The sequence below is a fragment of the Aphis gossypii genome, chromosome X, assembly GCF_020184175.1.
Source record: "Aphis gossypii isolate Hap1 chromosome X, ASM2018417v2, whole genome shotgun sequence".
NCBI classification, from domain to species: Eukaryota; Metazoa; Arthropoda; class Insecta; order Hemiptera; family Aphididae; genus Aphis; species Aphis gossypii.
Window position 1 is genome coordinate 7523568 of NC_065533.1, and position 72089 is coordinate 7595656.

General features: G+C 25.5%; 3 protein-coding genes and 2 long non-coding RNA genes across 9 annotated transcripts in view; 4 read left to right on the forward strand and 1 right to left on the reverse strand.

Annotated features, from left to right (window-relative positions):
* LOC126552308 (uncharacterized) overlaps positions 1–35 on the reverse strand; it is a 2827-nt gene extending 2792 nt beyond the window's left edge. The window contains exon 1 of the mRNA XM_050207001.1: positions 1–35. This exon is cut by the window's left edge and continues 180 nt beyond it. The gene's annotated coding sequence lies outside the window, so the exon portion shown is untranslated.
* Positions 36–10179: 10144 nt separating this feature from the next.
* On the forward strand, positions 10180–17097 carry LOC126551982 (uncharacterized). Its single transcript, XR_007605847.1, has 4 exons — positions 10180–10306; positions 10400–10499; positions 15278–16117; positions 16484–17097. It is a non-coding gene; the product is annotated as an uncharacterized LOC126551982 (long non-coding RNA).
* A 9079-nt stretch (positions 17098–26176) lies between these two features.
* On the forward strand, positions 26177–33031 carry LOC126552309 (uncharacterized). The gene is made up of 8 exons (XM_050207002.1): positions 26177–26926; positions 30866–31121; positions 31213–31410; positions 31482–31610; positions 31793–31969; positions 32119–32184; positions 32669–32913; positions 33011–33031. Exons 2-8 carry the CDS (start codon positions 30878–30880, stop codon positions 33029–33031), a joined length of 1080 nt encoding a protein of 359 aa, XP_050062959.1. The 5' UTR covers positions 26177–26926; positions 30866–30877.
* A 3716-nt stretch (positions 33032–36747) lies between these two features.
* On the forward strand, positions 36748–39610 carry LOC126551978 (uncharacterized). Of its 3 annotated transcripts, none has more exons than XR_007605843.1 (3): positions 36748–36905; positions 37102–37489; positions 39250–39610. It is a non-coding gene; the product is annotated as an uncharacterized LOC126551978 (long non-coding RNA). The 3 variants fall into 3 exon arrangements; XR_007605844.1 differs by lacking the exon at positions 39250–39610 and adding an exon at positions 38012–38869; XR_007605842.1 differs by lacking the exon at positions 39250–39610 and having other exon boundaries at positions 37102–37678.
* Positions 39611–65220: 25610 nt separating this feature from the next.
* The window catches only part of LOC126552191 (uncharacterized), an 11515-nt gene continuing 4646 nt past the window's right edge, over positions 65221–72089 (forward strand). Inside the window, exons 1-4 of one of the 3 annotated variants that reach the window (XM_050206870.1) lie at positions 68547–69006; positions 69691–69784; positions 70689–70788; positions 71425–71507. In XM_050206870.1, coding sequence (XP_050062827.1) covers positions 70771–70788; positions 71425–71507 — 101 coding nt within the window. In that variant the 5' untranslated portion in view covers positions 68547–69006; positions 69691–69784; positions 70689–70770. Of the gene's footprint in view, positions 65526–68546; positions 69007–69690; positions 69785–70688; positions 70789–71424; positions 71508–72089 lie in introns of those variants that run through there. The other 2 variants (XM_050206871.1, XM_050206869.1) reach the window with 2 other exon arrangements.

The following is a 72089-nucleotide window of genomic DNA, read 5'->3' on the forward strand; positions in this document are numbered from 1 at the left end:
TCGCTATCCATATCACATTCGGGTTGTTATCGAACGTCGAGTATAACTGTAAGTCAAATGGAAAGATAAAGAAAATTAATCAGCCGTAACGTATGTATATGTAAATATAAATGCATAAATAAATACAATGAAACACAACACCATTTACATTAATTTCGGTGTCCAGTATAATTCACATTAAAATTAAACTGATTTAAGTTTAACAACGGGTCATATATTGCGAAAAATTCAGCGATAAATATTATTCAGTTATATAGGTAATAATTTAAATGATTTGTTTGTTAAAAGTGTATGTATATTGTATATTATCATGATTAGACGTTATGCCAACAGCGAATTAGTAAAAACGGAAGTATCATAAAAAAAAATCAATAAAATTATTTATAATAAAAATCAAAAATTAAAACATTATAGCCTAAAGGTACATCAAAATAATGTATTTATCTAATAATATTCTAAAATAAGTAAGTGTTAAAATATAAAAATAATAAAAATAAATAAAGTACATAAAAAATATTATAATTAAAATAGTGTTACGTATATAAAAAAAATATATATATAATATTAGGTGAAATATATTTTAGGAGATTTTGCATAAAAATTATGTTTTAATTTTAGTTTATATTATATATAAATTCAGTAAATAATATTTTCATCATAAAATTAAAGAAATTTATTGTGGAATGTAGATAAATTAATTCTAAAAATCATTCAGGTATGAAACCATAGTACTACATTTTTTTTTACCCGGAGTCCCCTAAAAATTAATTTTAATTAATATAATAATAAATATAACATTTTTTTCATCATACTATATTTATAAGTTTTTTTTTTTAAATATAATATTAAGCATGGTATAAATAACCTAACATAGTGTTTTTTTTTTAATTTTTTAATTTTTATTAATACTAAATTAAATAAATTTCGATTTTTTTTTAAGTCGAATGTACATCAGTCTATTAGTGTAGATATTTACACGAAATATATATTGATAATATAATATAATACACTGTGTTATATAAATTATTATATTATTTTTATAATGTGTTTATGTGTATACATATATATAATGGGTATGATCAAACCATCAAATAGCGTATTTAAATTAAATTAAAAATTAAGAAAAAAACGGGAATTTTTATGCAAAAACCAGTATTCACAAAATCAATTTATTTTTAGTATAATTAGAAAACAAATAATTGTAGATAATCGAAAATTTCACAAAATTTTTTCATAAGTAGTTATTATAATTATTAAAATATAATTTAAAAATTATTTTGAGTTTCTTAAAATATTAAAAGAGATTTTAAATTTCTATTGTATTTAGTTTTTTTTTATAAATGTTGATAAAAAATTATTCGCTGGGTAAAAATGCTTGAAAATTTAATACAGCTTCTCAAAAGTTTTTATTTACCAGTTAAAAAATATCGAAAATTAACAGTTAAAATATTTTTATAAGGGTTTAAATTTAAAATTTTGACAAAATTTGTAAAATCCCTAAAAAATTCAAACTGTATAATAGTGTATCACTCACAAAATTTTCTTTACTTAATTAAGATTTAAAAATTGAATATAATACATTATCATTATTATGGTCCTTAATAAGTTTTTCAACTTATATAAAAAAATTCTATCAAAAAGTTAAATTATTTTTTTATAAGTGTTGAAGTTCAAAGTTTAAGACACTGTATAATCACTTATAAATTAACTATTTCTCTTCTAAGGATTTTTGATATTTTGTTGTACCTAATAAAATAAACAAATAACTGTTGATACTTTATATTTTTGCCAAATTTATAAGTTATTATTTTCTATACATGATATAATATTTTCAAAATACGTTTTGAGTTATTTGCATAAACATTTTCAATTTTTCTTTTTTGGTTTATTTTTATGAATGTTGATGACAATATTTTTTATTCGGTCATAAAACTTGATAATTTAATACAATATACTATACATAAGATTATCCTATAAATAAGTACATAATTTATTTTATGGCCATTAGTAGATTGTTTACTTTTTTTTAACCAACTGATATTATAGGATATAGGTTGATAGACTTAATTATTAGATTAGGAAAGAAAAATAACCAGACTTAGTTAAAAATCAGTTACTATTCATACAAAATTATCAGAATTTTTAATTTTAAGTAAATAGAACAGTTTAGGTAATATAATAAGTCTTAAAATTTAAATTTATATGAATTTTAATTAACTACTGTAGACACTTCCATGTTTAAACTAATAATGGAATCCAAAAATATAATTTTAACAAATAGATTTTTTTTAACTTATAGTTTAAAAATTTTTAATTTTTTTTTTAAATTATAATAATAAATAATGTATTCATATTTCATATAATACGATTAATTACACATATAATTTTATATATTGATCAATTAATAGTAAAAATAAAATAATTGAATACCCATTAACTACCGTATGTATAGGTAACTTTTCATATATCACATTATATATCTACATAGTATATTTATTATTTACTAGTTTTGCATATTTTTTTTTTTATTTGATGGTTAAAGCTTCAACAGCAAAAGTTATTAGCCATTAGATATTACATATTATTACAGTAATAAACATAACATATTTAAATATTCTAATATAGATTAAGTTAAATTTAAAATTAAAATTTACTAATAATATATTTTATATTTTTATGATATTTATAAATAAAATCATTTTATGAGTTTGGTTTTCATTAAAAGCTTCTATTATATGCTAAGTATGTTCAGATAAGGCTGAACATATTTTGTATAAATTTGTTTTTATGTATATTATTTTTATCATTCGTCATTTTAGAATTCAGAATAATAGTGCGGAACATTTCGCAGTACAATTTATTAGGTGCTTATTAATTAGAACAGGTGCATATAATATACCTATAACATTATAATTTATAAATGCAATTATTGTTTTTTATATATATGTATAAAAACCACCGATTGATTAATCTTATAATAGAGTAGTATCAAGTACGATAATATTACAAATATGAAATAATAAGTTGTTAACATGATGGTACTCACGGCACATCTGTAGGCTGGTCTATTGGGATTTTGTTCTTGTTTGGATCGTGAATAATATTCGAATAGTGTATGTTCATATAGCGATACATACTGCCAGCCCTTGTTAAGTTCTTCCTCAATAAACGGGGGGTTTTTTGATAAGCACTCAAACTTGAAGTGATCCATATCTATAAGAGGATCACAATAGTGATAGAGTTATGTAGTAATATACACTAACTGGCTAACTGCAGTGTGCAGTAATGTACGATTCTGGACTATCTCATTTGATTATTATTTTAAAGTACAACTTGTGTGTTCAATTATTTAATTATTATAAAATATATATACATCAATTAAAAAAAAAAAAACGATCATATGAAGCAATACCGTAGCTTCGCAAGTATCAAAATACTTTTTAAGTATATAAAAATATGTATATACTATACGCTTTTTTTTCGATTTCATAAAAGCTGAGCATGTGTGTGAAATGTGAATGACGTGTGTTCATCACATCATTATTATATGCCGACGTGATTTATCTCCATCATGTTATATTCATATGGATGGGCAGGAGGGTCATACTATATAGATTTGAGGAAGTTATTTTAACTTACGAGGAAACAACGATGCTATTATAAAATAGCGTTGTTAAAAATTTAACAAGATTATTGTGATGTGATGTAGAAACAATCTGTACTTATATAGACTATATATTATAGTCAAGCGTATTATAATCGTGAAAACATGAAATATACTTTGATATTATACTTAAATTATAATTTTTAATACAAAATACAGAATAAACAATTTAAAAAATATTTAAACTAATTATATACCTACACTATTCGAAAGCATTTGAAACTTTTAAATTGTCGACAAAAACGTTTATAGGCTTCGTTTAAATTTGCATCAGAGTCCAATTGCATCGAATCACTACGGTACTGTAACCTATCTAGTTATACATGACATGTATATATACGTTTTCAGCCGATCAATTTCAATTGGATTCTATAATCTATGCCCCCTAGGGTTGAGTTTGGTTAGGACCGCGATTGCTAAAGTTTATACCCATAACACGATCGGTAAATTCAAGTACACGAAATACACTGCAATACGATTTGTATAAGTGCGAACAGTCGTACACTGCTATTATAGAAGGTATAACTACACAACAAACGCTATAAATTATATTTTACAACTATCAGTAGTATTAAAAGACGATTGTCACGATTGTGCGTGTAATTCAGTGTACACGAGAAATATAACGTAAACCAGCGATATATTTCAAATTCTCGTGATTTGCCCCCCCCCCCCCCAACCCCAAAGTTTTATTGTAGCAATAAAATTATTATCGTTATACGCACTTTGCAGGTCACCGCAATGTCCACCGCCGCCGTCTTGTGGACGGCGCAGCCACAGATGAAACAATTGTGATGGGCTTATGGAAGGTAAACGTTGCATGTAAGCGCATCCGCCTACCCACGTCCACTCGGCACCAACCACCGTAACATTAAATCTATCCGTTAGTCCGAGCGGCGGACAAAATAAGCCATTGATTCTTTTATGCATCACTGTAACATATTTTATTAATCATACATAATATAACAATACAATATGAACATAATATATAAGGTAAGACAAATATCACATTAAATTACTGCAAGCGTCATATATCCTGCTTCCTGCTTATGATAATTGCATAATTTAACACGTGCGTTTTACGCAGCATGTAATAGACCGACGTCATACTCGCGGGCGCCCATATGTGCGTCAAGTCGAAGACGGAAAATCGTACTAATCGATAAACTTTCGAAAGAGGATTGGGTTAATTCGTCAGTTTTTTCGCGAGTAATTCGGATGATCGATCTTGTAGCCGCGGCACCAACATCGCGGATTATTATTATTATACAGTAATTTTAATATAGCATAGTGTTCACGAGCAGGAGTAAAAATTGTACTCTCTATAATATTATTTCTAATATAGTTAGAGTGATATATTTGAATATTTTTATTCGAACTTCGTCACTTAAAAACTTTTATCACCTGTGCATAATATTATAATCAATCAGAAACTTATAGACTTAAATCGATCCGCATGCTCTTATAGCGGTTTCTGGTAAAAACTTTGTTATCATTACCAAGTTTCATACATAATTATATAAGAGTATGCGTTTTTTAGTATCGTCCGCCAACGAGGGTTTCATTTTACTATATGCATATGTGTTAGTAAAGTTACCAACTTTCATATTGAGAAATAAAAGATCGATCGTTGTAGTAACTATATTACATTCGTGCCCATATTAAAAACTTTTTGTTGGTACCAATATTATTGCCTATACACGTTCGCCTTGCAATGCACTTTTTTTCTGAAATTAATAAAAACCTATAATACTCTCTAGAGCCACTGCTTCTTCAGCTAAACCTACAATACAGAATGTTCATCGTACTTTATTAAATGTGAAACAAAATAGGAATAAACTTTGGCTCAGCTCAAATCTGCATTATATATAGCCGAATCTCTAACACTGCAGTTCAGCCCCTTGGAAATATTATCAATAAATATATAGTTATGCTAAGGTACTCACTTTCAACGTATTTAGGTTCTGACATTTCTTTTAGCTGACCTCCGTTCTCTTCCTGGAAGGGCACACATGTGAAAATTATGGTGAGGAGCATTAATACACTCGCCGCGGACATCATGGCGTTATTATAAGCGCGTCGTTCCAATCAGTCTATACGAACCATTTATCGAAAAAACACATTTATATAGACGGACAGAATAAAATCAAAACGATTGCGACGAGCGCCGGGGGGAGTATGTGATGCGCGAAAAAATGTGGATTTTTATGGTTAGGGACCACCGGTAATATAGGTAGGTAGGTACACTGATGGCTAGCCACACTCTTGTGTGCCTTTTATAAACTACGGTGGTGGTAGCAGGTGGTCCCCCACAACCGGATGTGCGTCGAAGGCATTATTGTAAGTGAAAGCAAAATGCTGAGACGTTTCATTTTAATAATATTTTTTTATTATAATATACGTGAACATTTTGTAAGTAATAAGTAATCACTATAATCACCATTAAGTTTAGTATTTGCGCCACTGGAATGCAAGTACAGAGAACATAATAAATGATAATATTATTTGTTTTCTTTTTCTTATTTTTCAATACATCACTATCATTATATCAACAACATATGGTAGGCGTGTAAATTACAAAATATATAATCACAAAATAAATACATTTGAATAGACGTATAACGTATTTTGCAGACCCGAACTAAATACGGATTTCCGTGAACACGTTATTTATAATATCATGGTTTAAGTATATACTTAATAAATTCTAAGCTTCGTTAACCTTTACTGGTCTTTCGGATATTTAGTAAGGTCATATTATATAGTTATGTGAGTCAGCAGGTGAACCCCGTGCTACACTGGAAAATCGAGTTAATATTAGACCACCGAAAAAAAGAAAAATGTTATTATAATTTACTAACGATCATATTTTTACGTGAAAACAGTGCAATTTTTTTTTATATTAATTGAATACTTACAATTACCAATTACATTAAAAAAATAATATTTTATACATTATACATTTTATACTTTTGTGTTAATATTAAAAAATATATTTTATTAGTTATTAATATTATTATAAAAAGATATTTAAATTTAATAAAAAAAACATTAAAAAATTAGAAAAATTAGATAATTCCATAATTTTGATTACCTTTTAAAAAATAAGTTTTTCAAATTCTTCGTCTACTTGACTATCGGGAACGAGTAGGTGCCATTATTAAGCCAGCAAATGAAAATAAAATAATCTCTCTACCGGTGCTGACGAATAAAGATATTATTTCTTCATAATCTGGCATCTTAAATCAACTTATGTTGTTTAAGTTATATATAGTGTACATTGTAGAAAATTCTAAATCTTAAATTTTTCTAACTTTTATTTTTTCGTTGAAGAATTGTAATTCTTTATACCAATTACAAATTACATCGAAATGTTTAAATCAATTACCAATTATAAATTACTGTAATTAAAAAGTGCCTGACCTTGCCTATATATATGTAAAATTGGTTATATTTAATTTACTTTAAATGTTTAGCCATTTAACATAATATTTGATTTTTCACATCGTAAATTAAAAAAAAAATAAAAAAAAAATTGATTTTTTTTATTTAAAATACAATATAATATGTAATTTTTGTATTGTTTCATGTTGTTCAATCGTTTGGAGAGTCTCGTTTTATGTACCTAAGAAAATGTGAAGAATTTGACGACTTATAATTCTAAAATTAAATGTAATGATACCAATCGCATACTATGATTTGTATTAGTCATGACTAAGAACATAGGTATTTAGATGGATTTTTGACAAGGTACATATTTTGTATTTTGTTTTATATATTGTATATATTACAATATATTGGTTTGATTTAAAAAATATATATGTAAATATTTTTGAAATTATAAAAAAGATTATACTCTGTACTGGCTTATTTTCAAATCTTTCAAATTATTCACGTTTGAAACTTAAAATTTTAAAATTTGTAAGTTATTTGTGGTAAATAGGTAAATAATTAAATGATAATATTTCCAACATAAAAAATATACAGATCATGATCAATTAAAAGCAAATATTTTAATGTCGACATTTAAACGAAAAAAAATCAAAGTAATTATTCCATTATCATCTTTGGAATTATGTACTATTTCATAATCCGTTTGCTGTATTGGTTAATAATTATTATTAACGTCACTCACAGTTTGCGATGCTACACAGTTCACGCGTATAATTACAATAATATTAAATACTTACAACACTAGTTTTAGATAAATTTCCTTTTTCGTTATAAAAAGACCAGCTTGTGGTTTAATTATGTTACAACTAAAAATAATAATTACATTACAAACATATAAATATATTAATAATGATTATGACGGACTTTTTATGCAACAATCCAAATTATATCATATTATACCGAATTATTTTTAATTATATTTAAATAACGGACATGACGTATATAATTCATAGATTCAAATTAAATATTATGACATTAAATTATCTTCTATAACGTTTTAATAACGGAATATATAATACAAAGAAACTCATATTTTCTATATATACCATTCAATAAAGAAAGCGGTATTCAGTCGTACTGCAGTGCTCAAGCATTATAGTATACATTATTTTTATTTAAATTTTCGTTATTTAAGTTATTTTATTATATTATTTAAGTTTTCGTCAATAAATTCAATCTTATTATTATATTTTTCTACTTTTCCTTATTTGATAATCACCTGCAATATCTGTAATATTTATTTAGAAATATTGCACGAAGACTATTCATAAAGGGTAAGAAATATTTATTTATAAATCCATTATATAATACACACCCGTCCTTAACTATATTTAATCCTAAAAGACTTCGTAGGTACTGACTCTTCATCAAAATATCATATTATATTATTTAGCGAGGAATTTATTATGTAACGAGTTGAAAATATCAAGTCAACTTTATTAGAGAACTAAGTAATATACATTTCACATAAACATAGAAACTTAAGCATGTACCATCATATCATCTCACATTCACAAAAACATTAACTTAGGTATAAATAATTTATATACCTTTTAAGTCAGTTTTAAACAAAAATCTCTAATTATCTTAATACTTTTTGTATAATGTATATAATATGCATAGTTACATGAAAAAAAAAATTAATAATTAACTATAAAGACACTAAAGCAAATATATACTGTATATTTTATATGGTTTACAATACGATTAAAAAATATTCAATAAAATAATTTACCAAGTAGGATTTGATAATCAACCACTTTTTGTATTATATTTCTTGGTTTTATATACACATCAAACTAAAACTATTGAAAATCACACATTTTATATTTTAACATCTAAACTCAAAGACCTATCAAATACACTCATATTCAGATTATTCAGAAACATTTTTTTAACAAAATATAACCTATATATTGTATATAAACTAAAGAGATAAAAATATAAAATTTCGGTGATGCAATAATTCGCATATAATATACCAGAAAATAGAATAATATTTTAATACTATTGTTTTATTTTTAAAAAACTCCGATATAACAGCAATATCCATAAATTATCTACGATTTTAAACAAATATAATTTGTCTACAATTAATTCCCAAATTTTCAAATATAAATATTGAACTATTTATCTACAATTATAATAATCTTTACTCGTAATTACGAAACATCAAGGCTTGGTATTTGACGAATTAAAAAAAAAAAACTCTCCCAATCTTACGTAACACATTATGTACAAATAGAAATGAAAAAGTTCATCAGACGTTGATAAAAATAATAAAAACGAAACTATAATACATTACCATAATTAATAGCAATTATAGACTAAATTCGATAAATATAAGCCTGGAAAAAATGTTCACTGACAAGTGACGATAATTGAGGGATTATACATGTCATATACATCGCATTAAATGATGACAAATATTAATACGACCATAATTTGGTTTATTAGACACATTAAACTTATCTATGCTTTCAATTTATTGACGGTCTATGATGATGAATTAGCATCAATAGCAATATTATTTTAAGTACGATAATTACGTGCATAATAATACAGATAGAACATGAATATATAAATTAAGAAAAAGATGACCTACAGTACAATTGATTATCTATATAATAATACTAATCATTTTTGTTACGTTTACTAGCAAAATTAATTATACAAGATTACTTTTGTCCATAAAATTCGATTTTTTTTCTTTCATTATTTCTTTTTAGTCAAATGCTTATAATAATGTTGAAGGTTTCGTTTATTATTTTTTTCTTCTGCAACAACCACACATGTTTACATTGTATTCAGTATTGTACGATTCTGCAGCGTGTGGTGGAACGACACAGCCACACATAAATAAACGTTTTGTAAGCATTGACTGGGGTCAGCATCTTATTATCCTCAGAAGGGACAAAATCCCCACAAACACATAACGTTGTGCATACAATAAATTATGTCTCTTAACGGGTAGTCGTTGTCGCAGTCGTCGATATTCTTTCGTGGGAATAATTTTCCTTTTTTTTTTTTTTGTATCATTCTCTTGATACAAAATAGGCAATAAGCGAGTGAATAAGAAACCTGTTGAGCGCTGAACAGTGCAACAAAAGCCCTGGCAGCAGATTGTTAGTGCGCGTGATACGGCCACGCGAATATAATATAATCCATACTATACTGCACGCAGACTAGGTAAACGTTTTGATTAGATAATTTCCATGTCATTTTTATGATAAAAAATAGTAATTTTATTTTCATCTCTTTTTTTATTGGTTCTATCATTAGATCTAAACAGAGATGGAGATCATAGCAGAGAAATGCGGGATCGGCTGATTTTCCTCATTGTCGGGTTGATGTTCATATCGTATCGAACACGACTCACTATGTAAGTATTATATAATATTATTACGTAAATTTAGTATGTAAAAAATATATATAATCTAGTAATTACGAGTATACTAATGTCCGATAAATATATTCATTTATTTATTATCTAAATTATTTTCGTTTACTTATAGTTTACTATTCTTGTTTGGCGTTGGCGCAGTAAAACTTACTTATACCTACTTACTTATACCTTTATTATAGGTACCTAATATATAGTAATATATAAAATATTATAGATACAACAGAATACAATAATATATGTGAACAAAAAATGATCACCGACAATATATTACATAACATATGTACATACATTATACATATACATAAATTAGATATACTAAATACTTATACACTAAAATTAGTTTATACATTTAGCAAAATTAATTCAATTTATTTTTTATAACATAATATCAGAATATATATAATATAATATTAAAGTATTAAAAAAGTTTAAAACATGATTGTGACTTATAAGTTTCTTATTAATAACTCTTTTTCATAAATTTTTGAGATCATCATTTTTTACTTGTTTATTTAAGTTTGTATAAGCCAAAGTTTATAGGTATGTACTTACTTGCTGCAGGTGACTAGCCATAAGTTTTAATTTCGATATTCTTTACGAGATAAGTTTATTTTCTTTAGATTTAATTTTCTTTTTTACTAGAAAATGTTTCGATTATATCTTACTATTTCGCCATCTGATCATTGATAGCATTGATAGCACTGTTAATCACAGATAATGATGGATTAAGTACAGCAGGTACAGCATTTTATTTATTTTTATTACTTGTGGACTTAAAATGTATAATATTGTTTAGCATATTTATCATCTCTCCTCCCTCAGCGATTTCCAATAGTTGTTTTGTATTATGTATTTATGTGTATGTATTTTATCATTGTAATAGTGTCAGCCTATTGCGGCAACCCAAAAAAGTGCAAAGCTCCGAGCGGCGACGACTGTGTGAGATGTCGTTACACTTTTGTAATGAGTTGTGTTTTTATTGTCGTTTCGATTAGACCAACCTTTTTTACTAATTCGTTGATGAACGACCACAAAATATCGTACCGTTATTTTTTCTTTGTTATAATTTTTACCGTTATTTTCAACCTTTTGACACTTTCACTGTCACTGTTCATTAATCCCTTTTTGAGAGCGCCTACAATATGCCCACACCAACACATTATTTAATAAATAATAATAAGTAATTAAATATTATTAATTAATTATTCTTCTAAATTTAAAGATGATTCTAAATAAATAAAATCAGTGGTTATTATCTTGTCTTGTAAGTTAGCATTACTTTCTGATTCAATACATTACATACATATTTTTTAAAAATTACCACATTATTAAGCTGTATAACATTTTGTATAAATTATAAATACCTACTCCTAATATTTATAAATTATAATACTATTGATATTTTTAAAAGTATTTATTTGTAATTTATAATATTATATTTAATTTACCTATATAATACAATTGCACAAAAAAAACAGTAACATACATAACGCATATAGTTTAGTACTTAAGTAGTAATACCGCATAAAACGTTCATTAATAGAATGTGTTCAACAACACGTAGGTATCTATTATACAATTTTATAAAAATGCTATTTTTCAAAAAAAAAAAAAAAAAATATTTTAAGATTTTTAAGTGCTCTTATGATTATTAAAACGATTTGATTGCATGCATTATTTTTTTTTTTATTAGCTTCTAGTAATAATAGCTTAACAATTATACAATAAAAGTATTTATGCATAAAATAACCGTAACAAAACAAAGATAGAGTAATTAAATAGAATTACATACAAAGACAGATAAGGTCCATTTATAAATATGTATAAAGAATTGAAAGTAAAATGTATAAGATAAAATTAATATACAGATAATAAAACGATTATAGTTAACAATGTCATACAGCGTGATTACCATTAGTAAATAGGTATATTAAATTGTTTATAACTGGGACTTGCTTAATAGTGTAGTAAGAAGGGAAAGGAGGGGTTTTATGATGTTCGAGAATTCGGAGATAAATGAGATTAATAAAGTTTCAGTACTTGAAAAAAGATGAGAATGATTTTGATCGAAGGAAATGATTTGAGCATAAGACGGTTGATTAATACCAGATTGAATGCATTCAATCGGCCGTCGTGTCGCACAATAGGTACGTCATATTGGCGGTGAATATTAATTATTATTAATTAATCCACATAAACGCAACATTTTTTAAAATCCTTTCTTATTGCACGGTTGAAGTACATATTAGAGGAACCGCTATTCCAAATTTCAAGTTAATACGTTATGTTGTAGTTTTTAAGATACGTGATTAGTGAATGAGATGGTATATTTTGTATTTATGAATATAGATTACTATTTTTTATTGTAATTATTTGATTTTTGAGTGACAGCTTTAATAGTTTGTCAAGCAAACTACCAAGCTCTTGAACACAAAGTTAAGGGTACCTATATTAATTGTTGTTGATGTTTAATACGAGATATACATGGTAATACATAGGACGTAATACACCCGTAATTTAAACGTAAAATCAGTAATCACAATTCACAATTGTATTTATGATGTGATTTAATAACGAGTTATTATAAATACATCAAATTTATACCAAATATTTAAATTATTTTTATTTTTTGCTAGAACAAATAGATTTTAAAATATAAAATATAATTTTTTTTGTTTAATTAGGTATATAAAATTATTGAGATTAGTAATCCAAAGTCGAAATACGCAACGTCACTAGCAATGTTCTTATTATTAAAATTTAAAAAAAACGACTATTCAATTATAATTATAACAGAATGGTACTGTTTCGTGTAAAACTAATAACCACATTAAAACGCTAACAAATTATTTTAATTTATTTTAAACATGAAAACTCCCACATATTATTTTTAAGTGTTGCACGAGCTATAGTTGAGGAGTAGTTGTGGCGTCCGCGAATCTATAATTGTCGTAGGTACAATAGAAATGATTTTCGATATTAGGTACACTATCTATTGTGACAATAATATAGTATAGAAAATAAAAATAATAATGATTAATATGATGTATTTAAATGATATGATTATGTAATAGCCATTGACTGATGCGCGTCGTATTTTGTACCTATACAATATTGTAGAGTTTAAATTAAAAAAAAAACAAAACAAAACAAAACAAAATATTTAATTTAATATGGCGCCTAAAAAATAATGAGCTAAAAACGAACCAGTCTGCATGCAAATATTCTCATAAACGGAAAATAAAAAAATTAGCACAATAAGTACCACAATAATGTTCACAACCTTTAATATTCTAAACTTCTAAAGCATTATAAATATCTATAAATATACTTGAGAAAAATATTTAACTATAGGTAATTAAAAAATCTTTAAAATTAAACACAAAGTTCATCATAAGTTATAGTTATAATAATTGAATAAAAAAAATCAATATTTTTAGTTCAATATTTTTTATGAAATTCGGCAAAATCGAAAAAATTACATATTATTTTGTAGTTAAAAAATCATAAACATTTTACTATATATATATATATATATATATATATACGAGTATATAATATATATACCAATGATTTGAAAGTTCAATACAAAGTTCTATATATTTTAAATTTTGCTTATGAGAATTGAAAAAATAAATGTACTGGATACAAATAAAAAGTTGTATGAACGTTTGAAGTTAAAAGTTTTACAAAACTGAAAAATAGCACGTAAAATAACGATTTCTTTTCAAACGATTTTAAATTTTTACTTTTATTTTAACTCGTAAAGTATTAACAATAAGAACTTAAAATTCTTACTAGATGTTTATATTGCATTATTCTATAGATAATCAAAATATTTTGCATTATGTTAATCTATTTAATCTATTTTATTTGAAACATTTAATTTTTTTATTAATGTTGATAAAACATTTTCACTCGGTCAAAACACTTGCCAATTTAATATAATTTAAAAATACTTATATTATCTTGTTTTAAAATTTAAATATCTTAAAAAAGCCAGCGGAAAACACAAATAAATTTCTCAGCTTTAAGTTTGATAATAACTTAATTTACTCTAATACTAATGCTTACAACACAAAATTGGTTCTACTTAGTAAAAATTTGCGAAGTTCTACGTCCGTTATAGAGAGAAAATAAATAGTGCGGGTGAGATTTCATTTTAATTAAAGTTATTGCTTACCTAAATATATTTTATAATAACAAATATTTTGTTTAAACAATGTTCAACATATTTTTATTGGTAATTATTTAATTATCATAATTTTAAATACCTATTATAATACCAATAGATACTATAATATAAATCTATTTAATTAGCACCTATATCGGCTAGCGGGCTATATCCGTAGTATAATTTAATAGTACCTAAATAAATACAGTAAATACAAAAGAGTGAAACTAATATTAATTTTCTGTTTTTTCATCTATACTTCAGGGAAATACCTACTTTAAAATTTAAAACAACTTATGCTGAGTTGTATAAAAAATTGATTAATTTAATAATTCACAAAAATAAACTGAACCAAACATGAGCCACTATATAATGTACAACTTTTCCAAGGAATCATCATTGTCATAATTGATTTATTAAATATAAAGAAATTGTGTGTGTGTGTATCAATATATAAGTAAAATTTTCAAGATCACAATAAGTTATTTTCGGATTTGTGTGGCATATATCAATATAAATTTTAATGTATATAATATACAAATCAATAACATCATTAATCTGTTTTTTTTTCGATTTATAGATCAAAGTTCCGGTAGCTGTTAATGAAAACATTATAGTATAAGGTTATAGAAACAGCGCGGTGATAATATGAAAATATGACGGTATTCGAAGATAAACGATATACGAGTAGAAAACGTCAATCGATCGATGGCTATGGATTTTCTACTACCATCTACGTCTACCCAGCAGATGATGACGTGTATGTTGCAACCGTCGGAATCTGTAGGGGCTAATAATACAATCATAATGATTGGTACAATCATAGATGGCAACAGATGAGTCGTACCACTAACATCACACCAGACAGTGTTCTTAGAAATTTAATGCATTATACAGAATATAGACGAATGCTCTAGCCTAACATTTCGTAAGACTAGTCCCAGGTATATCAGACGCGGTTTCAATAGCTTGTGAAGGACGATGACGAGCACTTTTGGCTGCCTCAGGTTTGGCAGACCGAATAGACGTCCTGTGAGCCATCGACATTACCAGATAACAGACAAATAAGTGTGCTGGATATGTGCACTTCTATCCTGTAGATTAGCTGTATTGAGATTCGACTGTTCACACACATTTTGTAAGGATGTCACTGCTTGTACATGTTTAAGACTTCTAAATCCTGTTATGAACGTCACAAATGCGATTTTATCATCAACCCCGAAACGTATACTTTCGAAAGTCAACGAGACCTATCATAGTGACAAAGAACAGTTATATTCTTATATTTCTGCATAAATATTAAAGACCATAATGTACTCATCATTATGATAATAATCATTGATCATACATCATCGTGGGAAGTTGCAAGGTATACTCAATCGACGCGGACAAAAATAAAATTGAGCTGATTGTTTTAAAGGTATAAAACTATAAACACTAATTTATTGAAGAACACGCTACACCCGCACTTGTATTATCTGCTCCGATTTATATTGTTAGCTTTAATATTGGAGTGACCAATTATCAAAGTTAAAAGTAAGAACATTATTAGTGCTTAAAATGTTTAATAATATTTTAATTATTTTTAAGCTCGATCTGAGTATTTCAAATTTTCAATATTTTATACTCAAATATATTATTATATTACCATATTTGTATCTTGTTAGTAAGACGGAGACCACACATAATATAAGGGTGTAGCGTTTTCTGACGGTTAAGAAATATATTTTTTTAAATATAATGTGATCATTACAAAACACTGAAAAAAATGATAACTCTTTTACAGTTCGATGTTGTGAAGTTATACTACTTTACTTGACCACGTTCTTTCAAATCGCAATACTATCAGCACCGCGGGTATCGTACTTGACACTTGTTGCATTTAAAACAGGATTTACGGTTCTGGAACATTTATTGAAACACGACTTCCATCACAAAGTCTTTGCTTTGTCGAGCGACAACACAGCAGCGTTGTGGTTTGAACAAAAAATGTATATCCAGGGCATCACCTTGTCAGTTATTTGGTATAGTCATTGATTCACAAGGCGCATATTTGGTCTGATAAATCTTGGGCAGCCAGGGGAGTTTGTCGACACATAAATAACTGCAAAAGCGTCTGCCTTTTCTGGAACAAGCCGTGCGGAAAGTTTGGTCTGAGCATCGTCTTTATTGTGTAATGAAATTTCTTAAAACATTGGCTGGTGAGGTGCTTAGTGGTACATGTCACCTTGTCTCATCGGCGATTAGGAACGATTGTTGTAGTACATATCTTTTTTATCTTTTCGTATCATCGAATATTGTAAATATTTATATTATTTATCGCCGTTTCTATGCTGTATTTGTATGATATCGTAGTTTTCTATTCGAACTTAATTAAAATAAAAATAATATTAAATTTAATCGGACCAGATAGACACGTGCTGTTTGTTTAATCAGTACCTATATATTTCAATACTTTTTTAATTGAATTAATCTGTTTAAAATGTATTTAAATATTAACAATTTATATGTTACAGTTAAAGTATAAAATAAAGTTAAAATACAAAAAGGAAAAATGAACGATTATCTAATCTTGGTATAATCTTGATATTCTTATTTGGTAAAATACTAGTATTTTTAGTTATATTAGTTATGAGTTTATGGCATAACCATTTTAGCATAATTTCAGTTTAAGTTGTTAACAATACATAAAAACGGAATATTATTTATTATTTTACGCGGTGAACTATTATAGTAATATGTACTGCAATAAAATAAACAATGAACACATTTTTATGTTATTAGTTATAAGTTATAACAAATTAATTTATTATAAAATGCAGCTATGAAGTAATAAATAGAAGTAATAAGTTGGTTTATTATTCTTACACCTTTATGAAAAATATGAATAATCATTAAGTAAATGTTGCTAAATGAAAACATTAAATGATAAGTGCAGATAAGTTTTTTTTTATTATAATTATTTTAAAACGTTACCTATCTTTTGTCTTATCGGGATAAATAGTTGCAAGTTAGATAAATAATTATAGGATAAAAAATAATCATCGATCTAGATAAATTTGTATGTACCTATTCAAAAAAGAAAACCCAAATTTTTATCGTCAATTTATTTTATTAAGAATTAATACTTAAAAATTAATAAATAATAAATAATCAGTAAAAATTGCAGTTTATTGCAGTTAAAAAAAAAAAAAATCAAAAATCGTTAGTCACAATTTTTTTTTATAAGCGTTTTAAGTTCAAATCTTTACGAAATCAAAAATTCAAACGTAAAAATAAAAAACGATTTACGTGCTATCAAATAATTTTAGATTTTTGTTATATAGTTAAAAATTACTACCTAGTCGTAGAAACTTGAGCATACTGCAGTTATTTGAATTAGAATTTTCATTTTTCTGTACATGATTTAATTTTGGGGTATTCAGATCATCAAATGATAATAACATATAATAATACTATAATGTATATATTATAATAATTTGAATGCAATGATATATGTATTTATTTGTATACGAAAAACGATTTGAACGGAGATGATCTGTATTGAAAACAAATTAATTAGTTTTTATCTCTTTTGAACAATTTGTGATTTTTTAGTTATACATGGCATTATATAATTTCGATAGTTTAATATATATTAATTATACAGCCATATTTAAATGACCTTATAGTATGACCCTTATAGTATCTCATTAGTGTTATCTTTCTGAGGTATTGTGTTATGTGACATTATGAATACTGTTCTTTTTACAGATAACTTGTTCAAAATATAAAAATTAAAAGTTGTGTGACATCAACTGATTATTCAATGTAAGCAAAATATATAAAGTAGTGAAATAACGATTCCAATAAAATGTATTGGTGAATAAAAACGTAAAACCGCTTTAAAGGATGTAAGGAAAAATGTATCCTCATCGTTTTGTTTGTTTACTTGGCCAATTGTAGGAAAATAATATTATACATCCATTTTTAATTCCATCGTTACCAATGAATAATTTTTATGCAAAATTCGTTAAAAAAAATACATTCCTCGCTCCGCTCAGAATCTAAAAATTAACGACGATTATTTTCCTATTATGTTTTTACTTTTTAATTTGTACTCTGTAGCCCTGCAGGTCTTCGTATTTAGAATGATTGATGATCCATTTATCTTAAATATTTATAATATTTTATAACTACGATATTCCTAGTTATAAATCAATAATTTTTATTAGTATAATATATATATCAATACATGTATATTCACCGACAAGAACACAGTAATTTTAAACTTTTTTAAAACAACATTAACTAAATTCAAGATTCGATTTTTTCGTGATACCTAAAATAATTTTTCTTATCTATGTGCTATAGGTACTTTTAAATATGACTATGCATAAAAGTTATAAAATATGATATTTTTGTGTTTTGATATTTTTTTGTATCTCTCAGAGTTTCAAAAAGTTGTTTATTTTATAAAACTCGGGTTTGTTCGAGCTATAATTACGTGCTAAATTGGCATAGGAATAAATGTTGATAAAAAAAATGTATTTCTTCAGCCTTCTCGGTATTTTTTTGATTTTATGCAAAATTTAAACGTGTGTAAAATACGAACATAGGTATTAGGTAACCACGCAAACAATAACCTTATTCACAAAAAAAATTTTAATGTTTTGAATGTGGGGAACCATTAAGCTGGGTTAATATTAATTCAACACACATTCGAGATAAATTAGTTAACAAATTACAATAATACAGTAAATAATATATATATATATATATATAAGTTTGATAATTTTACAATGCATCTATATAGGTACGTAATTAGAGACTGTAATGATGGGTCGCGTAGTGACCTATACATCAATAATATAAAAATACCTATATAAATATAACACTACGAACTGTCACGCCCGTAATGTGATCTGTCGTCAGCGACGACACTACGTATTTTGGGTCTTTGGGCAATTTGATATTTTTAGGGCTTATATCCGAGCTTTATAGTGCTCACCAAATGACTAATGCGTTATTGCTGTTATCGGTTGTTATTGTTGACTGAAGCTAGTTGTATTTATATTGTATATTTTATAGCCTATTGCAGCCTATAATTTATATTTTAAATACAAATATTAATTTTTTTCCCTTGTATACGATTGTATAAATCGTATAAATCGTATAAATCGTATAAATCGTATAAATCGTATAAACGAAGTATTTTCAATCCGGTAATCGGTATAGGTACTTTACATATTTAAACAAACTATATTATGCACATTGGCTGCATTTCTTATTTACAAAAAAATGTTCTTAAGTTTCGTGATATAAAATAAACATTTTTTTCTCCGCATGCCATAAAATTATGAAAAACAAAAAGTAGACACGGGGCTTCCCAGACTACGGTGCCCCGGGCATTTGCAACAATCCCTCCCTCAATATGTAGATTAGTTCTAGAACATTTTTTTGACTTGGGAGGAGCCTTAAAGAAATTGTGCACTTGGCCCTAATTTTATTAAATCAGGCCCAGCTGATACCTATCATGAAGTGAAGAGGTTAACAGAGCGCTCCGCACATGTCAATAACGCACTACACACGAGTATTAAATATTTTGTTTCTCGAAGTACCGATTGTATCGATTCTTAGTTCTTACATTATTAAACTGATCTTTGATTCTGAGCGAAGCTTGGATAAATTTTAATTATTAATTTTATAATGACATTTTCTGCATCTATATATGATATTTATGTAGTAAACTTAATTAAAAATCAGTTATCCTTAGAACTATATATGCTTCTTTTTTAAAGGTTAAAAATAGCATAGTATAATGTAATAATAAGTGATGGTACGATTTAAAAAAATTGTAGATTTTATAAAATTAATTCCCACAGGTATACCTACTTTATAATAAATGTAGAAATCCAATAAAATAATTAAATTATATTAATGTATTATTTCACCTAATAATGTACCTATATATAATTGTCTGAAACGATGATCAGTTTTTTATTTTTTTATTTAAATCATGATATTTGAATTAATTATTATAACATTATTAATTACACGTATATAGCATTAAATATAATGGGTAATTCAGGTAGTTTAGTTATAATTACCGAGCTCATACCTATGTAGTATATTATTAATTATAAAATATTTAAGACTATTATAGTCTGGGAAATGTGGGATTGGTTCCCGAAAAAATGATTTTCCAGTATATTGCAATTGTTCCAATTGATTCCCGAATAAAATTATTTATCAGTATACAACAATTACAAAATATTCTTAATATTTCAATCAGAATAACTTAAAAACTTTTCGTTCGAATATCATCGATAACAATACATTAATATATTTTTTAGAAAAATCAATTGATTCACAATTTCCTTTAAATTTAAAATATAATATAGGTATAATATGTTCTCATTTGATAAACTAAAGTTGTTATCGCTATAAAACAGTACACTCCTTAAATTTAATGAACAAATTAAATAAACGAAAATAATATCTCCTTTAATTAAACTTAAAATTCTAAATCTGAATTTGAATAGGCCTATGCATAATTTTAACATAATAATATAGAGTGAAAACGCTTTTAAAAAATCAGCAAATATATTTAATTTTTACTCGCTCGTCTCAGTATAATTTTCATTGTCTGAACCACGTAAATTACATGAAAAGTTAATTAAATAAATTGTACCTATTATACTTTTAATTAATGTTTTCGAAGTATACCTACATACCTATTGGACATTTCTCTAAAACAGGCCGGATGGACTTGTGCGTCATTACGTTTTTAGATCTATACGCATGAACACAAATACATTTTATTAGTGACAAATTATTTCATTGTGTGATAGGTGTTTTTTAAACATATTTTTTTAATTTTACCATTTTTACCTATATAGTTGTTCTACTTAAGTTTCTTCTCAAATAACAATGTTAAAAGAAAATTTAAAAATGTACATAAGCAGTTTTTTTTTTGTGTAACTAAGGATAACGTAGTTATTTCATAACAATTTTTTTTTTTTAATCTTTAAGTAGGTTAGGTAACGATCGGTTTACGTGTGATGCGTGAGATTGGGAATAACCAAATCGGTTCCCTTTTAAAAAATATATTTTATTAGGTTGAACCGAATTGGTTCCCGATTGTGTTCAGGCTAAATAATTGCAAATAGTTACAATTTTAATTTTATTTTTAATAATTGGTAAAAAATACAAATTAGTTAGATAAAGTACAAAATATTAATATACCTACACCCTATAGCAGGGGTGGGCAACTGGAGTCCCGAAGGCAGCATCCGGCTCGCGAGCCTTTCTTATCTGGCCCGTCCTACATTTCCAAATTACATCATACAATTTTAAACTTAATCGTCTATACTCAATATTCCATAATCTATATATATATAGTCCATCTTATCGATAAAATAATTGTTATCTGGTATTGAACATCGTTAATAATGTCTAAAAGTCTTAATATATGTATAGCTTTTAACCAGCTGTATAGCTGTTTGTACATTCGTGTCGTGCTGTAGTTGAATTTATTATTTTCGTGTTTTTGTAGTGCTTAATAATGTCCATCAAAATCGTAAAATTGATGATGAAAATAGAAATTTTAACACCTCATAGGAGGATGACTATTTGTTTATTATTAATAAAATAAATGTGCTAATTAAAATGTATATTTTGAATGATTTTTTTTTTTGCTTGCTTTTTATGCTCTGCGGGCTCGCTAGATTTTAATTTTCTAAAAATTGACCCTCTAGTAACTTTTAGTTGCTCATCCCTGCTCAATAATAGAAAAAAGCAATAGATTGTTGGAGATTTAGCAAATTATCGCTGATACAACGATTTAAACAATCAATTAAGTCAAGCCTTATCCTAACGGGCTGCAGTTGACTTTATGAATATGGGCATCTTACAAAAATATAATTTTCCTTATAGAATGATTGAATTACTACTGAATATTTGAAATTTGTATAATTTATAAACCCAACCTTTAATAAGTAATAATTATATAAGTTTACAACCTTTGGTACTTCGATAATTGATTAATCCATATGAAATAGAAATACGAATTACGATTATAGGTACTATCTATTATTGGCTAAGCTTATCGCGACCACATTATGTAGACAATTTTTTAAAAATATTTTTCCACTAAAAGAATATCAATAGGTATACAATTTATTTAAAGGGGGGATAAGTATTTTAATCAAAATACAGTTTATAAAACAAACTTTTCAGTTAGCAGTAGATAAAAATCCTTAGAATAAGCCTTTATAAATTAACGATTGAAATATACAGAGATACTTATATTACTGCTGTATAGATATATCCAATATTATATCCTATGTACGTATGAAAATTATGTTAGTGAGCACTGCACGTCTGCAGTGTATCGAATAACATTAAACATAATATCACCATTTATACTCGTACCTAAGTAATTTTATACACATAATATACTTATGTCTTATATACTATATACTTCCTGAGCTTAAAATAGGTACTGGTAGTACGGCGTTGCGCGTAAGAATGTACACGCACTACGACAATTCAACGGAGAGATGACGTTTGTAGAATAAGTATGAGTATTGGTTTATGCCAACGGCATGCATTTTATCGATATAAATAGGATAAATATAGTAAGGAGTATTTCACAATAAAATTAGAATATTTGTGAGGCTGTTTTTATCGATAGACTTTTCAGAACAATTATTATATTCTACACCACGGACAAAAAGGATAGGTTGGGAGTAGCTGGTATTGGCGGCGAATAATTATTACTAATTTAATCCACTTAAACGCAAAATTTTTTTTAATTCTTTCTTATTGCCCGGTTAAGGTATTAGATTAGAGGAATCACTCTATTCCAAATTTTAAGTTCGTACGTTTGTAGTTTTTGAGATACAGCAATCAGTGAGTATTTGACTTTTATATATAAGATACCTATTACCTATACATATGTTTCATACTGTGCGTCTGTGCAGTAAACTCAGTGTATATTAATATTGTTACACTTTTATATAATATGATATTAGTCGTAAATCTTAGTGTTTAGTCAAAGTATCTGGTTTTATTTATCTTTCTTTTTTTTAATTAAACCATAAGGGTATTAACTATTAAGTATTTCAACCAAATGTGTGTTAATGTGTTAGTGCGTTTTTAAAAATGATTAGTAATACGATATGTCTGTACAGCTTATTAATTATTATCATACTTCCTATTAAACATATATTTGTAATTTGTGTACTATGTATAATGTATATGTATACTATACTTTATAATAAAAAAAAATAGATACATTTTATTTTATTAATACAGTACAAGTATACAACCTATTATTATTATTATTGTACATTAGTATCAAAGTTTTTTACACTTCAATCTTAAAAAAGATTTCCACAAAATAAAGTTCAATTTCAGAAATCTTACAAAATAAAATGAATTTAAAATTTTTAAATTATAAAGGTATAAAGCAAATACCGTCCATAATAACAGCGACGCCGCTGCTTGTTATACGAAAAGAAATTACAGAGGTAAATGTATTTTACTTATCGCTGGAAGATAAGTATAAAAGAACAAACAAAACGAAAGAAATCACAATATCCTGCAGTGCACCTGTGTTATTGTATACTATATAAGCTGGTTTCAAACAGGGGATGCAGCGGTTCTCCCGCAGATTCTGACGCCGTTCTGCATATACATTCAATTTTAGTTTAATGTTGTAAAAATATATTATTTGTCAAATTAATGTTTCGGGGTGTTATAGTATGAATGTAGGTAGTTAAATGTGCCTACCATTTTAAGAAGTTTCTATATAATAAATACACGTCCTGTGATGCTAACCGTAGATATCATCATTGTCCTAACCTAACCTGTCAGGGTTTAATATATATCATTATAAGTTATAACCGAAAGATAATATGCAAATATCGTTTATAAACGTATATATTATAAATTATTATTATTATTATTATATTCGGCCGCGGCGGGTCTATATTTCGGACGCCAAGATTCTATAAGTCTATTTACACTTTACTGAAGTTAAGTAATAACTCAATTAATAAAACTATTACTTGATTATTGTAGGTAAGTGTATGCCTTACTGGCTTATTGAATATTGCTACATATGTAGGTAGTACATATTACGCTCGTAATTTTATCACATCGCTGTATAAATATAATAATGATGAGTCAAATTATGATTAAGTATACATTGTGTGTTTATGAGTTTATGACATTTAGTAAAAGTGAGATCCATAAAATGGTACTTTCAAGTTTCAGCTGTACTGAAATATTCACACTACACATTGAATTGATTTACTGACTTCTCAATTATTTAGCATTAGCGCACTGTATAGACATATTATCTTATGTACCTATGTAAAATAAGTAATCTGGTTTTTTCTAGACACTTTCGCGTATACACCTTGTGAACTTCATAAAAGCGTTATTGTAGTTTTCAAATTAAAATAAATACGTTTTTATGAAGACAAATTTAACACATTCAAGCAGCGTGCAGGAAATTAGTCTCTTTGTGGGACAGTGATTCTACCGCGGAGTTGTCTACATTATAAGGTAGATTTAAGATTATAATCAAAAGCAATGGAATACTATACAGGCTATCGTGGTTTAATGTAAACACAACTTGTGTGGTTAAGGAAAATAATGAAATATTTTCTACCCATAAGTATTTATATAAAACAATTTAATTAACATTTTGACAAAACCGATAGTAACCATTTCTTAATTATCCCTTTATTTTTACACACGAAAATCTGATGTATAAGCTAAACAACAACAAAATAAATCACACGAAACAAAGTCTCGGCGCGTATTTTTTTCCAATATTATAATGCGAGTAAATAAAATACAAAAAAAATACTACAATCATCTTTCCATGGTCGTTTTGAAACAACAGCTAGGTTATGGAAAATACATAGGTATATGATAATTAAATTTTACACCTTCAGTATATTTTACGTATTAGATGTGTTCCCTATCCTAGTTAAATGCGTACGGTATTTATGTGGTACCCAATCGGAAATTTATGACTTACGCCGACACTCACAAAAGGCGTAGTACTGCGCCTGTACTGGCTATCCAACAGTTGTCCTGCCCTTACGGGCACAGTACTGGCTGAAATGTTAGCCAGTACTACATAAGTACTTGAAAACTAGTACCGGCAGCCAGTATTGACTGAGTACTGACATATTACGGGCCTCACACGATATGCGAGCAAAGGAAAATTAGTGTTTCTGGTAGTTGTGGCAACGTTGGCGAAGTACTGGCATTTATGGGCTTTATTTTAGTGGTGAGCAGTGCTGGATCTAGTATATTTTTTACCCGGGGCAAAGTATAAAATAAGCGCCCTCCCCCTTTGTTATGCCCACAATTTGGCGCCTTAATTTGTGCCACTGGTGAACATAGGCCAGACAGTATTTCTTGTGGTTATGCGAACGTCGGTGGTAGGTATACTGGCATAGCTGGATGAATTATAGGCTGCAGGCTTGTCATCTGCACCTAATAAATTTGTGTCAACATTGGTGCGAAATGTTATACTGATAATATATTTGCACTATTTGTAGGTTTTAGTAAAAAATATTGTAATTCGTAATATAATATATGGGAACAAATTTTAGTGTTGTTTGCGTGAATAATATTATGCAATTAGAATTATTACGGCATACGCGTGTAGTACTAACTTAAATGGTCACTTTTAAATTAATTACCTACATAAAAACAGCATTGTAATTAATATAAGTCATAAGCGTAGCCTATAAGTTAAATAATATATTATTTTCGTCTTCTTTCGTGGCTTAAAATATACCTAGTTTTAGGGAATCCCGCATATTATGCTACAGTACTCGCAATGCAATAACAACCACAATATCGTTGGCCCGCGACCGTCGCTCGCCCCATCACAGAACGGGACTGCGGCGACTTGTAGTTGTTACTTGTTGTCGTTGTCTATTACTCTATTGTGTCCATATTGCTCGTACACTCGTTCTACTCGTCTAAAATCTAAGTTATGTAATCTACTACTTCATTAAAACGACGCCACGTTATTACGGTGCAATTATTTTATTCGTCACGTCCTTTGAATTGCCAATGTGTGCATCATAATCATTGATCAGTGTTTTTTTTTAAACTTTTTATGTGATTTACCATTTACGATATTGCTTTATTTTATTAAGATCGCGCTCGTGAAAGAATTTAGAGGATCGGTTCACAGTTGTATACATTTCCGGTGAGTATCAATCTTTTTACTAAATATTTATTTAATTTACAATATTTAATATTGTAAATTGTTTAATTGTAATAACCTATTAAAATATATCTATATATATAAACAGAGACAGAATAAATAGGTAGAATAATATAAAAATAATAGGTAGTAGGTACCTAGGTACCTACATAGTAGATACATAGGTACAGTTCATTCTCAGTTTTCAGACAATAAAAATATTAATAATTAAAAAGCTCAAGTTTAGATTTATGTTCAATAGTTATAATAAACTACTTTAATTATTTGATTTGACTTTATTTACCTATATTAGTTGTGCATGCTAGCTGACTAACTTTTGAAATAGCATTATATAAGTCTTGATTAAAGTTTTATTTGTTAGGCATGTAGGCAGGTACATATCACATGTTTGATAACTTATAGTGTTCAGTTAGGTATTACCTAAGTCACCTAGGTACTTTTTTTATTTATTTTTATTATTTGTAAGTAATAATAATTGTAACTTTTTTGAAAGTAACTATAGTACCTAGGTACCTGCAATTTATTATTCGGTATCATTGAAAATTAAAATTATTTTAAGTATAATTAGTGTATCTATTGTTTCATTAGTTTTATGTTAATAATATTATGTAGGTACTTAATGCTACTGTAGGTATTTAATGCTAGCAGGATGCAAAGTAGTTACCATGGAATATGGTAGTAAAATGTAAAATGTGTGAACAACCAGGGTCATATTAAATAAAAAGTTGAAAACATTTTACATTGACTGTTCATTACTGGTTTAATTGTTGTTTATTTGATAGCACAATAGGTAAATAAGTTTAAAAATAAAAAAAATATTTATAAAAGTTGAATTGGAAGTATTGAAAATACAACAACAAATGTATGATAGTTTAAAATTGATGAAATTTACTATACCTAATTAAAAATTATGATGCCATCCATTTATTTTCTCCGAGACATATAATGTAGGTACCTACTTAAAAAAATATGTTTAAACTATTTGATTTTAATTATATTTATTGACTTCCAACTAAAATGGTTGACACGTATTAATTATATTATGCAGCTTAGCTGTAAATTCTTCTTTATTATATTTAATTACTTAAGATCAATATTTAAGCTTTTATTTTAGCTCTATTTGTAATAAGTAAATCTCATATTGTATTTTATTGTTACTAATAATATAAGAACCTAATTTTTAATTAAGCCTAATTTAAGAACCTTCACCTTAACACAAACTTTTGCTTAAAGGAGGTGAGCAAAATTACTATTGTTTTTATAATAGTAATATGTTTGAAATTGTTTGTGAATAAATATCATTATATTACCTAATACCTAATAATAATAAATTATTATTATTATATACTATTTAAATATATTATTAGGTTATTTTATATTAGATTGACTGATAGAATTGATGAATAGGTAATATACAAATAAATGAAAATCTGAATTAGATACCTACAGTTTCCTATAAGCATAAAGATATCCATGTTTTAATTTTATTCAAATATTAAACAATAATATTGATATCTTCAAGTAACCTAGCTTAGGATAACCAAAATAAATATTAAAATACTGTACTTGCTAGTTTTCTACATTTTATGAATTATATTATTGTTTTTATAACATTATCTAGGTAGGTACTACTTTATTTAGTTGATATGTCTACACCAAGTACTCCATATAATCGGTTAAAGAAACATCGTCAACTGAAACAATTGACTGAAAATTCAATAGTAATACCATCCAATGATTCAACAGATGTAGAACTTGACAATCCTAACATTTCTGAAAGCGGAGCGTTAGAAATTGATGATATCGACCATTCTTGTAATCAACATGTTGAAAATGTTTATTCTAATTATAATGACACTTTTGACCATTCATATAATTCTGCCTCGATTTCTGCTAATATTGAAGATAATCTTTCAGATTCATCTCTTTATAATAGATCTCCAGATTTTAGTTCCACAGATGATAAATCTCATTTGTCTTCTTCATCGACATCGAACTCTGAAGGAAGCTCTCATGAAGAAAACGATGAAGTTTCTGCAATACCAAATCTTCGAGAAAAGTTACAAGGTTGGGCTGTAAAATTTAGATGTAATCTTACAGTTGAAACAATTGATGGCCTGTTAGATATTTTACGATCTGAAAATGTTGGTAATCTACCAAAATCAGCAGTTACCTTACTACAAACCAAGACTGATAAAAATATTAAATTAATGATGAGTTCAAAGAATACCAATGGTTCATATGTATATTTTGGTATAGAACAAAGTTTGAAAAGAATAATTAATAATGAGTTTATCGAAAATACCATAAGATTATTGTTTAACATCGATGGTTTACCACTATACAATAGTTCAAGCCAACAATTTTGGGCCAATTTGGGACTCATTTTACATAGCAACTATGATTCACAACCTTTCATAGTAGCTGTGTACAGTGGTGATTCGAAGCCACAAGATGCAAATGATTTTTTGGAAGATTTCGTAAGAGAATTGAAAACATTAATTCAAAATGGAGTAGTTATTAATCAACGTGTGTTTGCTGTAGAAATTGTTGGGTTCTCATGTGACACACCTGCTAGATCGTTCATAAAAAAATGTAAAGGCCATGGAGGGTACTATGCTTGTGAACGTTGCGAAACTAAAGGAAAAACAAGAAATAAAAAAAGAATTTATCCTAATATGAACTCTAAGCGGCGTACTGAGTGGTCTTTTAAAAGTCAGAGTCAAATTGAACATCATTTGGGAAGATCACAGCTTTTAGAAATACCAAACTTTGATCCTGTCTTATCTGTATTTTTGGATTCCATGCATTTACTCTATATTGGAATCATGAAATGGATACTTCAGCAATTGCTGGGCACAACAAAGAGAATTAATAGAAAATGCAAACTTTCTCGCCAAAACATAAGGAGATTAAACTCGCAATTGAAACTATTAGGAAGGTTTATACCAAAAGAATTCCAAAGGAAAAAGTTTGATTTTGATGAATTAAGTTATTGGAAAGCCACACAGTTCCGCTTTTTCTTACATTATTGCGGGGCCCTTGTGTTCCGTAAAATTTTGCCTAAACAAATATATCAACACTTTCTGCTTTTGGTGGTTGCCTGCAGAATACTATGTGATCCTGATCTTTGTGTTGAGTATGTTAATTATGCTAGAGAATTATTGAGAAAATTTTTTGAACTCCTTCAAAATTTTTATGGTTTGGATTCACAAGTAATAAACAGTCATAACTTGATTCATCTAGCTGATGATGTAGAGCAAACAAGGATAAACTTATGTGCGATTTCGGCATTTCCTTTTGAAAACTGTCTTGGGAAAATTAAAAGATTAATTACTGGAAGATGTAATCCTTTAGCGCAATTAGTCAGAAGAATGTCCGAACAACAAGCATGCGCTGACATTTTAAAAAAAAATTCGTTATCTAAAAAAAAATTTCTTGAAATTACCTCTTTATGTGCAAATCAAGTTGTATTAAAAAATATAATTGTACACGGAGTTGAGTTGAGTGCCATTAAACCTAATAACATTGTAAAATTGAAGTACGGTGAAATTCTTAGTATTACAGAAATTAGACAAGAAAATGAAGGTATTTTTTTACATGGTTTTATGTTTAAGAATGTCACTGATGCTTTCACGTATCCTTGTGAATCCACTAAAGTTGGAATTATGAAATTAGGAAAGTTATCTAGACAGAAACAAATAATTTCAATAGAAAATGTTAAAAAAAAGTGTGTTCTTTTTAAAGATCATAGTCATACTTTTGCAGTAACATATCTTCATAGTTCATAAGTTATGATATTTAATATATTATATTATAATAATATTGTAGGTATATTTAGGTATATTTAAGTCATATTAAATTAAATAACAGAGTGTTTAATAATATTAATAAAGAACTGTTATACTTTTAATATTTTAGTTGTTGTAAAAAATGGATCAAACCATATTTGAAAAAGACACCACGCATGTTGTAGTTAAATTTAATGAAAAGTCTAAAAATGGTAAAAAAACCATTGATCTTGTGCCTGTTGATTGGGTATTTGAAAGTGAGAGAAAATTATATTGTAAATATCCTTCAAAAAAAGATTATTGTAATTTAAATGAAATGTGCAAAACCTCTGCGGCACATGGACCATTTTGGAAAAGCTATGGAATAAGTGTTATTAAACAGGCTGGTAATTAATACAATTCACAATTATTCAGTTTGATGAGTCTTAAATTACTTGATATTGATTAGTAGTGTTATCTTTGTTCATTTTATTTCAGTAAATTTTAATCAAGGAATAAGACGAATGGAAAAAGCATTTTCAGAGGAAGTAGTTCAGAGCAGCAATTTAGATGAATACAACAGTTCTGAGTTAGAAGATGATTATTTAAAACTAAACAAAGATGATCTTAAACGATCCTTGAAAAGTATTCCTGTTTTTATAAAGAATCATGATGTGGACGATGAAGAGTTAAATGGTTGTTACATTATATATATATATATATATACTAAATGCAATGATGTTTTATACTATTTATTTATGTTACAGATAGTGATAAAAATAGCTTCCATTCGGAAGATTATTTAAAACAGAACTTGGTATCCGATAATAGTATTTCATCAGCATTATCATCGCCAATTCTTTGTCATAAAAAGAAATCATTAAAAAGATCCAGAAGTAAGTACATAACTTACTTTAAAATATAACTTAATTAAAATTTATCTTTTATTATAATATGGCACTTAATATTTTATCATTAGGGGTACTATATGTATAAATAATTAACTATTTCCAATTCAACTAAGCAAATATGATTGATTTATGATAGATTTCTATATGATGGTAAATTATGATTTTAGAGAGTGCTGTAGTAACCTATGATAATACAAGTTCTGGTTCGTCAACAACTTCATCGCCCAAAATAATTAAAAGGTTGTCATCAGGAACAACTAAAATAATTGGTATAAAAAATAAAATAATACAATCCCCAAAAAATGTAAAGACCCATTCAATTGAAGAAAACAGCAATAAAAAAGGTACATATTTTTATCCTATTTACATAAATACCTTGGTTAGTTATGAATTTTATTAATTAGAACATTTCCAAATTAATCTACCTTTAAATTGATTTTTATCTTGATTTTCATAGTTTCTTACTTATTATTATTATTTATTTTTTTTTTAGCTCAAACTTCATCAGACATTAAAAGGAAGAAACAATGCCCAGCTTGTGGTTGTACGTGTGCTACAGGTATATTTTTAGTCAAAATCATAAGGCATTTTCATTTAAAATAACGTTGAATATTGTTAGTTGAATCAGTTTATTATTTTCAACTAAGGAATTTCTAAGACTCCCAAAAATATTATATACATTTAACTGATAAATATATTTTAAAATTATAACACTGTTAAATAGTATCAATATAATATGTTATAAATTATATACTGCGCTTGAATTGATCCGGAGGTGGAGGGGGGGGGATAAATTTGTTTAAAAAAAAATATTCTATTCTACCCTTATAATTATATCCTAATAAATAAGATCAAGTAGTTTTGGGAAGTACATTTTGTTTTTTTAATTTTGCATGTACCTTCTAGGTTTTTTACAATTCCAACACTGATTATTTACCAATTTAATAGTATACTTTTTAGTAATTATTTCCAAAAATAAAAAAAAATATTTTATATTCCATTTACTAATTTTACCTAATGCATTTTTACTAATTACTAATTAGGTATGCCAGCTTCAGAAACTCTTGTTTCTAAGGCTAATTTGGAATCAGTTAGAAGAAGCATAGAATATAGGATAATAGAAGAGGCAAAATCCACCAGACACCTATTTGCAGCACACAACAATATTGGGGATATTGACAAAATAATGAAAGATGGAACTATAATTGATATTCCCAAATTTAACTTACAAGACTTTCAAGATTTTGATGCTGAATTAAAAACTAATTTCGAATTAGTAAAGAAACTGGTAAAATTATATTTTAAAACTACAATTTAATTTTATTTGTAAAACTATTGTTTTATTTTTTAGAAATGTTTTATGGTGTTAAATATTAATAGTGAAGATAAAATATCGGAAAATTTAAAAGCTACTATTCCGAAGATATATCAAAGGATGTACAGCTATTATATAGTGCTTTTGGACGGGAGACTAATGGATGCAAAAAAATGAACTTCTCTAGCACACTAACATACAAATACTTATTAGGTATATATTAATATCGTTCAAATTTTTTTTTGTAAAATTATTTTTATTTAATTTTATATAAATGTTATTTATTGTTGTATTTCAGAAGTCTTAACTTGCAAAAACCCTAATCTAAAAATCAAGGATATTGGCAGCCAACTTAGCCGTTGGTTTTCAGGTGCCAAGGACCGCGAAGGTGGGAAGAAAGAAAGGCTTTTCAAAGATAAGAAATACAGCCAAAGTACTGAAGATAAAAGTGAATAAAATTAGTTCAAATAGAGATATTTGTTAGGTATCTAAAAGTTAATTGTATTAATTAAAAAATGTGTGTTTTAATAAAGATTTTGAAAGAACAAAATAGAATAAAAGTTTCCTATTGAATTATACCTTGTTTAAAAATCATATTTATATATTAAAAATACTACAGATTGATAACTAAGAACATTTTGTTGTTTTAACTATTGACATAAACATGCTAAGTTTACTTATTTGTAGGTTTTAGTCAACTTTTTATAATAACTAATTCTACTATTTAATAACCTATTATTTAAGTTACTATATTATATTATAGGAACTGTTATAAATTTATCAGTATAACATTGTATTTTGGACCAATACATAGTTAATCAGAGCGTATCCAGGATTATTCTTTGATAGAGGATATAGTAAATGAGAATTATATTATGCTTATATAATTTTACCTCCTTAGAACCCCATGATCGAGAAGCCAATTATGTAAAGTATGCTGAATATTGTGTATTATGTTTTTGATGTGGAATAGTTTTTTTTTTATATTTTACATAGTATATTAGGGAAGGTGGCTAAAGCCCCCAGGATACGCCACTACAACTAAAAATTATAAATCCTTCAAAATATTTAAAACATTTAAAGTATTTTTTTGAACAAGGGCATACCAGATTATGCTAGTATAGGCCACGCAATGGTTACCAGTACTGATTTATACTATAGAGCCAGTAATGTAACTAAGTACTGCGCCAGATTTTATATACCATACTACGCCAGTACTGACAATCAGTACTGGTCCAACTCTGAAAGTCAGTACCGAATACCGTTATCATCCCAGGCTTATACCAGTACGGTGCCAACATTAACTGCCAGTAGTGTGCCAGCATTAACCAGTACTGGCCCAGTAGCTCGCCTGTTGTGGATTTCCGATTGGGATAAGTATAGGTACAACTAATACCGAAGCAGTACCTACATTATAAAAATCTTTATTTATGTTTTATTTTATTAAATATAGTCATTAGTCTTGTTACACCTTACATATTTTGGTGAGTTTGGTCGATTCCATGCCAACCAAACCACGACACCGTTTAAGTGTATATGTGACGAAATAGGAAATACATATTATTATCCTGGAATAACTATATTGTCGAATTTAATGACAATAAATCACAATACTTTGTCACGTTATGTATATATATTATATATGTTCTAAATTGTTTATAAATTATTTTACCGATGTTAATTTAATTAGTGTGTCAATTTCCCAACACTTAAGCACATACTTTGATGGTTGACAATCGCTTAAATACAAGTATATTTTAATAAGTTTTTAATGCACATGTTTGTTTTTGATGGTCCCTAAACATATAATATATTATATAGATTATAGGTAATGTTATATATAACATATAATAATATACTATATTTTGCAGATGGACGTAGATGCACTTTGTCGCTTTTTGTCGGCAAGTCTTACACTCCCATGTATATTTTTATGAACGATTAACACGTAACAACAATATATGACTGTATGTAAGGTAAAGCGTGTAAAGCTGCAGTCATAATGTGGATGACCGTCATGAATAATTGTCATCAGTCTTCTTAGTTCTTGTTATTGTAGGTAGGTATATTGGTATATAAAAGAGATATATTTTTTTGGGCATGGACCAATTACGCCTAAAACAAAATTTTTATACTAGGGTCAATATACCAATTGCGCTGCATATATTTTACGGTTAGTGTACCAATTGTGCTCTTTATATTTTACGGTCAATATAGTATATATATATATATATATATTGCGCTTGAATTTAAATTATATTATTCTAAATTGCCATGCTCAAATTATTATTTGAAAAATTATTATTATTGTTAAAACATGCAAAATACAAATATTATGATTACCATAAACTCAAAATCTTATTACTTTATCTCTTATGTTTTAATATATTTTTTAACAGTGTATTATTATATATATTAATATAAGGAATTTTATGAAACGTTATTATTATTACGCACATATTTTGATTACGGAAGTACGCATTTGAGTGATGGACGAAAACAAGTTTTCATTATCATCGGATATATTTTATCAGCCTAATTGTTTCGTTGCACACAATATACTGTAGATAGAAGAACACATAATTGATGATACCTATTATAAATATAAATCATATTGATAGGTACCCAATACGTATGTCTTGTTAATCGTTTAGTATACGTTTTAGTTGTTTGACGTTACAATATGGATCGTTTTACAAAAGCTTTTAGTGAAAAAGGTAAACCGTTATTAGTTCTTGACGAGTTTAAGTTCCGAAAATGTACTATTTCAAAAAATGGAATAAAATAGAGATGTACAATTAAATCGTGTATTTCGAATTTTTTATGTGATGTGAGTGAAACGGTGCTTTTAAAATCGAATTTTGATCATAACCACGAAGCAAGTTCAAATATTAATAGACAAATTGTTGCTAATTCATTAAAAAGAAAAGCAACAGACCAAGTTACAACACGACCACTAAAACTAATTCGGAATGAAGTGCAATCAAGTGCGTTAGATTTAACATTAAACGATGTGCATATTCTATACGACGAAGCGTTTATCGTACTCGTAGAAAAACGCTACCACCTTTACCGAAAAATGTAACCAAAGTGCATACAGCTTTAAATAATTTGGATACAAATACATACAAGGGTAAGAATTTATTGCTTATAAACGACAATATGTTGAATATAATATGTTTTTCCACCAAATCAAACTTAGAATTTTTATGTAGTTGTGACAAAATATTTGTCGATGGAACATTTGAATTTTGTTCTAAATATTTTTACCAACTTTTTACAATGCATGGTTCAAAAAATACCATCTAATATAGTAGTATAAAAACATGATAAATAATAGCAGTGTGGAGAATAAAAATAAGATATAAAATAAATGAACAAATAAAAACATTTCTAACTTCCCATAATATGGCAAACATTTTGTAAGTTAATTTAAATGGTATAACACTTTTAATTTATTGTACTTAGTTGAGTAATGTTGACCCCACAAAGCTATGTTTACCCAGAAAAATTCTTATTATTTTATTTTGTTGTAACTGAAATGGTTTGATTACATTTTCAAGTGTGCTACCCCAGATCCTAATGTCTTATTGGAACACTGCCTGATAAAAAGACACAATTCTCATGCGGTATTGTGGTAAAATGAAATGCAGTTTATAAAAATTATGAACTGATATGCGCGGGCGATTTATTAAATAATTTATACGTAGATTTCACCTCAAATGATTATTGAAAGTAACACCCATCATGGTTGAAATATATTGTATATTTCACCATGGTAACACCTAAATATATAATAGGTATACTTTGTATTCTTAGAATTGTATGACTAATATTTAAGTTATTACATATATTTTCATCGTTTTCAAAAAAGAGAATTGTTAATTTGTTTAAAGGAATATTTGCGCTATTAATAATGAAAGTCAAATAAAAAGTCTTAAATATTCAGTGACAATTGCATGTATGTAAGTAAATGTTTAACTTTATTTAGTTCATATGTTATTTTAGCATGAACAGATTTCCATGTTTTGCCTGAAGATAGCCGACACATTGTATCATCTGGGTATGTTCCCTGTGAACTTGCCTAACCAAATTATAGACTTTTGTTTATTATTTCATAATTAGGTAAAATGTATAATACTACATATGCATTTTTTGTAGCTCCAGTCGGACGCTAGCCACACTTTGACCACGTCCTGCGCATTGACGCACAGCAAGTTCAAGTCAACGTCGACGTGCGCGCGATACTCCCGGGCCATCGTGGCCTTCCAGGACGCGTTGCCGTCCTTTTGCTCGATCATCATCAGCGTCCTCCTGGACGACTGTATCGTGTCCAACAAGTGCTTGTACTCCGCTTCCAGTATCTTTTCCTCGTCCTTGATCATGGGCTTCCCGCACACGGCAAACTTACACATGTAATGAACCACGTCCGAGGACCAGTTTGCTTTTTGAGCCATTTTTACCACAACCACTTTTCTTTCGTTTCCACACCTGCGGCAGTGAGCGCTTGTTCAACGTCCATTTTTCTCCTCAGCGCATTTTTGCGAATGTAAGGATTATAATATTATCTATTAAGTAGGTTATATTTATCCATTCAACAATAGAATACTTTGAATTACCTATAGGTAATTGGCAGTGATTGTTTACTAAAAATATTAACTTGTAATAAATAATAATTATGTTTACATTTATGATATTAATTGTTAAATCAATTAAATTGAGATTTCAAGTATAATTATTTCTACGAGTTTTTTATGTTATCATAAAATAAAATTAGAATAAAATATATATTTTTTACAATTAATTCAAATTTAAAAAATTAAAAAAAAATTAACCTAAGGGTCTAATAATATTAGAACGTACATACATAGTTTGAAAAATGGGCACTATATTCCACTTATATTTTTTTTACTGCCAAATAAATTACCAAGTACATATGAATATTTATTTCGAGTTTTAATTAGTAAATGTGCAACATTCAATATTGATTTAAATTCAAAAACAGTCGTTGCCAATTTCGAACAAGGTATACATTTTGCAGTAAAACAAGTCTGGCCTTCAATACTTTTAGTAGGGTGTCGATTTCATTTATCACAAGCTTGGTGGAGGAATATTCAAAGTTGTGGACTGCAAACAGAGTATAAAAATCCTAATTCTGAAGTAGGAAAATGGCTTCATTTAGTTTTTGGTTTATCACTTTTTTCACACGAAGAAGTGGAGGATGTGTTTGTAGAAGAACTAATGACGATTCAATCAATTAATTCAAATCTAACTAAATTTACTAATTATCTTGTTGAAAACTATATATCATCTAATTCTACATTTCCTCCAAAACTGTAGGCGTCCAATTCAATAAGCTGTGAATGTACAACTATAATGTATGTGAAGCTTTTCACGCTTCATTTTCTACAAACTTTTATTCTCCCCATCCAAATATTTTTGTCTTTTTAAAAGTTATTATTGAAACGCAGACTGGCACGTAGGTACATTGCAATAAATAGTATAGAACAGGATAAATATATTTCTAATAGAGCATATTTAAAAAAAAAATTAACAATTAATTCTTATATATCGATAAATACAAATCTGGCGAAATTAGTAGAAACGAATTTTTTAAAATTGTGTGTTATCATTATTGTAAAAACGTTTAAATGTGAATTATAATATTATTATGTACCTATTAATTTAATTTTGAATAATTGACAATCAAACTTGTGACCAGTTAGTGTACCCACCTATTAATTTATTTGTGTTATATTTATTTTTTTTTAAATCAGCATATTATTATTTTACCTCGTTGTGACCAAATTCATTATTTTAACGTAATTGCAAACTTGTGACCGATTATAGTGTACCTATTGATTTATTTGTATTATACTTTTTTTAAATCATAATGTTATTAATTATTATTATACCTCGTGGTGAAACATTTATAAAGCATGCAAAATACAAACGTCATGATTACCAGCTTAAACTATTATTATTATTATAGATTTATGATTTAACCACCTATTCTCTTATTATTATTAATGTTATTTTATTTTAGTTTTCATTAACTTAATTGTATAAAGCCTATACGTTTCACCGACTTGGAAGACTTTTACTTATAACTCGCAAAAAAATCGGTTATTAACTAACTAATAAGTTTTCCTTAGGTATTGTAAAATATATTGAGCGCAATTGGTACATCGACCCTAAAATGTTTAGAGTGCAATTGGTATATCGACCCTAAAATGTTTAGAGCGCAATTGGTATATGAAAAGGTAATTTTAAGCGCATTGGTAAACTCCCATTTTTTTTCTTTTTAAGGGTAAATGTGTTCTTCTAAAATGCCGAATGTCGAAGGGAAGAAAAAGAATCTAAAACCCGTATATAAAACAATATACTTATATACAATACTATATTATTATTCTGTGCATGATGGGTCATCGTATTTCATTGTGACCGTATAAACGATGGAGTTATTTTATTACTAATTAAATACGAAACATAATATGATACCCATAATCTATGTCTGCGCAACACTTGCTGGGTTACTTGGTTGAAACTACAAGAGTTAATAATGTTCGTGTGTATACAAAGTACGAGACTACGAGAGTTCAGGTTTTCATCAATTTGGATAAAAATAAATAAAAACATACCTGAATTATATTCGACTGCAAAAAATGACAAGTACCATCAAAACAAAAAAAAATTTATATATATTATAAATCAACAAAATAAAGGATTTTGTTAGTAGAATTAAAATTTCTAATATCACCTATAATTTAATTAATTAAAATATTGGGTTACTATCTTAACTATAACTACCTATGGTTAATTCTAAAGTTTAAAAATGATTATATAAATTAATCGATTTGTTTTAATTTACAAGAGCTACTTGGTTTAACGGAAAAAATACTATAAGTACATGATACTTGCATACTATATTTAAGTAGTGCATTAGACATTTAGACAAACTAAGTATACGATTAGATCGTATGAAAGCGGTGATATTATATGTACGACACTACTTTCACAAAAAAAAATGGGATTGGTTTATAATCAAATACACTACTATTCAAAACTGCATAAACTTACACTATATTAAACAATAACATATACTATATATTATAATATAATAATAATATAATATAATATAAAAAATATTATATTATATTATATGCTATGGAATACAGATTATTAAGTAACAACTGACAAAACAAATAATATGAAAAAGCGAATATAATAAATTTTATTATGTTTACACATAATTTAATGCTTAAAACAATGACTTTAGTTTCAAGTGAAGAAAATGAAAACTGAGTTTTTAATTTTAAAAATTCAAATGATAATGGTATATTTACATGCGGATTAACAATTTAAAAAAGGTTTTAAAAATTTTTAAATTTTCCTATGAACAATGAATTCAATAAATTATATATAATTAATCAACATTTAATGCTTAATGCAATGGTTTTATTATCAAATGATTGAAATGAAAACTGAGAATTTTATTAACAAAATTAAAATGGCAGTGTTATATAAACATACGTATTAAAAATTTAAATTTTACATTTTACATTTTTTTCAATTTCTTATAAAAATTTAATTCAACAAATTATATTATAATTACACAACATTTAATGCTTAATACATAGGCTTTAGTTTCAAGTGATGAAAATGAAAACTGAGTTTTTTATTTGCAAAATTAAAATGATAGTGGTATATTTACATACATATTAACAATTTAAAAAAAATTTTAATATTTTTAACTTACTTATAAACATTTAAAACAACAAGTTATATTATGATTACACAACATTTAATGCTTAATACAATGGCTTTAGTTTCAAGTGATGAAAATGAAAACTGAGTTTTTTATTTGCAAAATTAAAATGATAGTGGTATATTTACATACATATTAACAAATTAAAAAAGGTTTTAATTTTTAACTTACTTATAAACATTTTTATAACAAGTTATATTATGATTACACAACATTTAATGCTTAATACAATGGCTTTAGTTTCAAGTGAGAAAATGAAAACAGAGTTTTAAATTTTAAAAATTAAAATGATAATAGTATATTTACAAGCGGTTTAACAATTTAAAAAAGTTTTTAATATTTTTAACTTAATTATAAAAATTTAAAACAACAAATTATATTATATTTACACAAAATTTAATGCTTAAATCAATGGCTTTAGTTTCAAGTGATGAAAATGAAAACTGAGTTTTTTATTTGCAAAATTAAAATGATAGTGGTATATTTACATACGTCATATTAACAATTTAAAAAAAATTTTAATATTTTTAACTTACTTATAAACATTTTTAATAACAAGTTATATTATGATTACGCAACATTTAATGCTTTAAACAATGGTCTGAGTTTCAAGTGATAAAAATGAAAACTGAGTTTTTAATTTTAAAAATTCAAATGATAATGGTATATTTACATGCAGATTAACAATTTAAAAAAGGTTTTAAAAATTTTTAAATTTTCCTATGAACAATGAATTCAATAAATTATATTATAATTAATCAACATTTAATGCTTAATACAATGGCTTTAGTGTCAAGTGAAGTAAATGAAAACTGAGTATTTTATTAGCAAAATTAAAATGGCAGTGTTATATTAACATACGTATTAAAAATTTAAATTTAAATTTTACATTTTTTTCAATTTCTTATAAAAATTTAATTCAACAAATTATATTATATTTACACAAAATTTAATGCTTAAATCAATGGCTTTAGTTTCAAGTGATGAAAATGAAAACTGAATTTTTTATTTGCAAAATTAAAATGATAGTGGTATATTTACATACATATTAACAATTTAAAAAAGGTTTTAATATTTTTAACTTACTTATAAACATTTAAAACAACAAGTTTTATTATGATTACACAACATTTAATGCTTAAATCAATGGCTTTAGTTTCAAGTGATGAAAATGAAAACTGAGTTTTTTATTTGCAAAATTAAAATGATAGTGGTATATTTACACCCATATCAACAATTTAAAAAAGGTTTTAATTTTTAACTTACTTATAAACATTTTTAATAACAAGTTATATTATGATTACACAACATTTAATGCTTAATACAATGGCTTTAGTTTCAAGTGAAGAAAATGAAAACAGAGTTTTAATTTTAAAAATTAAAATGATAATAGTATATTTACAAGCGGTTTAACAATTTAAAAAAGTTTTTAATATTTTTAACTTAATTATAAAAATTTAAAACAACAAATTATATTATATTTACACAAAATTTAATGCTTAAATCAATGGCTTTAGTTTCAAGTGATGAAAATGAAAACTGAGTTTTTTATTTGCAAAATTAAAATGATAGTGGTATATTTACATACGTCATATTAACAATTTAAAAAAAATTTTAATATTTTTAACTTACTTATAAACATTTTTAATAACAAGTTATATTATGATTACGCAACATTTAATGCTTTAAACAATGGTCTGAGTTTCAAGTGATAAAAATGAAAACTGAGTTTTTAATTTTAAAAATTCAAATGATAATGGTATATTTACATGCAGATTAACAATTTAAAAAAGGTTTTAAAAATTTTTAAATTTTCCTATGAACAATGAATTCAATAAATTATATTATAATTAATCAACATTTAATGCTTAATACAATGGCTTTAGTGTCAAGTGAAGAAAATGAAAACTGAGTATTTTATTAGCAAAATTAAAATGGCAGTGTTATATTAACATACGTATTAAAAATTTAAATTTAAATTTTACATTTTTTTCAATTTCTTATAAAAATTTAATTCAACAAATTATATTATATTTACACAAAATTTAATGCTTAAATCAATGGCTTTAGTTTCAAGTGATGAAAATGAAAACTGAATTTTTTATTTGCAAAATTAAAATGATAGTGGTATATTTACATACATATTAACAATTTAAAAAAGGTTTTAATATTTTTAACTTACTTATAAACATTTTTAATAACAAGTTATATTATGATTACACAACATTTAATGCTTAAATCAATGGCTTTAGTTTCAAGTGATGAAAATGAAAACTGAGTTTTTATTTGCAAAATTAAAATGATAGTGGTATATTTACATACATATTAACAATTTAAAAAAAATTTTAATATTTTTAACTTAATTATAAAAATTTAAAACAACAAGTTATATTATGATTACACAACATTTAATGCTTAAATCAATGGCTTTAGTTTCAAGTGATGAAAATGAAAACTGAGTTTTTTATTTGCAAAATTAAAATGATAGTGGTATATTTACATACATATTAACAAATTAAAAAAGGTTTTAATTTTTAACTTACTTATAAACATTTTTAATAACAAGTTATATTATGATTACACAACATTTAATGCTTAATACAATGGCTTTAGTTTCAAGTGAAGAAAATGAAAACAGAGTTTTAAATTTTAAAAATTAAAATGATAATAGTATATTTACAAGCGGTTTAACAATTTAAAAAAGTTTTTAATATTTTTAACTTAATTATAAAAATTTAAAACAACAAATTATATTATATTTACACAAAATTTAATGCTTAAATCAATGGCTTTAGTTTCAAGTGATGAAAATGAAAACTGAGTTTTTTATTTGCAAAATTAAAATGATAGTGGTATATTTACATACGTCATATTAACAATTTAAAAAAAATTTTAATATTTTTAACTTACTTATAAACATTTAAAACAACAAGTTTTATTATGATTACACAACATTTAATGCTTAAATCAATGGCTTTAGTTTCAAGTGATGAAAATGAAAACTGAGTTTTTTATTTGCAAAATTAAAATGATAGTGGTATATTTACACCCATATCAACAATTTAAAAAAGGTTTTAATTTTTAACTTACTTATAAACATTTTTAATAACAAGTTATATTATGATTACACAACATTTAATGCTTAAATCAATGGCTTTAGTTTCAAGTGATGAAAATGAAAACTGAGTTTTTTATTTGCAAAATTAAAATGATAGTGGTATATTTACATACATATTAACAATTTAAAAAAAATTTTAATATTTTTAACTTACTTATAAACATTTAAAACAACAAGTTATATTATGATTACACAACATTTAATGCTTAATACAATGGCTTTAGTTTCAAGTGATGAAAATGAAAACTGAGTTTTTTATTTGCAAAATTAAAATGATAGTGGTATATTTACATACATATTAACAAATTAAAAAAGGTTTTAATTTTTAACTTACTTATAAACATTTTTAATAACAAGTTATATTATGATTACACAACATTTAATGCTTAAATCAATGGCTTTAGTTTCAAGTGATGAAAATGAAAACTGAGTTTTTTATTTGCAAAATTAAAATGATAGTGGTATATTTACATACATATTAACAATTTAAAAAAAATTTTAATATTTTTAACTTACTTACAAACATTTAAAACAACAAGTTATATTATGATTACACAACATTTAATGCTTAATACAATGGCTTTAGTTTCAAGTGATGAAAATGAAAACTGAGTTTTTTATTTGCAAAATTAAAATGATAGTGGTATATTTACATACATATTAACAAATTAAAAAAGGTTTTAATTTTTAACTTACTTATAAACATTTTTAATAACAAGTTATATTATGATTACACAACATTTAATGCTTAATACAATGGCTTTAGTTTCAAGTGAAGAAAATGAAAACAGAGTTTTAAATTTTAAAAATTAAAATGATAATAGTATATTTACAAGCGGTTTAACAATTTAAAAAAGTTTTTAATATTTTTAACTTAATTATAAAAATTTAAAACAACAAATTATATTATATTTACACAAAATTTAATGCTTAAATCAATGGCTTTAGTTTCAAGTGATGAAAATGAAAACTGAGTTTTTTATTTGCAAAATTAAAATGATAGTGGTATATTTACATACGTCATATTAACAATTTAAAAAAAATTTTAATATTTTTAACTTACTTATAAACATTTTTAATAACAAGTTATATTATGATTACGCAACATTTAATGCTTTAAACAATGGTCTGAGTTTCAAGTGATAAAAATGAAAACTGAGTTTTTAATTTTAAAAATTCAAATGATAATGGTATATTTACATGCAGATTAACAATTTAAAAAAGGTTTTAAAAATTTTTAAATTTTCCTATGAACAATGAATTCAATAAATTATATTATAATTAATCAACATTTAATGCTTAATACAATGGCTTTAGTGTCAAGTGAAGAAAATGAAAACTAAGTATTTTATTAGCAAAATTAAAATGGCAGTGTTATGTTTACATACAAATTAAAAATTTAAATTTAGATTTTACTTTTTTTTCAATTTCTTATAACAATTTAATTCAACAAATTATATTATATTTACACAACATTTAATGCTTAATACAATAGCTTTAGTTTCAAGTGAAGAAAATGAAAACTGAGATTTTAATTTTAAAAATTAAAATGATAATAGTATATTTACAAGCGGATTAACAATTTAAAAAAGTTTTTAATATTTTTAACTTAATTATAAACATTTAAAACAACAAATTATATTATATTTACACAAAATTTAATGCTTAAATCAATGGCTTTAGTTTCAAGTGATGAAAATGAAAACTGAGTTTTTATTTGCAAAATTAAAATGAAAGTGGTATATTTACATACATATTAACAAATTAAAAAAGGTTTTAATTTTTAACTTACTTATAAACATTTTTAATAACAAGTTATATTATGATTACACAACATTTAATGCTTAATACAATGGCTTTAAATTCAAGTGATGAAAATGAAAACTGAATTTTTGATTTTAAAAATTCAAATGATAATGGTATATTTACATGTGGATTAACAATTTAAAAAAGGTTTTAAAAATTTTTTAAGTTCTTATAAACATTTAATTCAATAAATTATATAATAATTAATCAACATTTAATGCTTAATACAATGGCTTTAGTTTCAAGTGAAGAAAATGAAAACTGAGTTTTTAATTTTAAAAATTAAAATGATAATAGTATATTTACAAGCGGATTAACAATTTAAAAAAGTTTTTAATATTTTTAACTTAATTATAAACATTTAAAACAACAAATTATATTATATTTACACAAAATTTAATGCTTAAATCAATGGCTTTAGTTTCAAGTGATAAAAATGAAAACTGAGTTTTTTATTTGCAAAATTAAAATGATAATGGTATATTTACATGTGGATTAACAATTTAAAAAAGGTTTTAAAAATTTTTTAAGTTCTTATAAACATTTAATTCAATAAATTATATAATAATTAATCAACATTTAATGCTTAATGCAATGGTTTTGTTATCAAATGATTGAAATGAAAACTGAGTATTTTATTAACAAAATTAAAATGGCAGTGTTATATTAACATACGTATTAAAAATTTAAATTTACATTTTACATTTTTTTCAATTTCTTATAAAAATTTAATTCAACAAATTATATTATAATTACACAACATTTAATGCTTAATACAATGGCTTTAGTTTCAAGTGATGAAAATGAAAACTGAGTTTTTTATTTGCAAAATTAAAATGATAGTGATATATTTACATACATATTAACAATTAAAAAAAAATTTTAATATTTTTAACTTACTTATAAACATTTAAAATAACAAATTATATATATTTACACAAAATTTAATGCTTAAACAATGGCTTTAGTTTCAAGTGAAGAAAATGAAAACTGAGATTTTAATTTTAAAAATTAAAATGATAATAGTATATTTACAAGCGGATTAACAATTTAAAAAAGTTTTTAATATTTTTAACTTAATTATAAACATTTAAAACAACAAATTATATTATATTTACACAAAATTTAATGCTTAAATCAATGGCTTTAGTTTCAAGTGATGAAAATGAAAACTGAGTTTTTTATTTGCAAAATTAAAATGAAAGTGGTATATTTACATACATATTAACAAATTAAAAAAGTTTTAATTTTTAACTTACTTATAAACATTTTTAATAACAAGTTATATTATGATTACACAACATTTAATGCTTAATACAATGGCTTTAAATTCAAGTGATGAAAATGAAAACTGATTTTTAATTTTAAAAATTCAAATGATAATGGTATATTTACATGTGGATTAACAATTTAAAAAAGGTTTTAAAAATTTTTTAAGTTCTTATAAACATTTAATTCAATAAATTATATAATAATTAATCAACATTTAATGCTTAATGCAATGGTTTTGTTATCAAATGATTGAAATGAAAACTGAGTATTTTATTAACAAATTAAAATGGCAGTGTTATATTAACATACGTATTAAAATTTAAATTTACATTTTACATTGTTTTCAATTTCTTATAAAAATTTAATTCAACAAATTATATTATAATTACACAACATTTAATGCTTAATACAATGGCTTTAGTTTCAAGTGATGAAAATGAAAACTGAGTTTTTTATTTGCAAAATTAAAATGATAGTGATATATTTACATACATATTAACAATTAAAAAAAAATTTTAATATTTTTAACTTACTTATAAACGTTAAAATAACAAATATATTATATTTACACAAAATTTAATGCTTAATACAATGGCTTTAGTTTCAAGTGAAGAAAATGAAAACTGAGATTTTAATTTTAAAAATTAAAATGATAATAGTATATTTACAAGCGGATTAACAATTTAAAAAAGTTTTTAATATTTTTAACTTAATTATAAACATTTAAAACAACAAATTATATTATATTTACACAAAATTTAATGCTTAAATCAATGGCTTTAGTTTCAAGTGATGAAAATGAAAACTGAGTTTTTTATTTGCAAAATTAAAATGAAAGTGGTACATTTACATACATATTAACAAATTAAAAAAGGTTTTAATATTTTTAACTTACTTATAAACATTTTTAATAACAAGTTATATTATGATTACACAACATTTAATGCTTAATACAATGGCTTTAAATTCAAGTGATGAAAATGAAAACTGAATTTTTAATTTTAAAAATTCAAATGATAATGGTATATTTACATGTGGATTAACAATTTAAAAAAGGTTTTAAAAATTTTTTAAGTTCTTATAAACATTTAATTCAATAAATTATATAATAATTAATCAACATTTAATGCTTAATGCAATGGTTTTGTTATCAAATGATTGAAATGAAAACTGAGTATTTTATTAACAAAATTAAAATGGCAGTGTTATATTAACATACGTATTAAAAATTTAAATTTACATTTTACATTGTTTTCAATTTCTTATAAAAATTTAATTCAACAAATTATATTATAATTACACAACATTTAATGCTTAATACAATGGCTTTAGTTTCAAGTGATGAAAATGAAAACTGAGTTTTTTATTTGCAAAATTAAAATGATAGTGATATATTTACATACATATTAACAATTAAAAAAAAATTTTAATATTTTTAACTTACTTATAAACGTTTAAAATAACAAATTATATTATATTTACACAAAATTTAATGCTTAATACAATGGCTTTAGTTTCAAGTGAAGAAAATGAAAACTGAGATTTTAATTTTAAAAATTAAAATGATAATAGTATATTTACAAGCGGATTAACAATTTAAAAAAGTTTTTAATATTTTTAACTTAATTATAAACATTTAAAACAACAAATTATATTATATTTACACAAAATTTAATGCTTAAATCAATGGCTTTAGTTTCAAGTGATGAAAATGAAAACTGAGTTTTTTATTTGCAAAATTAAAATGAAAGTGGTACATTTACATACATATTAACAAATTAAAAAAGGTTTTAATTTTTAACTTACTTATAAACATTTTTAATAACAAGTTATATTATGATTACACAACATTTAATGCTTAATACAATGGCTTTAAATTCAAGTGATGAAAATGAAAACTGAATTTTTAATTTTAAAAATTCAAATGATAATGGTATATTTACATGTGGATTAACAATTTAAAAAAGGTTTTAAAAATTTTTTAAGTTCTTATAAACATTTAATTCAATAAATTATATAATAATTAATCAACATTTAATGCTTAATGCAATGGTTTTGTTATCAAATGATTGAAATGAAAACTGAGTATTTTATTAACAAAATTAAAATGGCAGTGTTATATTAACATACGTATTAAAAATTTAAATTTACATTTTACATTGTTTTCAATTTCTTATAAAAATTTAATTCAACAAATTATATTATAATTACACAACATTTAATGCTTAATACAATGGCTTTAGTTTCAAGTGATGAAAATGAAAACTGAGTTTTTTATTTGCAAAATTAAAATGATAGTGGTATATTTACATACATATTAACAATTAAAAAAAAATTTTAATATTTTTACCTTACTTATAAACATTTAAAACAACAAATTATATTATATTACACAAAATTTAATGCTTAATACAATGGCTTTAGTTTCAAGTGAAGAAAATGAAAATGAGTTTTTTAATTTTAAAAATTAAAATGATAATAGTATATTTACAAGCGGATTAACAATTTAAAAAAGTTTTTAATATTTTTAACTAATTATAAACATTAAAACAACAAATTATATTATATTTACACAAATTTTATGCTTAATACAATGGCTTTAGTTTCAAGTGAAGAAAATGAAAACTGAGTTTTTAATTTTAAAAATTAAAATGATAATAGTATATTTACAAGCGGATTAACAATTTAAAAAAGTTTTTAATATTTTTAACTTAATTATAAACATTTAAAACAACAACAAATTATATTATATTTACACAAAATTTAATGCTTAAATCAATGGCTTTAGTTTCAAGTGATGAAAATGAAAACTGAGTTTTTAATTTTAAAAATTAAAATGATAATAGTATATTTACAAGCGGATTAACATTTAAAAAAAGTTTTTAATATTTTTACTTATTATAAACATTTAAAACAACAAATTATATTATATTTAACAACAATTTAATGCTTAAATCAATGGCTTTAGTTTCAAGTGATAAAAATGAAAACTGAGTTTTTTATTTGCAAAATTAAAATGATAATGGTATATTTACATGTGATTAACAATTTAAAAAAGGTTTTAAAAATTTTTTAAGTTCTTATAAACATTTAATTCAATAAATTATATAATAATTAATCAACATTTAATGCTTAAGCAATGGCTTTGTTATCAAATGATTGAAATGAAAACTGAGTATTTTATTAACAAAATTAAAATGGCAGTGTTTATTTAACATACGTATTAAAAATTTAAATTTACATTTTACATATTTTTTCAATTTCTTATAAAAATTTAATTCAACAAATTATATTATAATTACACAACATTTAATGCTTAATACAATGGCTTTAGTTTCAAGTGAAGAAAATGAAAACTGAGTTTTTAATTTTAAAAATTAAAATGATAATAGTATATTTACAAGCGGATTAACAATTTAAAAAAGTTTTTAATATTTTTAACTTAATTATAAACATTTAAAACAACAAATTATATTATATTTACACAAAATTTAATGCTTAAATCAATGGCTTTAGTTTCAAGTGAAGAAAATGAAAACTGAGTTTTTAATTTTAAAAATTAAAATGATAATAGTATATTTACAAGCGGATTAACAATTTAAAAAAGTTTTTAATATTTTTAACTTAATTATAAACATTTAAAACAACAAATTATATTATATTTACACAAAATTTAATGCTTAAATCAATGGCTTTAGTTTCAAGTGATAAAAATGAAAACTGAGTTTTTTATTTGCAAAATTAAAATGATAATGGTATATTTACATGTGGATTAACAATTTAAAAAAGGTTTTAAAAATTTTTTAAGTTCTTATAAACATTAATTCAATAAATTATATAATAATTATCAACATTTAATGCTTAATGCAATGGTTTTGTTATCAAATGATTGAAATGAAAACTGAGTATTTTATTACAAAATTAAAATGGCAGTGTTATATTAACATACGTATTAAAAATTTAAATTTACATTTTACATTTTTTTCAATTTCTTATAAAAATTTAATTCAACAAATTATATTATAATACACAACATTTAATGCTTAATACAATGGCTTTAGTTTCAAGTGATGAAAATGAAAACTGAGTTTTTTATTTGCAAAATTAAAATGATAGTGATATATTTACATACATATTAACAATTAAAAAAAAATTTTAATATTTTAACTTACTTATAAACATTTAAAATAACAAATTATATTATATTTACACAAAATTTAATGCTTAATACAATGGCTTTAGTTTCAAGTGAAGAAAATGAAAACTGAGATTTTAATTTTAAAAATTAAAATGATAATAGTATATTTACACAGCGGATTAACAATTTAAAAAAGTTTTTATATTTTTAACTTAATTATAAACATTTAAAACAACATTATATTATATTTACACAAAATTTAATGCTTAATCAATGGCTTTAGTTTCAAGTGATGAAAATGAAAACTGAGTTTTTTATTTGCAAAATTAAAATGAAAGTGGTATATTTACATACATATTAACAAATTAAAAAAGGTTTTAATTTTTAACTTACTTATAAACATTTTTAATAACAAGTTATATTATGATTACACAACATTTAATGCTTAATACAATGGCTTTAAATTCAAGTGATGAAAATGAAAACTGAATTTTTAATTTTAAAAATTCAAATGATAATGGTATATTTACATGTGGATTAACAATTTAAAAAAGGTTTTAAAAATTTTTTAAGTTCTTATAAACATTTAATTCAATAAATTATATAATAATTAATCAACATTTAATGCTTAATGCAATGGTTTTGTTATCAAATGATTGAAATGAAAACTGAGTATTTTATTAACAAATTAAAATGGCAGTGTTATATTAACATACGTATTAAAATTTAAATTTACATTTTACATTGTTTTCAATTTCTTATAAAAATTTAATTCAACAAATTATATTATAATTACACAACATTTAATGCTTAATACAATGGCTTTAGTTTCAAGTGATGAAAATGAAAACTGAGTTTTTTATTTGCAAAATTAAAATGATAGTGGTATATTTACATACATATTAACAATTAAAAAAAAATTTTAATATTTTTAACTTACTTATAAACATTTAAAATAACAAATTATATTATATTTACACAAAATTTAATGCTTAATACAATGGCTTTAGTTTCAAGTGAAGAAAATGAAAACTGAGTTTTTAATTTTAAAAATTAAAATGATAATAGTATATTTACAAGCGGATTAACAATTTAAAAAAGTTTTTAATATTTTTAACTTAATTATAAACATTTAAAACAACAAATTATATTATATTTACACAAAATTTAATGCTTAATACAATGGCTTTAGTTTCAAGTGAAGAAAATGAAAACTGAGTTTTTAATTTTAAAAATTAAAATGATAATAGTATATTTACAAGCGGATTAACAATTTAAAAAAGTTTTTAATATTTTTAACTTAATTATAAACATTTAAAACAACAAATTATATTATATTTACACAAAATTTAATGCTTAAATCAATGGCTTTAGTTTCAAGTGATGAAAATGAAAACTGAGTTTTTTATTTGCAAAATTAAAATGATAGTGGTATATTTACATACATATTAACAATTTAAAAAAAATTTTAATATTTATTACTTACTTATAAACATTTTTAATAACAAGTTATATTATGATTACACAACATTTAATGCTTAATACAATGGCTTTAAATTCAAGTGATGAAAATGAAAACTGAATTTTTAATTTTAAAAATTCAAATGATAATGGTATATTTACATGTGGATTAACAATTTAAAAAAGGTTTTAAAAATTTTTAAGTTCTTATAAACATTTAATTCAATAAATTATATAATAATTAATCAACATTTAATGCTTAATGCAATGGTTTTGTTATCAAATGATTGAAATGAAAACTGAGTATTTTATTAGCAAAATTAAAATGGCAGTGTTATATTAACATACGTATTAAAAATTTAAATTTAAATTTTACATTTTTTTCAATTTCTTATAACAATTTAATTCAACAAATTATATTATATTTACACAACATTTAATGCTTAATACAATGGCTTGAGTTTCAAAGGATGATAATGAAAACTGAGTATTTAATTTGCAAAATTAAAATGATAGTGGTATATTTACATACATATTAACAATTTAAAAAAGATTTTAATATTTTTAACTTACTTATAAACATTTTTAACAACAAGTTATATTATATTTACACAACATTTAATGCTTAATGCAAAGGTTTTAGTTTCAATCGTTTCGTATACAACTTGACGTTTTTTAGTATTTTATTTCTTTCAAAATTCGAATAAGGACATTTTAAGTATTAAGTTATATTATGAATAGGTTATAGCTTATTTTATGATTTATGTAGAATGAAAAAAAAACAATATTTTCCTTATTGCCTCTGTTAGGTTTGCTTGTTTTGCCTGTGTACTTGTTGTTGGGTTCTGCTCATTCAGTTATTTCCTCGATTTCTGCTTCACTGCTATCGGTGATATTTTGGAATTACTCAGCTGTTTCTCTTCGCTATTAAAAACGGAATATGATTAATTTATGTTTACCAACTCTTTACAGTTTATTCAATAGCTAATAATACAGATTATATTCCTTGGTAGTGTGGTTAATTTAAAAGCATTCTTGTACCTAATTGCTGATTCAGTTTAGACTTTCTTTATTTTTTCATAACAAAACCTGCGTGAAAATATTACTCTACATTTGACAGTGTTTTCGCGGATATGGCTGTAATTGCTGGGTCTCTCTGTAAGTGTTGTTGGCATCTATTTAGCCGGACGCTCTGAGTTCAATGTTCTATAGTCCTATAATCCTCGACGGTTATTGAATAATAGCATTTGTCAGAAGTAAACTAAACAATAAATGTACATTTTAAAATATTATTACCATTAATTTATTTCACCTATACTTCCCAACAACCATTAACGTCTTCACATGTGTTGTTCATAATTTTTAGTTTTTACTTGAATTGGCGAATGACGATTTGATAATGGTTTAAAGTATATATTTTTGGTGATAAGAGTCATTTAAAATAATTTAAATATTTTTACATAGATTTATCATTATACATAAAACTGTTATTATCATTATCAGTTATCACGAATATTCGTGATAGTCATCTAAACTTTGTAAATTGTATAATAATTATATAGTGAATTGTTTTGAGCTCGTCTATTGAACTCTTTTACCGTTTTCTTCTACTGAATGACAATATAATATACATATATATTAGAAAATAGAATGACCAAACCAATTATTAAAATTAAATTAAAATAACAGTTAATATTAATAATATTAATTTACACTGTTTAAACAATATTTTACCTACACCCAGAAAAAAATCATTCAATGTTTTCATGAAAAGGAAACATTATTTTTAAGTACAACAGTTTACCTAGAATCAATACTGAATTATATTAAATTAATCAATTTTTCTAGATATTATGCATGATATTTATGAGGGAATTTCTGTATACGATATGAACCATATCATATGTAGGTAATTTAATTAATTTGGGTTTTTTTAGTTTGGAAACATTAAATGGTAGAAAACAAGGATTTAATTATGGTGACACTGAAATTGGAAACATGCCCCCTTCTATAAAGCAAATAAAAATAAATACATTAAAATTCAAAATGTCTTCAAGTGAAATGCAGACATTTGTTCATTTTTTTCCACTTCTAATAGGAGACTTAGTCCCTGAAAATAATGAAATTTGGTTGTTTTTAGTTAATTTTATTGAGATGATTGATTTACTGTTGTTACCAAAATTCAATAATCAAATTATTTTAAATTTAGAAAAACATATCACATATCATAATAATAAATATACTGAATTATTTCAAGATTCATTAAAGCAAAAACATCATTTAATTATCCACTATTGTAATATAATAAAAAAGTCAGGGCCCTTAAAATTTTTATGGAGTTATAGATTTGAGTCTAAGCATAGACAACTTAAAACATACACCAAAAACATTACTTCAAGAGTTAATATTCCTATTTCGTTAGGTATAAAATATTCCATTAATTTTTCTGATTATATTTTAAATTTAAGCAACAGTTCTTGTATCTCGACAAATTTAGGCTCTCCACTTAGTTCATGTGAATATTTTGAAAAAATTAAAATTTTGTTTTCACCTAATGATTTGACTGCACTTGATCAGGTTCTTTGTTATGACCAAATTGTATACAACAACACAGTGTATAAAATCAATCATATACTTACAGCTTTATTTGACAATACAACATCAGTATATAAATTAAAAAAAATTATATGTCTTGATGAGAAAATATTGTTTTTATGTAATACTTTAAATGTACTCTCTTATAATAAACATTTTGTTAGTTATGTTGTCTCAAGTGTTGATACTGGACTATATGTTTTAAAAAGTATTACAGATTTCATGGGTCCTCCAGTTCATTTATATTATCTTAATAATAAAGACACTGTAATACGTTTAAAACATTACTTTATATAAAAATTTATTTTTATTTATTAAAAATACATAATTTTATTTTGTTTATAGTATAACCATATAGGTTATAAGTACATACAACAATATTTTTTATATCAACATAATATGTACTATTTAATATTTTTTTCCTTATGTTCAATTTTATACAAAATTATAAGGAACTTAAGTATTATTATCTCAGTTATTAATAGTTTTTTGTGTATTTTATTTAATATGTTTAATTTTTTATTTTTTAATAAACAGCTGTAATATATTTAATTATAATTTTGATGTACATTTAAATTTAGCATATTTAATATATAACATAGGTATTTGACAATATTTTTAACGTTTGTGTTTGTTTATATTTTTATTTTTTATTTTTATTATGTCATTCCTATAACCGGGGACTTATTTTGTATATTATATTTAATATAATGCTTGAATAACAATAAATTGTTCAAATTATTTATTTTTAAACAATGTATATATATTTTTATTTTATTTTAATTAATGTATACTTAATACTTAATATAGGTATTTTACAATATTTTGAACATTTGTGCTTGTTTTTATTTTTATTATGTCTTTCCTGTGACCAGGAACTTATATATTGTATATTATATTTAGCAGTATGCTTGAATAACAATAAATTGTTCAAATGATTTATTTTTAAACAATGTATCTATATTTTTATTTTATTTATCTATAATCCTATACGTAACTTTAGAACTTACATTAAGCATTTTGTTTAAATAACAATACCTTGTCTATAAATTGTATTAGGTAATAATTTACTTTAAAACAATAAAAACTTAACTTTTACTATAATATATTATTTTATTATAATTTTCAAAGAAGAAATCATAGTTTTTATGAAAAAAAAGTAATTCGTTTTAAAATCTAGAATTTTTTTAAAATAAGGAAAAAATAGCATAAAAACAATGCTTACAGTTCATTATTTGTTTATATATAAAACAAATTGATTTAATCCCAATAATCTTTAAAAATAAGAAATTATAACATAAAATCAATGCATGAGTTTCCTTGTTCTTATTTTGTTGAGAAATCAATTTCAAGAAAGTTTTCTTTAAATTAAATACCGTTATAACTTTTTATCTTTAAATTAGTGCATAACATTTCCATCAGTTTAATCCCAGAGTAATTAAATTTATGGATTATTGATTTACAATTAATGAAATAAAACATTGATTCAACAAAATTTGTTTAGCTTTAATATATAATATATTATGCTATATTTCTAAGAGTCAATATCATAGGCTCCAAATCATTCCCGTTTTTCCTTAGTTTTATATACATTTTTCATTGATATTTGTAAGTATTTTTCTGAGTGTACTTATTATTACAATATTACATTTGTAAATTACCTACACCTTTAAATATACCTATTTAGTTATAGATACTACATTGGATGTTAGACTGGCTCACCGACAAGACGTGCGTACAGCACTGAGCACCATCTTATCGGAACTCGTCACCTACACGTATTGTATTATATACGTTGGTGGTAGTACCTACTCGTATATTTAGAAGACTTAACTAATAATAGCCGCTACATAACAATATTAATGATATATACTTATATATTTATACTATTGATGTTTATAAGTTTGAGTTATATACACCACTAGGTAGGTATGTGCGCTGTCCGATACAGCATAATGATAATAATTATAGTGTGAATTTATATGCATTAAATACCAATCAAACATGTTCTAAAAAATTTAAACATGCATAAATATATGCACTAAAATGTTAAAATATGCTTAACAAATGTACCTAGCAAATAGAAAAAAAATAATTTTTTGAACATTAGTGAAATCACTGAAATAATATCAATATTTAACTATGGTCGTAACTCGTATAACCGATATTTTCTTATCTTGGTTTACGTATTTTATTTCTTTGATTATTGATCTAATCCCTGACGCTATATATATTTGGGAAAAGCGTTCATACTTGGTACTTACAAGTATTATATTATATTGTATTATACATACTAGGTAATTTATTTTGATATTATTAATTAAAATGTAATATTTTTTCTTATATTATAAAACTATTACAATAGTACATTTAGAAAATAAATATAAAAAATATAAAAACAATAATAAAACCATCGTAATGTGCAGCACTAAAACTAGTCTAAATGGTAAAATATACAGTTCAAATTTTAAAATGAGACTTTTAAATAGAAATATGTAAAAATATGCAAAACTATGTACTAAAAAGTTTAATTTTTTAAATGATTATGTCATGAAATAAATGTTGTGCTGACTTGGCGTATATATCAATCGCGCTTTAATAATTATTATTACTTTAATGGATAACATTCACAATTTAAGTTTTTAAAATACAATTAAGTAAAAAGGGTGGTCAAGTGGATAGTACAAGGTAATGTCATTGTGAAACATTTTTTAATAGGTTTTTTTAATATATTTTAATCTCACATTTTATTTTCGGTGGTTTTATTCTTATGATACATAAAACCCTAGAACAATAAAGAAGATAAAACCTAGATCATCACAAATTATTTCTGTGTTCCTTTTTTATACCAAGAACTATATGGTGTAACTATGTGGCTGGACATTGAGTATAGGAAGAACAGAGAGTACCTATTCTTGAGGTTCTACTATCATACATGCAGATTAACAATTGAGTCCTTACCCTTTTTTTTACTATTAAATCAACTTAACAGCTTCATTTTGAATTTTACAGTACCTAATTGTGATCATGATTTACAATATCTAAATAAACATATTTATGTATGAATATTAAGTAATGTTTGAGATTTGAAATGAAGTTCCAAGGCTGGGCATTAACTCAATACCTACTATTTTTTCAAATTAACTTTTAACCTAATAAGTTACTATTTTTTAAAGATTAACGTGTTAACTACTAGTTAATTTTATTCAAAAATATCTAAATTAAATTGATTTTCGTCCCAGTAATTTTAAAACTATTTAAAAATTAGTAAATTTTAACTTTTTTACATTTAACTTTAAAAATCGTTAATTTCCCAGCCTTCCTTAAAATTCATAGGTTAATATTAATTTTTAACATGGGATTTTAGATATCAAAGGAAGTTGTTAAATATGTACCATACATTCCAAAGTAATGGTTTCAATAGACATGATTATTAAAGAATTAATCAAATAGTACAAAGAATTAAAATCAAAAAATTTAAAATACAAAATTAAAGAAAATTAAAATCAAAAACTACAGAAAATGTTTGATTAGTATTTATAGTTATTAGTAATAATAACTACGTTACACAGTCATATTATATTATATTGGGTTATTATAGTAGACGCATTTTTTTTCTCTCTGTCTGGCCCACACACACGCAACACATAAAAATTTACTTATCACCAAACATGATGCTGACAGCATTATCTGTGTTTAATGTTTTTACATATTTTGCTGTTTTATGACGTTTCAACTGTGTGTGATTATTATATAAAAATTTTTAAATTGTTACATTTTTCATAATAGTAGGTACTCGAATAACTTGCATAATAACAATAATAATTATGAAAATGAATTGCAAAGAAGCATTAATAAATAATTTCATGATAGGTATTTCATTTAGAAAAACCTATTCTAATTTAAAATAAGTTTATATAAATCATTCTAAGAAGGCACATTTCAATCGAACGTGTGCGAAGAGTAAAAAAAAATAAAAAATACATTTTGCCCGTCAAGGTATCGATCGAGTGTTTTCTAACAAAATAGAACGATTTTCATGCCGATTGATTATCGTAATTTTCGGAAAAACTTCTTTAAACATATTTGAATTCGTCTTGATTCACAAAATTCGATTGTAAAATGCCAGTGGCGGCTCGTAAATAGGGGCGATTGGGTGATCGCCCCCCTTCTAAAATTATCATTTATTACTTATTTATAAGTTTAATGTCAAATTTAAAATTTATATTGTAGCATAATATTGTCAAAAACTTAAAAATAAAAGTTGTGTTTCCTATATTTACATTAATAAATATTATGAAAACATTATCAGAAAATAAAATAAATCATTCAACATTGTAGCGTCTGTAGCTTCTAAGAATCGATTACCAATAACAATTTTCCGGGACTCGCGAGCAGCGAAAGTGATGCTTGGGCGATGTTGAAAGTCGCTCGTCATAATTATGATCGGAATACAATAATTAAGAAAGGGAACACAATAATAGTACTGCCGCCGGGGCGATGATTTTAATCGCCCGATATGTGCACGGATTCCGAACTTGCGTGTGTTTATTATTTACTTTGAGCGGTTGTAACGTAATAGCTAAATAATATATATAATAATTTCTATGTATTAAATAGATTTAATTAATTAACTATTATTAATATTATTTGTGTTCGATACTTTTCATAAATAAGCAATTTTATATCGCCCTCCCACTTTCAAAGCATACGAGCCGCCACTGTAAAATGCTTTCCCACTTTTTTTTATTTAAATCGAAGTTCAAGACTCGAATTATTGGAATAGGTACTACTAGATATTTATATTTTGAATACCGATAATTTTGAAATGTCGATAATATTATTGAAGTGAAAAGGTATAAATTTAAAAATATAGGTACTACGAAATCGTGTACACAATTTCGTGACTTATTCGAATATTATGTTTACAAAAGTTCGATCGGACGACTGAGGTGTCGTCGGTACCGGACAGTGAAAAATCCATTTTGGTATAGAAAGTTTCGCGGACGCCATCGAATCCCCAAAAAGCGAAATCCGGCCGTGACCGCCGAGGCTGTGTACATATACGACGAAAACGAAGCGGGAAATCGATAGCGCGACGGCGGTTTGGCGTGCGCGTCCGTCAGGTGCTGCCCTCTATAGTCGGCGGCGGCAAGCTCGACGTCGTGTTTTTAGGGTGTGGTCGGTCCGGGCGCGGCGGCGGTGCGCGAAGCGAGCCTAGCGATGCCCGGCCGCCGATCGATATCGCTGCGGAGCGTGCGCAGTTTTCGAACGTACCGCTACCATCCCGCGACCCAATGCACCACCCCTCCACGCTTCACCGCTTCCATCACGCGACCCACTGTACCACCCCTCCACGCTTCACCTCGTCCATCCCCCGACCCACTGCACCACCCCTCCACGCTTCACCGCTTCCATCCCGCGACCCACTGTACCACCCCTCCACGCTTCACCGGGCCCATCCCGCGACCCACTGTACCACCCCTCCACGCTTCACCGCGTCCTAAACGCGACCCACAGCACCGCCAGCGCTTGGTTTCTCGATGCCGTGCGCAACACTACGCGCACTGCTTGGCCGCGGCCAAAAAAAAAAAAAAAAAATGAAAAACGTAATTTGACAAAACGAAAATCAATAGGTGTTTATCGTCGTTTACAAATTAATTGTACAATACGAAATTTAATAAATGATTGTATTTAAGTGACCGAATGTTGCTAAACCATGAAATTAACCGTATTTATATCTTAGGTATATATTATTGGTTATTAGGATTATAAAATCTTGATCTGTTCTAAATTATTTTATTACACCTACCTGCGACAATATCGTGTAATATAATAATAATAATAATAATAATAGTATAATATTATTTTAATATATTATATTTATTCATAATTATTATCCAATGACTTCGAACGATAATAGTGTAGGTACACAGATTACAGTAGATAATGTACTTTAAAAGACGCTGCCGCGGTTATAGATAAAGAATACTTAAGCTAAAACGTCTACAATCATTATGACGATTTGTATCATTATTATCTATATAGTTTAAGCCTATTACTTTAAGTTCTACGTTTGAAACCATTAACCAATACACAATACACGGAATAAGCATTGTTTTAATATTCATATTGTTATTATTTGCATAGGTACATACAGATCGTGTCGCTCGTGATATTTTTTTAACGCGGTTATATAATAACAATAAATAGTAAAACACAGAACCGATATCGGTTTGAGATTTGTGATATTATTTTCTAAAAATTTGGGTGGTGTTGAAAAGTAAAATCAATACGACGTATGTCCTATGTGTGTAATACGAAAGAGCAGATGTTCTAAGCCTTGTCCGTCAGGTGCTGCTCTCTATAATAGTAGTGTTATACGTTTTTTTTAAAAAAATCAGACGAGTGACTATAGGTATCAATACCGTAACAATACAATTAATCGCGACAACCAAAATTATTTTAATTTTGTTTAATTTAGTTTGTTACAAAACGCCATTAGTGATATTTTTGTAGTCGTGTGAAAACTCGAGTCTACGAACACTTCTATTATGCGACTATGTTGCTGTGGACCGAGCGGTGTTGCGAATAAGGGCCTCGTGTTTTCAAAAAAATAAAATCTGCTATACCTAAATAATACAGACAGCTGTATTCGCTATAAATTAACGATAATTCCTCCAGAAGAGACCTTCTTATTCATAAGTCGACCGGTCACATGCGGATGCATTCGTTTGTGCTATCTATATCCTGTTTTCTATAGAAAAATATCTTTTGTTTGACGCATCGCAAACCCATACATATATATTTCCAATTCGTTCCACTTTCAAGACCACTCGTCGATTATCTGTAGAAGAGATAAACTATATTGTAGTATATCAATAACACAATATATCTAGAATACCATACAAAAGCAAGGAAATGACCTTACCACCCACCAAGAAGACATCCTCACAAATTCTATATTATAGAAAGTACAAAATTAAATTTATTTTACTTATAGCTGTAATGCTGTATACATACCAAGATTAAAAGAACAAAAAAAAAAAACGAAAGAAAATTAAAAGATTCTACGGTACACACGTGTTGTTTACTTAGCTATAGTATACAATAAGGGAGCAGCTGTCCGCCTTTCCGGTGCCGTATAATATCTACTGCGTAGTATACGTTTTAGTGTAGTGTTATACAAATATATTATCTGTCGAAATGTTATTATAGTGTGTCATAGTATGAATAACGAATGTATAGGTATATTCTATTGAAAATACACTTTGCTCTGTAAATCATAATATGTAATGCTTCAACTAAAAACTTTTTCTTTTTCCAAAAAAAAAAAAAAACCATTGCTCTACAAGGTGTGAGAAGTAAGGCATGTTTTTGAGCAAAATAAAATTGGTCTGTGTAGTAGGCCTCATAACGAGAATCGCACTAGGTTATCTCTATATCTCTAATAATGAAATAATTTAGAAGTACCTATACGTTTAAATCATACAATTATCCGTCACTCACACAAACGACGTTAAATTGAAATGGTACCTTATTTTTCATTTAAAAATATTTCAATTAGGTATTTCAATATGAGTTTTAAATTTAAGTAGTTAATAATGACAGTGTATTATTCTTATAAACGTTTAATCATTTACGAAGTACGAGAATGCAAACAAAAGTTTTATTGTACCTATACATCTTTAGAATAAAAGTAATGTTTGAATTTTGTTCGATAAATATTCACGAATAATTTTTAAAAATCAGAAAATAGAAATAAATAATTAGAATATTTCACTGCACGTTTAATACACGCGATAGTATGGGTTGAGTTCACTTATTTAAGATTCTAAAGTCCATTAGACAACACATGTACAATGTACCTACAGTTGTTCGTATTCTGATAAAATTCATATTAATTGATTGAACACATTTAAATAATCAAATAAAAGATAAAAAAAAAATAATGAATTATATTTCAATTTAATGATTATAAGACATTGTCTCTATATGCTATATTCAATATATAGGTACTCTATAGTCCATTGAACTATGATTTACAATATTTTATTATACATTTTTATCATGTATTATTTAATGAAATAAGTGATTATATTATTATATAATATAATTATTTTACAATGTGGTTTCGATGTACTCAAAAAATATACGACAAGTCTATTATAATATATTGTATTATTGTAGCATTCGTTCAGACGACAGACATTCAGTTGATAAAACTCAGGCGTAAAACATTAAGTTCCATTAAATCTTTTTGACAAATTAATTCGATCAACAATCATCAGTCGCGGTACTGCTGTATAGTTATGTTACTTGTATTATAATATTGTGCTTTGAATTTCAATTAATTATTTAATTGAGAACAATTTAAGTAATCTATAATTTATTATTATATATTTATATCGATTATTATTTATTATTATAGTCATATTATAATAGTATAATACAGCATATTATATTATAATATACAACCGAAACATAATTCGAAAACGTTTGTTCTCACTTTTTATAAATATATAATACCTATTATGTATGTAATTAAAATGTTTTTTCGACTCATTAATTATGTTTTGACTATGAGTAAACACTTAAGCGTGTCTTGCTAAATAAAATCTACGTTTAATCAGCTGATGAAACGTCACTGGCAGTGGTTTTTAATAATGTTCGTCCGCATAAAAAATGAGAAGTGTTTATAAAATATATAGTTACTATGCAACGATGACAACACTCGCGAGTTGCGTAAAATACTCATACAAGTGGTCACTGAATTAAACGCGGTATACGTACCCACAACGGTGGTATAACAAGTGGCCTTCTCGTAATAATAATTATTGTATATATTTATCATTAATTTTTCTGTTGTATCACACTATTTCATTTATTAGTTTTATTATTATTTTTTAGTTTAAGTTAGGTACAATCATAAAAGTTAATATTAGTTTCTATTGGAAAATCAATAAATTACTAGGAAAATAAATAATTAAACACTGGTTATTAATTATTAATATAATTATTATTACTATTCAATGATTGCCATTGCATTTAAATGTAATTAAGTCAATTGAGATGGCCAGCATCTATAATAATTGCATTGTATAAACTATAAATCACTTTTAAATTATTTGATAATATTATTTAGATGTGTAAAAAAAGCTATTGAATTATATACAAAACAAATTAGAGGTAAATACAAGTGTTTAATTAAAAGTTTCAATTTGTTTGAAAAGTTTCAGCAAAGTTTCATTAAGTCAGTGAAAACATGACATTTTACATCTCTGTTTCAGTACAAATACTATTTGAACACTTCCATTTCATCCTCGTGTCTTTAAGTTTCTGAATAAAACGAAATTTATTACTGTCTTATAATATTAGGTCTTTACCTCGTTCACTTTTATAATTTTAGTTTCGTTATTTTCCATTTTATTATATTATTAAGTGACGAATAGTTAGTGCGACGACTGCAAACTGCAAATCTAATCAAATCGTTATTCTCTCGTATCTGGTATCTAAGTTACTATTAACATCCGGAAAATCCGATAAAAGTTCGACAAATATCAACAGATTATTTTACTCATATTATCGATCGATTACAATTGGCAAAGTTGGAAAAAAACTCGAGCATTCTCAATCGTATTTTACCGGGACAAACATTCACCACCGAAATGCGCTGACCTATACTATTTTTTATATTCATTTTTATCATTTTCATTATAACCTACTATATCTAAGTATATTATTATTAATAAGTATTTTATTTTAGCATTTGCAGTATACCAGAATAAAAATTATTTTATAGATTCTGAAACAAAATAGTTGTTATCGAAATACATTTTGAAATGATTAACTGGAAATTACGACGTAGTATTTTATCTTGAATACGCGTTATCGACGATCGATAATACGACACAGTATACACTATAATATCATACTATATACATTTATCTCGTATTTAATTTAATTTTATGCATTCCTAGAAATTAAGTCATTAAAAACGCTGATATTTACTATCAAATACGATTATTGTTGGTGAGAGATTAATCATTTGAACCTAATTGATTTATAGAAATATAATAAAATACAATATAGTTATTAGTATGCATTACTTAATTACTCATATAGCATTTGTTTAGCATAATTCGTCGAAAAACGTTCATCTCATCACTTTTATCAAACTTCAAGTGCTGTTTTCGTATTTTTCAAAATATCTAAAATGAAACAATAATCTACACTATAAAATATTTTGTATACATAGTATACACGCGTTTGTAAACGAGTTAACTGGTGATGACATTTTATGACTGACGGCTATATTTTATTTAGTAAAATTTGTAATTTATATTCATGTATATGCCAACGCCTATTATATACATATGACTTTACTACCGACAAACACTATATATTCGTCGAACTTAAATCTACAGGTAGGTACTTATATTTTTAACAGCTTATAATATTAATTGTTATGGTAAATATTTGTTGACGGTTAGTAGTATTTTCGGCTGCACGTTACATGCTTCCAAAAAAAAAGTATATTTTTCAGGTAGTAAATTTTACCGGTAACTTGCGTCCCGTTTTGACGACGCAAGTCGGTTATATAATATAGTACAACTTGTTGGTTGTTAGATTCGATAAAATATAGCAATAACGCCGATAATCTTTTGTGTTTAACTTGCGTATTGGTTGTATTTTATTTTCGCATTTTACTTTTATTCAGTACAATTTGCCTTAATATACCAATAGTTATCTTTAATACAATAAGTAAATTTAATAAAATACAAGTTTTTTTAAGCCATGGAAAAAATGTGTAGTTCTAAATTAAGTTGCAACAAACGGTTTGTTGGTTTGTATATATATAATTAATGGCTATAAATTTGGATAGCTTTTTTGGTTTTTTATTTTTACCTCTTGAGATGGTAAGTGAAGTGTTTAAGTTTTATTTTATGACTATTAATCCAACTAGTAGTGAAGAATTTACATAATTAACAGATTATATTTTAGATAAAAAAAAAAAAATAATAAAAATTAGAATTCCTAAATAAACAAATCGAAAGTTTTAAAAAAAGAAATTTCTCCATTAAATATCATAATAAATGTTTCGTTTAAATTTATACCTACCATATTTGAATTGAATATATAAATTTTTTTATTATTTTAAATTATATTAGGTACCTATTTACCTATACAAAATTTGAATTGAATTGATAATCACTATTATTATGAAACTGTTATGCTATAAATTAAAATAATATCATTGTATTTTTTTAGTAACTTATTGATATCGATTATATCGATATTTTCGGGACGCAACTAACCTACTGATAATAATTTCAGACGCAAGTAGTATGTGCTCCCGTATTTTCAACGATATTATTTACCTTTTTGAAGAACATTTATGTATATATATATATATAAGTATATATTTTATTGAGCATTTAAATCCATATACCTATACTTCTTATAAATTAGTAACTGTACAATCAAACGACGATTCATCAGCACAATTTAGTATCACACTATTGCCAAATATTATCATAGTAATTTATTTAATATCTTTATTTTGTTTTTATCCTAATACGCTTATACGTTTTAATAAATATACCTATATAGACGTAGGTAGTACAAAATAATATTATTAGAACGTAGATCTGCAGTATAGCGTGAAGCGAGTCGGGTCGTTTTTTTCGTGTGTCTTTACTCTATGCAGTGGTTATCAAACTGGGTGCCGTAAATTACCATAAATTACCGATTGCATTGAATTGTGATATAAGAAAGTAAATTATTAATTAATTCAAAACAATTTTGTTCATCTAAAAAGAAGTCAGTGTGCCGTGAAAATTTTTTTAAGTTTACGGTGTGCCGTGTATAATAAAAGTTTGAAAACCACTGTTCTATAGATATATATATATACACACGTACAGTATATAAATTATATTATACGCATCGAACGAGGGTCGAAAATGTACGGACAAAAAGACGGTGCCGCAGCTGGAAACGGCGTACCTATAGACGGATTTGGCCTTGGGTTACACGAGGCGTTCGGTGGCGGCGATCACTTTTTTCCTATATATACGCGTCTTTTCGTCGAAGGGTGTGCGGCGACAAGAAAACGCCGACTTTTTAATTATCGTCGAAAACACACGGGTCGGTTTTGAGGGTGAGTATAGTATACTCACGCTGCACGTACAGTAAAGCAGTACAGTGTAGCTACAGTGTATATTCCATCCTAATATAATAAATACGAATGAGCAACGCGCTACACACACGAACCTCAGGCCCATCGTGAAATGTGGATCCGTTTTCGAATATAACGCACTGACGGTTCTCACGATAATAACAATACGCGCCCAATGTTACACCGACAGAGTGATGGCGCACACAAATAGAATACCTTGTAGCGACCAACGTACATCCAAAAAATATTATTTAATCATATATATATATATAGACATACGTAGTAGTTATTATTATACACTCGATTATATTCGACGAGGTTGAAACTCGCCACATTAAAAATAAGATCGTATAAAGTATATAATATGTACCTACGTTAATTTTTCGTGTATCGGTAGGTAAATTTTTATGTACCGTAGATATACATAGGTATGTGGTATTAAATCGGGTTCAATCGTTCAAAAATAAAACATCGTTACAGTTTTATCGTAGTGATTTTATACTTCTATATTCATTCGTTAATATACAAACTTATAACACTATATATCTATATCTACTATACATAAATTGACATACAATGATCACAATGAATATATATGTATCGTAGTTATGAAAACGAATAATTGTCCAAACAAATTTATTTAAACAAATATCTACAAATAAAAAGAACGTCAACGCGTTTAATGCGTTCTATATTGAACAAAATCGACAGACCAAATATACTCGTGTGAACTCTTTTAATTTGACAATCTATTTTATAATACAAATTACAAAGGTGTTAGATATTATACGGTAGACATATTTAATCAATATCAGTTTGTACTGAGTGCCTACGCCGTAAGTACCGCGTAGGTATAATTCTATATTATAGCAGCTGCGGCGGCGGCGGCGAATTCTACCGATCAATAAGTGTCCGCACTCCAGCACCGAAATTTTGGTAGCGTCCATAAGATGCTGCTCTCTATAATATTACAATAGCGAGAAAACGCTGTACGAATATTACGTGAACGTCGTTTTATGTTCTAAAAAAAAAAAAAAAAAATACTATAATTCTATACTGTAATATAATTTAATATGAATTTAATATGACTTTTAATGTTGTTTATGCCTGTATTGTATTATACGATTATATAGTATATATATATTATATACATAAATATATATTATATGTATAATAATGTATATTATAACAAATAAAATGTATACTGAATTTTGTATGAAATGGTTGGCAACGCTTTTAAATTATGTTTATGGGAGGAACACCCGGCTCCTACCATACGGGCCAATGGCGTTGGTTCATTGGTTGTTTGTGTGAGCAAACCCACAGCGCTTTACTCCATGGAAAAAATTAAGGCGTTGTCGGCTGTCTGCGCGTTATTCACGACACACTACTACGCTAGTACACTACACAGTGCACAGTCTCGTTTACTTGTTTGTCGTTTCATAACTGATGAATTGTCCGTGTTTAATTTTTGTTTGAGTACAGTTATAAAATTTTGTTTACTTCACGAGGACTAAATATTTAATACTTTCAACATACCTACTGGACTGATCAGTTATCAGCCGGTTAATACAAAGTATCTGTATACTGTACTAGAGACTCTCTTGCATTGTAGGCTCTCTATTTCTCTAGTAGCGTAGTGCGAGTTTCCTGCGGCTTGTGTTGTACGTTATTGCGTTCTCGTCTGCCGTTTACTACTACCACTATACTTCTAAGCAGATATATCTTTTGTAAGTATGAACTTTAATATTTTTATCATATTAATTAGTGTTATATTATTACCTATCAATACCTACCTATTAGGTATTTGCAACAAACATTACAAATAGTGACTTAAATTGACCGCAATTTCTAGTGGTACTAAGAAATATTATAATTTCTAACCAACCAATACTAACTTCATTTAAAAATCCCCACTCGCTCAACAAATTAATACATATATATATATATATTTATATATAAAATCTTTTCAATTTTTTCTAAGAATTCACATTTATATTTTCATTTTAAAATGAGTTATAGCTGTATGAAAAATTAAATCTTTAAAATGCTATTTTAACTCTCTTCAAAATTTAAATATTAAAAATAGCCTACATGATTTGCTCATTAATATTCTTATCTATATGTTTGACAATAAGTTAATTGACTAATATTAAAACAAACATCATAATATGGATTCTGCCAAACATAAATTTGATATTATGATGTATGTTTTTAAAACTGAGATAGCACATGCAGATATAACATTTTGTTTACTATCTTATTGTTCTAGCCTTCTTGGTCTCAACATTGGTAAAAAATAAGACATGTGTTGATAATTACAATTTTGTGTTAAATAAATAACTATTACAAATAAGCACAGATTTTAATGCAATTATGTATATTGTAATTTTTTTTTTCGTTTAATATTTTAGAAGTGTTGTCGGTTATCTGAACAAATCATAATAGATTCAGGCTAATGGCAATAATTTTTATTACATTTTATTACAAAATGTATTGTTTATTGAAGTAAATATATATACTTTTGTAAGCTTTAAATTTTAGTGTTGTATTATAAATTACAGTTAACCTATACTAAATATCTCTTTGAATTTTGTCACTTATTATATTCACTTGATTTAAATTGCTATTTAACATTTAACACCTATTATCCCTATCTATCATCTATCTTAATAATTGTGTTTATACTTACCTAATAATTTAAACTATTCATTTTCATTCATTTATTATTAACTAATGGCCACTGTAATTTCTGTTCAACAATCAATTTTCAATCTTTTATTTGCAAACTAAAAGTTTAAAAATCTAGTATAAAAAATTTAAATGAAAAACAATACAAACAATAAAAATAAAATCTATAGCGTTCATTTAAAAGTTTTTTAATTTATCTTAACAATCATTAAACACTATGAAATTTATTATTAAAATTGCTTTGGCCATTTTAATTTTTTAAGATTTTCTAGTATAGAATAAATCATTTACAACTGTAAGTTTAATCCTAACTTCTTTAAATATTTTTAAGAAAGAAATTTGTATTAGTTATTTAAATATTAATTTTTAAAATAAATGAGTCATTTTAAATTTTAAAACATTTAATTATCGTCTAAGTTTCAATAACTATAATTAACTATCTATTAAAAAATATTTGCAGATTTTAGTTTTTATAGCTATTTTTCTACATCCCTAATTTTATAAATGGTTACATAGAAGTATTGTCATTTGTCAAAGAATATAACCTGAATAATTTTTTTAGATTGTCCTTTATGTAAATTGTTAAATAGTTTGTACCTATTGTCCTCTTATCTTTTTTTAATTATTTATTGTCTATAAGTGTAAATCATATTATAAAATTATATGTGTCTATACCATATTCACTGTAATATATTACAATAAATATTTTGTTTATTTACAGGTAGTCCATTATCAAAATTCTGGTCATACGCTTGTGTGGATCACTTGTTGTGTTTATTTGAAAATTCACACGTGTTTGAACTATGGATACATTACCATCTGTAAGTTGTGTATTAACTATTAATAAATATAAATGAGTAATTTCTGGGATTTTCTTACTATCATCTACATCATATTGATGAATAAAATTACAATTAGTATTACAAGTGAGTTACAGCAAATTAATAAAGTTAGATGTGAGCCGCCGAACAAAAATTTGACATTTTACATTTGTGTGTGTGTCTTATTAAAATATTGAATGAGATAATTGTCTAATAGTTTTTCGTTTGAAAAACATCACTATAAGATTTTGATTAAGAAAATTTCAATTTAATTTTGGCATTGGTAAAGTTCTTAGATCCAACTTTAAAATCTAGTTAGTCAAGAGAGCTTGGAAAGCAAAAAAAAAGATTAAAGTTCTTTTAATGTGTGATTTGATGATGTGCAATTGCTGATGATTATTCAAGAGTATCAAATTGCATTTTTGTACTTAGGTTTAGGTAGTTGAAACAGTATATAATACACCTATCTATCAAAACAAAGATGAAAATGTAATTCAATTAAAAAAATTTAATCACTATATTTAATAGATAAATAGTAGATCACGATGGACCCTGTAGATCGCTTTACCTATGCCTTAATTTTTGATAAACTAGTAAAACTAACTATATTAATTGTAATATTTATATTATTTATAGAACATAGTTTATTCAAAACTATCAAAATGTGAAGCACCAATATCTGTCATTACAAAAATCTTGTCAGAAAACGATCCTATAAAGTAAATAATTTACAGTTAATAATATTATTGTATTTTAAGATATAGATTAATTTTTTTTAATTCTAAGTACTTGTATACATGAAAAATATAACACATAAGTATTTATTTAAATCTTATTCAAAATATAAACTGTTGATTTATATTTATTTGATATACTAAAACCTACTAGATTTTAACTGTGTATTGCATATTGTTTTTTTTTTTTTTAATGGGATAATGATTCATGATCTATTATATCAGTTTAATAATGTTTAAGTATTCTATTTTTATATTACACTGCTGCCAGAGAGAAGGTTATGTCTTCTCAGTTCTCCTTCCATTATTGTTGGTTTTTTTTTGCCCTATAAGAGTTGTATTTACTCATTATTATCTAGTACTAACTTTATAATATGGTTTATATTACAATATATTGGATATTATGAACCGTATTTAATGTGGTACCTATTAGTTAACTTGTATGCAATCACTGAGGTAAAGGACTCATACAAGTTAACATGTTTTCCAGTAATTATTCAAAAAAAAGCTAGGTAATATAAAAATGTATTTGGAGAACTATGAATTTTTAATAATTTTTTTCCTATT

Excerpts from the sequence above, each read along its gene's own strand:
- LOC126552309 (XM_050207002.1), top strand. The coding sequence starts at position 30,878 with ATGGATCAAACCATATTTGAAAAAGACACCACGCATGTTGTAGTTAAA. Across the intron at positions 32,185-32,668 it reads TGGTTGTACGTGTGCTACAG|GTATGCCAGCTTCAGAAACT; the intron begins GTATATTTTTAG and ends ATTACTAATTAG. Across the intron at positions 32,914-33,010 it reads TCGAATTAGTAAAGAAACTG|ATAAAATATCGGAAAATTTA; the intron begins GTAAAATTATAT and ends TTAATAGTGAAG.